A 70,520-nucleotide genomic window follows, 5' to 3' on the forward strand; every position below is an offset into this window, starting at 1 on the left:
TTAGGATGACCAAGGATTCATGGGGAGTGTGAGACTTTCACTGTCTTGGTTAATGGAGGGAGCCCCAGTCTTCAAGGGAGCAACTTCAAATTTGTGTCATTCCAAACTGTATCACCAACCACCCCCCCCCTTCATTAATCCACCCCCAGCATACAGTTTTCCATTGAAATGTTTGCATGACCGTCACAATAGTGGGAAGAATTATGTGTTGTGTACCTGTGTCCCCATACTTTTGCTTTGGCACCACCATCGAGGTCATCATACATGAGAGAACAACTCATGAAGATGCAATGGAGGATCAGGGTGCACCACACCACCACTCGGTCTCACCATCACCACCTCCTTTCCCTCACAGTAGCAGTGGCAACAGTATCTTTATTGGCGGTGGTAGTGTTTGCAAAGACTGTTAGAGCGAAGGATCCACTGCAACCGTAATTGAAGCCTATGGCAGCAAGTTGGGTTTCTCTCCCTCAGTCAGAAACAATGCTGCAAGTCACCAAGCCCTCGTCCAAATTCACTCAATAGGGGTGGGGCAGGAGCGGGAGAGAGCGAGAGGTTTGCAGGGAGGGAGCATTAATGGGGTGGGGTTGCAGGGAATAGGGTTGGGATCGAGTCACAGTTCTGTTGTCTCTAATTCTGCAAACTTCAATTCTCTTCTGGAGATGGCTTGAAAGACGAAGTGATCTCTTAAAAATCTAGTAAGTGCTTGTAGAGCTGTTCAGAGGCAGTGGTGAGAGTTGTGAGCCTGTTTTCGCCAAAAGTGGAGGGAGAGTAGTGCTGCCGCTGCACCCTCCACAGCAGTACAGGGTAGCGGAGATGTAAAAAGAACTCATCAGTGCTCTGTTCAAGAAAGGTCCGAGGTCCAATTCAGCAGCAACAAAACAAATAGAAAGAAAGAGATTGAAGATATATATAAACTAGCAGATGAGCTAAGAAGTTGTTACCTTACTTTTTTGACCCTTGTCTTATTCTCAAAAGTTATTTAATGCATGGGTAATTTTGTCATTTCAAATGGACAATAACAGCTTTTGAAAATGACTTAATGATAAGTCACTTTCAACTTTGAAAACCCTTTTTTACACATGACTAATGTAACAAAACCTTAACACCAGAGCCTGTGAAGAAGACGAAGAAGCAAACCAAGAGAAAAAGACAGACGATGGAGAAGGAGAAGTGTCTAAACCCAGCAATAGATTCAGAGTATGTTCTATCGCTGGTAGTGTCTGTTATTTATAATAAGCTATGCAATTACAATCAGACCTGCAACATAGAAAGTACTAGGACTCTCTTATGATAGGGACTAACTACCGTGAGTAATACAACCCAACTCCACGACTCCTATATAACTTAATACTCCCCCTCAAGCTAGAGTATACATATCAAAGTCTCCAGCTTGGAACAACAATAATAAAAATTAAAAGCAACACTAGTCTTGAATAGAAATTATAAACATCAATGAGAATGGAGAAAACTTCATCCATGTAGCAATATCAGCCAGGCCAGTTTGACCAGTTTTGTTTAGGTTTTGACACCCTTACTAACTAGTGACAACTAACAAGACTAACTAAGAATAGGACTCTCTTACGATACAGACTAACTACCGTGAGTAATACAACCCAACTCCACAACTCCTATGTAACTTAACAACTAAAATAAATTTTGAGAATAAGACAAGGGGCAAAAAAGGAAGTTTACAATCTTGTGAGATCTCCTTTTTCCTTAACAAATCACAATTGTAAAGCTTTGGTATATAATGAAGTATTAGCCATTAAAAGCAACTGCATAAGGCTTAATGAATTTTACTTTTAAACATGCTATGTAGGAACCATTATCCACCATACTGAGCGAAAAATGGAAAAGCAGTAACTCTGTCTTGAAGAAAATATCCATTTGCCTGTCTTGAAACTTGAAAGTGAAATGAACATCAAAAGGAAACTTGTGGCTTGTGCTGTTGAAGCTATATGGTTCAACACTATACTTATCAAAGGCAGGCATGATAGCACTCCCATTAAAATCTGATTAGTCAGAGGTAATGGACTTAAAAATGAATTAATGTTTTATGAAGCATTCCTTTAAATCGGATTTAAAGTTGAAGCTATATGTGCATTTCTACATCCCTTTAGTCTGGGCCGTTAGGCATTAAAAGCATAGGCACAAGTACAAATAGACTAAGGGGAGCAGCACTAACACTACCCTGACGATGGCATGGGAACGGCTCCTCTACAATGTGTGGTACTCTGGAGAGGGTCCAGTGACAAATAAGAGAGGAGTAGGAATCATCCAACAGATCCACACATAGTTTCAAGAATCGGGAATTGGATCGGTGAATCGGCCAATCCGGATCAGCATCGGAGATGACCAATCCCAATTCTGGCCACTTCAATATGGGGTATGCTGAATCTGCCGTTTCCAATTCAGTCATTTTCTTCATAAAAATGGTTGGATCAGACCGATTCCAAAGCTGATTCCCGATCCCATTTGCAGCACAGAATGACCTGGTATGGTTCGGTTGGATCGGACTGATTCCAATCCCCCCGATTCTGCCTTTTTAGAACCTTGATCCACACCCTCACACCCCCTCCTCTCAATTCTGAGGGGAGAGGACAATGGGAGCTATTTATTGCCCAACATGTTTTGCTCAAACAGCCTCTATTACAGCCCCATCTCTTAGTAGTTTGTGCCCATGAAACCGTTCAAGACTTCAGTCTTCAGGCAACGATTTAGAATCTACTCTTCTCTCCAATTAGATCTCAAAGTTTAGTTTGAGCGTGAAAATTTTCAAAACAAGTAGTGTACATTGGTAGCAGAATATAAGAAAAATAGTGCATTGATATTCTAAATGGGATCAGGCTCTATATTTCTGTTAGAAATAGATTTTCATTATACCATGAAAGTATCAAATAGAAAATAAAGCAAAATTACCCACTAGACCACCTATGGCTGTACTGCCATACTTGGAAAATCTTAACACAGTAACACCCAAACATTGTTTCCCGTTCATGTGTTAATGACCGATATACCGACAAACCACATAAGGGAGCTGCACATAAGCAACATATATAAGTGAACCTAAACCACCAGAACTTCTAAGTCATGAACCTTGATTGTTTAAAATTTTCAGGTAAATTTGGTCCAAGTAGTTTTTACCTTGAAACAGGCACCAAAGGATAAAAAGCGTCCACCATTGACAGAGTTTCCTTCACAGCAGCTACTTCTACCTCATCTAGGTCTGACTTAGGTTATTTGGCAGTTGGATGGACAGGTATCTTCTGGACTGTGGAAGGGCCTTTAGCCGAATTTGGCGGCCCATCTCACCCCATACACTAGTATGACACAGACTTCTCTTGCATTTTCAGTGGTCCAGGTCTTCATTCTATCCAAGAGGACCCTTTCAATTAAAGCACATGGCTTAATCTAATCAAGAAATTGACACTGGGAAGCATGGATATGTCCACAAAGTTCAAGTCAATGCCTGGATATTGCAAGCCATGTAGGAAACCCACCTGCTGTTTGCTCAAAATCTTGGATGGGAAAAGGATACAAGAGCAGCTATTGGGTGTGTCACACTCACAAATGTTCATATTCATAAAGGAGAACTTAACCCATTATACATCCAAAGTATTGGTTCAGTTAACAAACCATTAAGCTGAGAGCACATTAGAACATTCAACGTTAAGTCAAAACTAAACGAGACTTACCAATTATTAAAGGTCATATCCCGTACTTGCATACTAAGACCATAATTGATAAGTTACCTCATACTTGTGGGACTAATAACAATTTGTCAAGATTAGTTTCGGTCAAATAGTGGATACTTGCAAGGAATCTGCATAATGTAAGCATCCATGTGCAAAATACAAATGCATGAAGAAACTGAAACACACACATGTTAAACTTCAGTGGATCATTAAAAATTTATGCCACATATGCAAATTGAGCCTTAGTGCAAAGTTTTAATTAGTTTTGGGATAAAGATGAAATCCTAATGGATATATATACATACAACATTTTCTAATATATACAAATGAAACAACTCCCACTGTAGAGAAACTAGAGATACATACAAAGGATTGGAAAAAGGGTTGCTTAATTAGTTACCATAGGGAGATAGAGCCAACACCTATAACCGTCTCTGCCTCTTTATCCTCTCAAGCGCACCAAGTTTATCAGGCTCCTCCCTACTCGGCTCCTTATTCCACGCCAAATCTCCAAAAACCTCATCTGGAACATGCTTTTGGGCAATTTCAACTCCATCATCGTTCTCTGTGTCACTGTCCTCTGGCAATTCTATTTCCTCATTATTTGCCATTACCTTCCTCCCTCCACCTGGAGTTCGAATCACGCCAGGTTGCGACTCCACACCAGCACTGACAAAGCCCACTTTTCTGCCACTGTCCTTAGCAGGTGCATTAGTTGCTTCAGGGTCCAACTGCCTTTCTACTGCAGCTATTTCATCTTCAGGGACCCCAGCATACTTCAGTGTATCCACAGTTTCCTCAAGGTTTAACTTCTAACCTCTTTGCATTGAATATTCTGGGAGGATAAAGTGCATCTGCAAGTGGAAGAAAATTAGAAGAGAAATATTTATCAAAAAAGACTAGAAGGGAAATAAGGCAAATACAGAAACAGTTATCTACCATCAAAACACAATGGGCAAAAATCTCTCTAAACAATATAACATTAATCATGGCATGCAGTGATCAGAACAAACCCATTGTTCCAACCCACCTAGGAGATCTTTCATGTCAAAATCAACAAGATGGTATGACTTCAACTGACAGATCCATTTTTGGGCGGAGCAAGAAAAATATAGCACTATGGTACACAAAGCATCAATGCATAAAATGGTATTCAATTGTATTAATTATTGATAAAGGAGATTTTTATAATATAGCTAGGTGATGGGTGTCAACCGCATCATCACATTTCCTCAACTTAGCTTTGTTACGGGTTGGTCATTTCCTATCTAAAATACAGGGATCATCACTAAAAACCATATTCCTTTTAAAAGTGAAAGTGCAAAACTCACCTGGCTATAGCTGGCAGCAACACTGCGCTTGATGTGGAGCATTTCTCTGAAGGTGTCTTCATTTCCATGTTGAACCTCAAAGTCATGCCATCTTTTCCAGAAATCAGCATCAGATCGTGGATCTGCAAACTGGGACCAGAATTGGTATATTGCACGAGCACGATCAATTTCTCCCAGACTCTTCTCTAATTCAGCATACTTCATGCACATGGTCTTAATGTCTTTGTCTGGGAGACTAGATGCTATGGCTTGCTGCATCAACAGAAGATAAGTGGATGAAACTAAATATAAGCATGTACAAATACATGCATCATGCATCCAAACAACCCCCCCCCCACCCCCAATCCCCAAAGAAATATATAGCACGAATTAAAAGAGACAGAAACTGGAAATTGCTCCAACTACTCCAGGTGAGTTGTGAAGTAAAGGCTTCCAAAACAATAAAGGGCATACTGATCCAGATTTATCACCAAACTGGGCTTCTTTGCTTAGGAATAAGTCTAGGGTGGGGTTATATACATGTTGGGCATTGATCCCATGGGTTTTCTATGTAATAGGCCACTTTTATGGGCCGATAATATGGGTAATTAGGTTGCATACGGGATTAGTTGTTTATTTTCCATACTTAGTTTTATTTTGGTGTTTTTATTCATAAATTGAACCAGTTCAACCAATGGTCCAATTTAAGTGATTTTAGTAGTTTTCTCATAAGTGTTTAGTGGGGCTAGAATAGGATTCTGTTTGAGTCTATTTCAGTTTCCTAGTTAGTTTAAATTACCTAATAGGTTAAGGATTGGGTTAGGCCTTTCCTTTTTAGTGTAGGAGTCTATTTTTGAGTCTTTTATATAAAGTTGTAAGGGGGGCAAGTATTGAACACGAATTTTGATTAATGAAAAGCTTTTTGCTGCTCTTCTTCTCCATTGAAGATTCAAGGCAGGTGGGATTGGTGTTTGATCCAATCGACACCTTGCAGTGTGAAGCCCGGGTGGATCATTTGAAGGGATCGGTGTTTGATCCGATTGACACCTTGCGGTGTGAAGCCCGGGTGGTTCTATTGAAGCTCTTCTTTTAACTTCAAGTTCAAGATTCGATTTTTATTCAAGTTCTTCAACCAACAAGCTGCCGCCAAGGAAATTCTGCAACAACAGTGAGTTTGAATCATCCCCATCCCCAACAATTCCTGTTCTAATCCTCTCACAGCCCAAACCCTAAGATTCCCCCTTTTGTTTTCAATTTTCCCAATACCTAAATTCTGCCCAGACCAAACCAGCCAGCCAATTCATACCAAACTTTGACCGAATTCTCCTCTCATACTAAGGAAAACTCGATCCAAGTGGTCCCCTCATCTGACCATCATAAACCCTAAAAATCCTTTTTTTTTTCCTCTTTTCAAAAACCCGAAACCCTAACCCTAACCTTGCTGCCGATTACAATTAAAAGGCCTAGACTTGTTAAAACTAAACAAGACCTTCACAGGAAGACTCCCCTACATCAACTTGACCTAACCCTACCATCAAACCCTAGGTCCCATTAAACCCTAACCCTAATTTAACCAAAAACACCTATTTTGACCTATTCGAACTACCTTGTTCATGGAAGATCCTGGTTATTGGCTTCTAGTTGGACCCCTTCCAATCTAGGACTAAATTACACACCTAGTGCACGAGGTTCCAGCCACTGTGGGGTCTGAGGGTCTTAATGTACACAGACTTACCCGCTCTTGTTGGAGAGGCTGTTCCCGGCTCAAACCCATGACCGCTAAGTCTCAATGGTGCTACCTTGTTGTTGCGCCAAGGTCCGCCCTCTATAGGCTTCCAAAACAATCTTCTTTTTTCCCTTTGACTTGAATCTTAGACCTCTTAATAATGTAGACCTAGAATAGGAGACCATCCTACTACGAGCCAGGTAAAATCAGGCCCTTGCAACCTACTAGCCGATTGGCAATTTAAGGGCTGTTTACGGCAAAACTAGGGTTAATACTAGTGTAAAGGGTGAATGTGATATATGCTAATGATGGGCAGGTCTATGGGGTTATTATGATATAAAATATCAGGGTTCGAATGGGTTTGAAAATTCTGCAGAATTAGTGTTAGGGTTTCGGGTTTTAGAAATAGGAAAAATAGTCAAAACTAGGGTTTAGAGATGCGATTTGGGGCAGGGTTTTGAATCAAGTATAGGTGACAATGGGAGGGAGGTTCGACCAGAATTTGGGCTGATTCTGATGGTTAGTTAGGTCTGAACAGAAATCTAGGGTTTTTTGGGTTTTACAGAGACAATGTCAGATAGGGTTTAGGGTGCTAGGATGGGGCAGCAGGCTAGGTCGAGTGTAGGGGGGTAATGAGGAGGAGTTGTGGTTGGATTTTGATGATAATCTAATGAGGGAACAGGTCTGGACAGAATTAAGACTACTAGGGTTTATGGAAATCGATAGGATAATGGAGGTTAGGGCTGGAGGAAGAGAAGAAGGGAATTAATGAAATTAATTAACTAACTTACTTGTTGAAGGTGATCTTCAATGGAGGCAGCAGCTATGTGATAGGAGGATAAAACCACCTCCCAGCTGAAGAAGATCCTCCCAGCCGTCACGGTGTAAGGAGTCAACCGGATTCCACCAGTCCCTTTCCAACTTGATATCCACAAAGATGCACACACTCACAGGGGAGCAAGGAGCAGCAACAATGGCAGCCAACGAATTCTTTTTTGAAACTCAAACAATCTATGGGGGAGCCTCCCACAATTTGCTTTATTTATAATATAAGGTAACAACCAAATCCTATAACAATCTAACCTCTTCCATCATAAATCGTGGAAGGGAATGACAACTATCTAAAATTAATAACTTAAAATACTGAAAAGACCTAATTAACCCTACTAACTTAAGTTAAAAGACACTTAGCTAGATAACTTAAATTGACCCAACTGAACCAATTGGATGCAACCAATTTTGAACCAATTCAATTAAAAACATAAAAATAAGACTAAGTATTGAACTAATCCCGTATGCAACCTATATACCCTTGTTTTAGGCCCAGTAAAGTGGCCTATTACATAGAGAACCCATGGGATCAAAGGCCCATTACATATATATCCCCACTCTTAGCCCATTTCTAGGATGAATCTGCATCACTTAATCAATTAGTCTCAAGTAGTCTCAACCACTAAGCTAGAATCTCACTTCCAAAACAATCTTGTTTAATAATTAGTCATACCAATATCATCCAAAAATTTTTACAAGGTAATTTAAAGGTTAATTAGAAACTTCATCTGCTATTGGTCTTTATAAGAAAATTCTTGGGAAGGAGAAAAAAGAAAAAAAAACAAAGGTACTCAGAAAATATAAAAACCTAAAAGAGGGCACAGGGATCTGGCAACATGGCAGCCCAATCTAACTAATGTAGAAGTCAGTTCAACTAAGAACCAACACTATAGTAGGTTCGATATATTGATATTCTCAAGCCTTCATGTAACAATTGAACATCAATTCCAATGGCTGATTCAGCCTTTCGAATGGTCTTCAGCAGATCAGCAACTTTCAGGGCAGAAATCTCACTAAAATTGATTGAAATAAAAGATTAAAAAAACAATGGAAAATAGAAGAAGATAGAAGAAGGATAGGGTAGGCTATCTCAGCCTTGGGCCTCTCACACACAGCTATCTCAGCTGTTGAACGGCGGATTCTCTCACAAAGTCGATTGCAAGCATTGCTTGAAAATTCTATTCATCAAAGTTGTGATCCTTCCTTACAATGTGTGCCTATTTAATGGCTTAGGGAAGCTTACAAAAATAGAAGGTAGGAAAATAGGAACTAACTGAAAATAGAAAGTAGGAAAATAGGAACCAACTGAAAAATAGAAACTACTAAGGCTTTATAGAATCTAGCCTTCTAAAACAAACAAGGATACTAAAAAGGAAGGAAACACAAATTAGACACTAAGCAGCAACAAAATTTGCCTTGTCTTGCTATCTTCAGTGGGGCCCAGTGAATCTCAAATATTTTCATGGACTTCCTTCTCCATTCAAAGCTGATGGACCCACAACACTGTTCACGTGAATAGTATTGCGTGCACAGTAACTTTTTCCGGAATTTTATTTTGGTGCTCCTCTTTATGCTTTGTTCTACATCACTAACATAGCAAGGAATCATAATAAGGCTAGAAATTGGTTGAAACATTCTCTATTTGAAAAGCAGGGACCATTGAAAAACCAAGGGAAGAAGCGCATACATGGGAGGCCATAACATTTGAGATATGCCACCAATCATACATGTGACTTGTTAAGATTCCCCATCAATCCAATTGTCAACAAGACCAAATGAAGTTTGTTTCAATTTACTAGAGAAAATCTGAGCATATAAATTAGAAGCAAGACAATTGATAAAACAAATCTGGTAAGGTACAAGAGAATTGAACTAACCTCATATATCTCCCTTGTTTCCAGAACACCAAAAATCTCGGCTGCACGAGCAATGTAAATTTCATACATGCCCATTTTCTCATTATCTGGCACGGCCGTTGCAGCTTGACCATAAACCTCCACAGCACGCTCTAGACCATATTGCTCTTCCAATTTTGCATATTGTAGATACAGAGGCTTGACATATTCAGCAGGTGCCTGATGAGAGTTTAATTAGAATGCAGAACACGATATCATCTAAAAACCATTTCAAATGAAAAGAAGAGAAGTGGCGAATTGACAACTACTATGAAAAATGGAGAGCTTGCAAGAGAAATGCATCTTCACAAAAGAATCAAGTATAATTTTAGAAAGAAGAAAATTATAGTAATTAATGAAAACAGCATAAACTTTGACCCCTTCCAAAAAAAATGTTTTGCTTGCTGATCTTTAAATAAAAAAGATCATTATTTATGTATTATATCTGCATAGCCACACAGGAAATAATTCATCTCCCAAATCATCCAAGAATCTCTATGCAATGACATTGTTAAGCTCCCAGCAGAGGTAAGCAAACAGTAAAGGACAAGAAGTTTTTAACCTTGACTAGTAAACGACAAAGGTTTCACACTCTTTTTAGGCTTGAAAACAACATATGGCACACAAGAAATGGGGAACCAGGGTGTCTTAATACATATTTTGTAACACTCTCCCTGAACTCAGTTAAAAAGGAATGATGTACAAGCATACAAGAGAATGAAAGACAATTTGCCTTAACTTCTTGGCGAGTACCTAATGTAGAAAGGGTTCAACTAAGAACCATTCTACAGTAGGATCGATGATAGGTTGCAGCAGAACATCAAATTAGAAGCAAAATCAGATTAATAGCATAATAAATAAGAACCAAACCAGCCAGCAGAAGGTTAACAAACTTAGGTCGAGTGGAGGTGATGTTGAACAGGTTCAAATGCTCCAAAATTCAGCCAGTTCTGATGGCTGAAGGATGAGATATGAAGGGGATTCAAACATAGAAACTTAGCCCTCAAAATAGAAGGTTGTACAGTATCTCACAAACCAACGGCAATCTGGACTCCAAACAGGGACCGAGTATAGGCCCTGGCAGCAGTGACAAGCCCTCAAAATCTCAGTCAATTCAGATCGGGGGTTGCTGAGATATGTCCTTCACAAGTTCCAGCAGCAAAATCAGATCGCAGGGAGCAAGCAGCCTTTGGAGTTGATTGGGAATGGATTCTGATCTTCAGGGTGTGTTCTCACAGAGATTTGTTGCAGTCACAAGCAGCAGTAGGGGTGTCAATCAGTCTGTTCGGTCCAGGTTCGGTCCGGTTTTTTTGGATTTGGTGTGGCTTTTAGGGAAACCGAAACCGAACCAATAAGGACTTTTCAGTTTCGGTGCGGTTTGGTTTCGTGTCGGTTTCGGTTTAAGATAACGAGCGGTTTGGATTCGGTTCGGTACCGGGTTTTTTAAAACAGGTTGGGTTCGGTTTGTGCTTATTTTCTTCTCTTTCTCTTTTCAACTACATAAAATATTTCATTAGCCCCACACTTAAAAAGGAGATCAATGGAAGAAGCATTGTTACAAATCAATTTCCCTATTTTCATAACCTCATACTCATTGATTTGTAACAATTTCCCTTACAACCATAAATTTGCTCACTAATATTGAAATCAATTCAATTATTCATAACCTTATACTCATTATTTTTGTATCGGTTTCATTCGGTTTGGTTTTCGGTTTGCTATCAGTCGGTCCGGTGCAATCTAGTTTCAGCCGGTCCCATCATACCCCAGTTCAAAACCAATCCAAAAAGGATCGGTTCGGTTCGGTCTCAGGTTTTCCGGTCGGTCTTAACTGTTCGGGCTAGGTTTTGACACCCTTAAGCAGCAGCAACAATGGAGATCGAGTAGAGGTAGGAGAAGATAGAAGAGAAGGGGGTAGGGGAATGGCTATCTCAGCCTAGGTCTCTCACACACAGCTATCCCAGCTGTTGAAACATGGAATTTCTCCCATAACCGAGTGCAAGAATGCCCCAAGACTTCATTCATTAATTCTGTGCCAATCAATTACAATAGCTGCCTTTATATAGACTGAGGCTATGCTCCAAAAATAGAAAGTAAAACTTAGCAAATGTTTGGAAAATAGAAACTAATGAAAATAGTAACTATTGGAAATAGAAACTGAATGAAATTAGAAAGTACTAAAGGCTTTATAACTCAGCCTTCTAAACATGTAAAGATAATCAAATTAGAAACTAAAATAAATAAAAAACTACCTAATACAAATTGAAAATAGAAACTAAACTATGACAGCAATAGGATAGAATCTTCCTCCACTTGATGGGCCCACAAGATCTTCTAAAAAACATCCCCACACAAGGCAAATATGGGCTGTGACACTGTTCACGTGAACACTGTTTTGGTCTTTTAACTTCTTCATGCTTCACTCTGGGCTGAAGCTGCCTTAGGTGATGATCATGATAAACTAATAAACAGTTTTTGGAGAAGATGCAATTGCATCGGCTATATTGAATATATGCTGGTGGTTACATATATACAAACCTACAGGGAACCTACTAAAAGTGTTACAAACTAAACAATGTACAAGGCTGGAATAGAGGGGAGATATAGAATAATAGAAAAAAAGGAAGGTGTGGTCAATCTTTGTCAATCCCGCTAACTGAAAGCATGTCACACGCTAAGACTCCCCCTCAAGTTGGAGTGTGAAGGTTTCAAACGACCAACTTGGATGTGAGATGAAGATATTGTTCGCGGCCAAACGGATGCTCCATCAAACCAACAAAAACTTGCCACATCATCAGACCAGGCTGCCTCTCACAACAGTCGAATCCACAGCCCGGCTGGGCTGGTTTTGGGGCTTGGTCCTGAGGGTACATATGGACTTGTGATCTACATCAGTACCAAAAAAGAAGAAATCCCAACCCGTGTGATCATAGTAAAACGGAAAATAAAAAGTTACTTGATTTGGGCAGCACATGAAGGTACTGCATTGGCATTTAATAATATGAAGAAGATATCTCATACTTCCACGTTGCTAGGAAGGGAAGCAGCAAACTCCTTGGCAGTGCCCAAGCTCTGATGAAGGGCAATGTCAAGTTGATACCACGCATAAAATTTTTATCAAATCTTTCGACATAACTGAGTATTTAACTGTTTATAACCACTGGTTATCTGAGTGTTGCTGCAGGAAGTTAGTAAGCCAATTGGTGCCATAGCCATGCCTACTGAGAGGGGTGCGGCCACACTTGGCATGATGCTCAAGGGCTGACTTCAGAGGTGGTGTCTATCGGGTCCCTTGTTTACTTAGAGGCAAATGGCTATGCAAGATACTTCAAAACAACAAAGGGGAAATTAATTTTGGACTAGGAGTTCATGCTTAACTTAATAAAACATGGGATAACGGCAACCATGGGTTTACCAATTGTTCATAATAAAACAATTCCTCAATAAAAGAACAAACGCTATCTTAAAAAAGCTTTGAGCTGATGCTAAACTTTAACTAGCAACCATTAAAGTGAGTGGTTATAACACTCAACAAACAAAAACAACAAGACAATAAGGAATGTCAAATACCTTTCCAATAGCATGTTCAAACAACTCTCTTGCCCGTTCCAACTTCATATTTTTATACTGATTGACAAATTTGGTGAGATACGTGACCCAAATATCCTTGACATGCAGATACTTAAAGATCTGAATGCCTCTTTCATATACCTTGAATGCATCCTCAAAGTATTTATGCTCCTGCAGAAGTGAGAATGTATAATTATCTATCAGTAACCCATAGGGAAAAATGAAACAAAGAGGCACATACAACACCAGCCAAAAACAGTAAAAAGGACCAACCTCCAAGAGCAAAGCGTAATTTATTATAATTTGTGGAGTGGCTATCCTCAACTCAAGTATCTGCTCATATACAGGCATACAGCACGAGTGGACTCCAAAGTTCCAAGGCTCTCCTCCAAATCCACATAAAAGGCCCATAACCTCAAGGATCTGAAGCTTCATCTGCGCCAGTTCATTCCCTTCAGCAGCGACTACATGTAATTGAACATATAAAAAAAAATTATGACATTAGTAACAGCTCCAGTAAGATTCTATATGATTATGAGAGTAACCTATTGCACAGTGCCAATGTCTTATTGAGTACTCAGCACAATAAGAAGAGTTGTGCAGCCTTTCGAGAAACAACGCTTTGATATTTTGGGTAATGATGATACAGATAACCTCAATTTCATTAAGAAGCTGTAAAACTATTCTCTCTCTGAAAATGCAGTTTAGATGAAGATGGGGGCACATTGATATTTTGGGTAATGATGGTATGGATAACCTCAAGTTCATTAAGAGGCTGTAAAACTACTCTCATGGTGCTGTGATGATGAGCTTGACCTTTGAAGGTTATTCCTTGAAAAGATTGTAAACAATAAAGTTGTTATTGTCCCACAGAAATGAGCTACGCTTAGCTAAATGAGCATCAAGTTTGGAAACCAATGAATTTAACAAGATGTTCAGTGAGAAGTCTAGGGCCAATAGCATCAGTGAAAAAATACCTAGGGCCAACTGCATCGGTAAGTAAAAGTTTGAATCACAGTCAACCAAAGTACAGGATTCATGAAAGAGAAAAGTACAGTAGGCATTAAAAGTTACCTCTCCGCTTCACCTCAACTGACGGTTCTGCAGTGGCACGCTTCATTAGCTCCAGAATCCCTTTAAAATTCTTGTGTCTCAATGCCATCTCTGCCCATTCACACCAAACAATTGCAAGATTATCCACGGTTCTGTAGTTGACTTGGACCGCCTTATCAAAAATGACCCTTGCATTAGCAATGTCCTTGTGGTCCTCATACAGCTTTGCAAAAGCAACCCATAAGCCATGAGGCTTCCCAACAGCTTTCATGGGGTCTACAGTCCTCACAGCTTCAGTGTATGTCAGTATCTGTTTTGTCGGATTGCCCTCAAAAACTTGGCCCTCTAGTGCCATTGTTCAACACTATGCGGATTTTGCCTAAGGAGAACACCATTGGAAAGCTCAGGCCTTCTATCCATAAGATACTCCATTCGAGCCAATCTCAAATCCACGTCATACACGTCCTTCAACCAAAAACCACAGAAAATCTTCTCGTTAAATTTCAACTCTGAAAGCTTGACATCCAATCGTGGATCTCCCTCCACTTCAACTGCATTGCCCCCCTCTGTACCAGCATCCTCTGAATCAAATTGTCCCATTACGTAAGCAAGCGTACTCTCTTCGAATTGGGAGTAAGTGTCGAAAATAATGCTGAAATCCCTAACAGTGACCACAGTCATCATTCCCTCCTCATAAATGTCCCTTGCCTTCTCAGAGAGACCCCTTCGGATATAGTAGTCTGCCAGGGAAGTCCACAGCCGTCCAACTTCATCTGTAAATTTCCTAACACCACCCCGGATGATTGCATCCACATTCAAACCAGACACCTCAGTGGCATGATTAACGAGCAGATCACAGAGCTCGAGCCACAATTGGTACTTCGTCTTGCCCTTGATTGAATAGAACTGAGGATCATTCAATGCCCCAGCTAGCCGCTCTGCTGCCTCCTGCCAGAGACTCGAATTTAGAAGGAACTCAATAAAATCCTCAACGTGTGTTGGATCAAATTTCAAGTATCGGTGATAAACCCTAAGGGAAGTCTCCACAGGGAAGCCCTTTTGGCTAACAAAAACAAGGTAGCGTTCCCAAATCCGCTCGTGCTGGGTGACAGGGAGAGCACAAAGAGCTCGATCGAATGTCCGACGGGTACAAGTAAGCAGCTTCTGCTCCGTCAAACTCAGAATGTACATAACCCAGATCCGAGGCATCTTGTGCATAGTGACCAGTGCTCGTTCGAAGGTATTGTTGAGATTCTCGCACTGAGGGTGCGTGATGGGGAGATTTCGAACAATTTCACGGTGTTCCCGAAGGTAAGCGTTCCATATCTTGTAACTCCCAGGAAGAGCTTTGAGAGCTCTCTCGTAAATCACAGATCTTTTCTTGAGTGGCGCTTTGCTCCGAGCGATGAGATACCTCCACCATAGTTTCAAGCTGAATGGATTCCTTAGTATCTCTTCTTCGTAGAGCAGATCATCCTGACTAGGGTAGAGCTCCTTAGGAAGAATGGACATGGACGGTGAAGTTGCAGGTTTCAGACACTATGAAAAAACCTATCTGTGATTTGCTGAGATTCGCTGAGGATGAGGACGGTGTATAATGATAGTGGACGGTGAAGTTGCAGGTTTCAAACACTTATGAAAACCCTATTTGAGAACGAAGAGATGGATAACACTTTTAGAAAGAAAAAAAATATACCGTAATCCACCGTTGCTTCTAGATCGACACTTTAAACTTTAGGAATGGACATCGACGGTGAAGTTGCACGTTTGAAAAATCTATTTGTGTATTCTTAAAAACAAAAAACACTACTACTACTAGTTGCAGATTCCTCCGTTGATGCGACGATGAACGGAGCAGAAGAATTCCAAGACCGGATCATACAGGTTGAGAAAAGGAAAGGAAATCAGAAGCGGAAAGGGATTCGCGGAAACTAGTGCAATTTGGATCCTCATTGAGAGCATGAAAGGAAATCAGAGAGTAAAAAGAAAACAAAAATCGGAATTCGCGGGAACTAGCAATTTGGATCCTCTACGGCGGGGCAGATAGCTGTCATTGTGCGACCCATACACAAGCAGGGGCGTGGACCCCACCCGGGCAGTGGGTAGGGCGGTCATTTACCTGTGTGGGCTGCACAATTGCCGCTACCTGCCTGGTCCCTTAGTGGGTCCCTTTAGGATCCGAGGATACCCACGACAATGTATTGGAAATATCTTTTTTTTTTGTTAATACCGCTAAGAATTCAATTATGATTTCATACTAATGGGGTTAAATTGGACATTTCAACTTTAGGTGCTAGCTAGGAGTGCAAGTTTGGCCCTATCGACCTGAACCTGCCCTGAGCCCGAATAGGGATTAAGCTGAGATATTTGGCCATGAGGGAGTTAGGGTTGAGGCCTCAGGCTAAGCTTGGCCTAGCCTGGCCCGACCCTAATTTAAGTTATGCTATAAAATATAAGGATTGATATAATATATACATTATAAATTTTAAATGTGAGTTTAAATGTCGCTCACATTTTTTAATATAATATATTATATATGAAGACAATAACTCAATAAGTATATAATACTTTTTATTATAGTGTTATTTTATGTAAAAAATTGACTTAGGGTTGGGCTAGGGTTCTATAAAGTCCGATCCAATCACACCCTGTTGCAACCCTAATATTAACTATGCTTAACATCAGGGGGAAGGTTGATATTTTGATAGTTTTTGAGGTGTCTGTGATATACACGATAAATTTATAGAGGGTGTCCATGAAATTTTCCCTAAATTTTGATGTTCTTAAACCTGTGAACTTTATCTCTTCCCGCAATTTGGTTCCTTTCGATAGAACGCTTGAAGGTGGTGCAGAATCTTTCCCGCGACGATTCTGGCTCCGTAGGTCCCAGTACTTTTGCTCTTTCTTTTATGTATTTATTCGTGATTTGATCTCTCTTACATTGTTTTTTAGCAGTTCTTTAAACGTATTAAGATCCTTGCAGACTCGACCTTCATTCCTAGCCTAATTTCTGCACGAGTAGCAGATTTTACTTTGGCGTTGTTGCGTTTCCTTAAAGTTTCGTTATGTTCAGTAGAAGTTCATCTTTCATTTCAAATACTAAATCTGTTCCTCTTTTGGTTTTTGGTGGTAGTCTTTTTACTATTAGAATTTAGAAGTATAAACTGAATGGATAAAACTTGGATGAAGCTTTCCCGAATCAGAAAAAAAATTGGATGAATGTGTGTCTGTTATCATAGTTGTTCTATTTTATTTTTACGGGAGGGAATTGATTACGATACTTTTTTTTTGCAATTTCGACGTTGTTCGGGTGTTGCGGATATCGTATTATTAACAGTAGGTGAAATGCCTTGTCATGTAAGCACGGGAGGAGTGTTGTGCTTGTAAGTTCTCTGACGAAGATAAGTGTGCTGAATTGGCTATGACAGATTTGACTAGTTTTTGAATTTGAACTTAAAACTCTAACTGAGCATAACAACTGTTTGATTTTATCTCTAACAGAACTTATTAAGTAAATTGACTGAAGAATTATGCGGTAAGAAAGCTAATTCAAAGTCATGCCTGGGAAATTCTTTACTACAGTGCAACTAGTTGTCACTGTATTGTATTGCTACTGCTGATTGTTGGTAAAATTACCTTGTGTTGTGCTTATAAATTTAACTGTTGTAGCATAATCTGCTCAAATTCTTAACTATAGATTTTATGGTTAAATCCATTAAGACATAAGCAGTGGATTTTAATTACTAATACTTCATTATATATCAATGCTTTATAGTTGTGAATGCAAAAGCAGATCTTTTTTGAAAAAGAAAATTAAAGATATTTATAAGAGTGAGCCTTGGTTCTCCTACTTAATGCAGAGCTGATCATCCCCATATGTTTCCTTTCTGAGGTTTTATTTATAGCTGTCATGTTTCCCTTGTTTAAAATGAATTACTCTACAAATTTTGGGTTACCACCAATTGGAAGTTGTATTAAGAAATGGTTCCTCTTGATATACAGGTGCCTAATAGTAAATGCTCTGATTTACTCAGAGCTATGATGAAGTGTGCAGCATATGCCTTGTTTTCATCATTGTCTCCTGTCAATTTTAGTTCCTTAATATTCCATCATAGGCCCTCCAATAATATATTATATGGCTATTCCACTCAATCAAGAACACTTTGTTGTCAATCCTTGAAGCATCCAATACACGCAAATGATGTAATGGTTTCTGGACATTACCTTCCTCCTTGGTTCAGGTTGGTATATGGGATTTGAATTTGATTTCAATTTCATACTTCCCGTTTGTGGTTGCAATGAACTTCTGCTAATTACTGTCGCATACTCGCATTGTCCTGTAGTGTTGCTCCAATGATGGAATGGACAGATAATCATTACCGTACTCTTGCGAGGCTAATATCTAAGCATGCATGGCTTTACACAGAGATGGTTGTTGCGGAAACAATTGTTCATCAAAAAGATAATTTGGTAATACTTCTATCTAATAGGAAGTCAGCTTGGGATTTGGTTCAAGTTTCTGATCTCTTCTCATGCTGTTGTTGGGCATGGTACTTTTATGTGTTGAATCTTCTGGTTTATGCTTTGTTTGCCTTACTAATGTATTTAAACCATTCAGTGCCAATGAATGGAAATCTCTCTCCTTCCCTCACTTTTACGCACACCTCTTTGCTCTGATGTTTTTTTTTTCCTAAATTTTTTAAAATTAATTTTGCTTGTGAACGAACAATATAAAACACAAAAATTGAGAAGGCGGAAACACGTGAAATTGTGGAAGGAAAAAGGGAAAGATTACACCATCAACCACTGCATAAACTTTTTGCATGATGTGTCCTAGTTCATCATGGAATACTTGATATTTCTTTTTTTACTTGGTTGTAGACTTGCCTTCTAAATTTAGACTCTGGACCATTCATATAATGTAGTACTGGTTACAGATAATTTGCTGTACATTTAGCAGTAAAAAGATGTGACAGGGTCACAATAGAGTTGGAAACTAAAGGTTGCAAGAGAACAAGAGGAGAAGGAAGAAGATGAGAGAAGGAAGGAGATGAAGAGAAGAAGTTGAAGAGAAAGAGTTGGCAGTAAAAGTTGTGGGAGAGTATTTTCTTCTCTCACCTATATTGATTCACTTAACTACTAGGGGAATTACATCCTTACCCCCCATGCTAATATAAGACTGCTAAGGGAGGCAAAAGGTAAAAAACAAAAAACACATTACAACATAATAGCCTAATATCCAAAGTACCCTTATTACATGAAATTACATGAACTCTAACAAACAGTGTTCTTAATCTTATTGGATTGCAATGTATACTCATTGTTAGTGTTTTTTGGGCGGTGAGGAGGGGGGGTGGGGGAGAGTTTTGGGGGTCCCCCTTCTGCTACTTCAGTATGTTTTGTGGATCTATGTATAACTGTATTCGAATTTAAGGGACTGATAATCCTTCTCAATTTGGTGGGATTGTTCAGGACAGATTCTTGGCATTTCCTCCAGAACAACACCCTATTGTCCTTCAAATTGGCGGAAGTAATCTGGATAACCTGGCAAAAGCTGCTGAACTTGCAAATGCATACCACTATGATGAGATAAATCTCAAGTTTGTATCCGTCCCCTTCCACTTATTTGATATTTATTGTATTGCCTTTTTTCTTTCCCGTCCATGATTTGAGACATTTATAGTTGGTGAAACAGCTGTGGGTGCCCTAGTGGAAAAGTGGCCGGACATGGGTGCTTTGGTGTGCGTCTTATGCTTGATCCAAAGGTATAAATTATTTATATGACTAAACTGCTGTTGCAAACACTGCAGTTGTTACTTTACATGTTGTTTCAGGTGGTAAATTTTTCTTTGTTAATTAACCTTGATGTATTCTGGTGTTTGTAAGGGTAGTTTGTTGGGGAGGCTATGTCAGCCATTGCTGCCAATTCCGATGTCTCAGTCAGTGTTAAGTGCCGAATAGGTGTTGATGGTCATGACTCTTATGATCAACTCTGTAAGTTGCATTTTTTTTTTTGGGGTGCTTTTAGATAACATTCACAGATGACAGACGTGTCTACTTCATGAATCATTTTCCTTTTTAGGTTTTTTCATAGGTTGGTGATTTGCGGTTCCCAGGTTTGTGTTTCTTGCATGAGGTAGAGATTCACATATTTAGATTTTAATTGAATTACTACTTAGAGGCTTCTGATTGATAAGCTAAGTGTCTTGCATCAACTTCCAAAACAGAGCTATAAATTGATGAGTACTTCAAAACAAGAAAAGAAAGGAACATCTCACCTGCCATTTTTTATTGTCTGACTCTGTAATCCACTACACCACTGCTTGAAATAAGAGACCCCAAAATAATCACCATGAGACCTTAGTTTTTCTTTGAGGTAGTTTTGGTCAGCTGGTCAAGTAGTATACCAGTCTTCATCTCTCTCATAGCCTTGCAAGACTTTTTTAGGTTTCAGGTATAATGAAAACAGAAATGGATAACTAAAGTATCATGATAACTGAGGAAAGTTGACCTGGTGATTGTTTGAACTTCACTTTTAGTGGTTTCCATCTGGAAGCCGTATTCCCATCTTGGGGAGTTGGGGTAACTTGGCTTTTTCATAATAAAATTGGTTTTTATTCATTGAAGGGGGGAAAAAAATAGAAAACATGGCTTAATTTCCATCTCAGATTGTATGGCTTTCCTCTTATCAAATTGGTTGTTTTTCATTAAAAAAAATAATAATAAAATAATTGCTTAAGGTATCCATTCGTATTTACCAAAATTCACTTCACAGTGACCATACCTGAAACCTTTTAATATATCGCCTGCTCAGCTATGGCCTATGGGTAAGCAGAAAAATATGCCACTATAGTGAACATTAATTAGATGAACAGAACCTTCCGAGAGGAAAACTATGGTTTCATGGTGCTTATTGTATGATCCCTTATTATAAGTAGTGGATTCCTTATCAGACCATGAAAGCAACAGAAAATTTTCGGTTGTTTTCCTTTCTTATTCTAGAGCACTCATCTATTCCGGTTTGAAATCTAGCCCAATAAGCACTGTATGGCAGTGGATATGGTCCAAGTTACATGATTGTCTTGGTATCCCTTCTCTTGCTAACCCATCAACCAAGGTTTTGCAGAATCATTATCTCCATTGAATGAGATACTCATTGTGGCCACCAAGGACTTTGCTTGCTTGATTTGATGATCTAGTCTCTGTCAGTCTGTTTTCATTGAGGTTGTCCAATTAATCATAAATGCCAAATCTCCTAGTAAGAGTACATGTGTGGCAATGATGGTGCAACTTGAAGCCCAAATAGGAATTTTTGATCTGGTGGAATCTGCTTCCATCACTTTAAGCCATCTATATTTACTGAAACACCTTTGCCTTTTCAATGTATCATGTGCTGCACTATGGATGAGCAGCAAACAGTAGGTCAGTTGGACTAGCAATCTGAACTTCATTCTTGGGTATGGAAGAACTTAAATTTCACAGCCTTTCTTTTCCAGCCTGCAGAAGATGTCTAATGGGGTGATCAAGGTAGCGACTAACTTTGCTACAAGCATACTAAATGTTGAATTTGATATCATGGTGTATCTAATATTCCAATTACTCCTAAACAAAGAAGTCTGAAAAAATACATGCATGTCTCACATAATCCAACCATGCCCAAATCGAATGATCAAGATCTAAACTCAATAATATTCTTACAAACCAGTCAATCTACAGAAGTTGATTGATTATAAGATCAAGCATAAATTTAATTCTGTAAAACCCTCTTTGTTTTGTATGTATGGAGGGCATGCCTTTATTCATGTTCTGATTAAACAAATGCCCTTCATAGACCTGGTTTGAGCCCATTAGTTATTTCTGGTTCTGATCTGCCTTGACATACTTCAGGGTACCTGATTATGGAGGTTGGCTCCATAGCATTCTCGTTTCTTATCTAGCATCTCGTATGCAAGGGTCAGTGGAACTCATTCTGCTATTTTTTGACTTTCTTGCAGGTGATTTTATTTATACGGTTTCTTCTCAATCACCAACTAAGCATTTCATTATACATGCACGGAAGGCCCTTCTTAATGGCATAAGCCCTGCTGAAAATCGAAGAGTTCCTCCCCTTAAGTATGTACTTGGAAATTGTGCCTGGTGCAAAGAAGTAACTAGAATTAGAAGGAAGCTACCACTGTAAAACATGTGTATAAAAGAAGGGCCCAGTAAATGCCAAATTCGCATACTGTATTGGTATGGAAGAACCGCAGTTTAATTTCAATGACTTCTTCCAATACCGGTTCAAGGTCTCCTAATCTAGATGATTGGAATTCATTCTACTTTGTTCTCTTAGGTCTTTCAGCCTTTCCCCTCAAATTAATTCTCAGTTTTTCTGGATCACCAGATCTGGTAGTGGTATGTCTATCATCTCCCTTTATGTCTGCTTTCTCTGCTGGTGATAAGCCAGCCAGCTGTTGCTTCTTTTTACCTAGTTATCCTGAGTTGTCAGCCAATCAAAACTTTAATCAAACCTCACGATCAAGTTTAGGTTTGTTTTGGATGTTTGATCTCATGCATACATCATAATGATACTGATGAGGAGTGCTTCTTTCCTCCATAGTCATGTCCCTCGTGTCTCAGGTTCTGTGCATCTTTTTGTCCTTTATTTTTAGACCTAGATTGTCAAAACCCATCTTGTATGCATGACATATATCCAACTCTCTCCATCTCATCTCTTCTTCTGAGAGGGCATTGACTAATTTAATTTAGGCAGTGAAGTCACTGCCTCCATTTCACATAAAAAGGGACCGAGGAGTTAGGAATGTGTGCCATCATCCTTTGGCACTTTTCAATGGCAAATAGAGGTCAACAAGAATCTTTATGGCTGGGGCCAGTTCTTTGAGCCCAGATGTGGTTTTGACTTTTTGTTTATGCAATGTGTATGCTTGAAAGTCTTAAATTCCATATTATGTAGCTATGATTTCTTCTCTTTGTTTTTTTTTTTTTTTTTTTTTCATAATTAGATCCAATTCCTCTTTTTCTTTCCTCTAAATTACGTGATCATGGTTCTGGCGCATTGACAATATTTTATTTGGTGATGCAGATATGAATACGTATTTGGCCTTTTACGTGACTTCCCAGAGTTACAATTTACAATAAATGGAGGGATAACTAACATTGATGAGGTAAACCATTTAATCTAGCATGCAATATGCATAGAGTTGGAAAAGAAGATATCTTATCTATGTTGCCCCTAAATATCTCCTCAAATTGCAGCTAGAAGCCTGAAATTTGTGAAAATTACCAACACACAGTCTAGTCATCTGGTAGTTCCAGCCCAAAAGAATTCCAGATTGAGTTATCAAGCTTAATTGAAAAGTCAATTTTTGACTGTTTGGTTTTTTTAAAATACGGGGGGAATAGTTCAATACAAGGTGGGCCATACGATTGACGTGTAGGCCAACTCAAGTGCCATTATTCCATCAAACATATCCTATTCTAATTTAAGAAAACCTTTGGCGTTTTATGTTTTTAAGCTCCTCTGAGGTTGACAGAAACATACTGATGCACTTGCATTAGACATAATCCCATATGGAAGCCTATGCACAAGCTTGGGAGGCCCACAAGGTGCTTGCAGCAGTCCAATGGGCTGAAATTGACCTTTAGGTAGTTATATTATAGGTTGGGCTCTTTATTTTCTTGGGTTTCATTGTCTAGGTTATAAGCCCATAAAGTGGGGATAAAGTTAGAACACGGGATTAGTAGTTAAGAATTTAAGTTAGATTAGAATACTTAATAGCTAGATAGAATTCTTCCTTGGGCTTGTTTACTCTATTGAGTGTGTGAGTGTGATTAGGAGTCTTTTTATGAGTCAATTTAGGAAGTTTTTGGTCTTTATTTATGTAATACATCCCCTATCAATTAAGGATGATTTGAGTAAAGAATATGATTTTTTTGAAAAGTTTTGGTTCTGTTTAGTAGTGCATATGAGATTGGTATCCCATACCCAATTTCTTCTCTTCTTCCATACATTTTCTCCCTTCTTCCTCCCAAGAAGATCGATCTTTTCTCCTTTCCCTCCCCTCTCATTGATCTGATTTCTTCACTTAGCAACACAGTTGCTTCCTTTGTCTCAGATCTGATCACAGATTTGATCATTAGGCTTGCTTGCATCTAAGATCCATAATTTGGATTTTCAGATTGCATTACATACTGGACTATTGTTCCTTTGATTCCCTATTGAAAGACCAGAGTGATCTTGGTTCTAAGTTCCAACAAGATGGTGAACTGATGTTGATGATTTGTAGTGTTCTATTAATGCATTGGTAGCATACAAAGGCATGTCAAATCCTGTGTTGATAACCTACTCCTCCTTTACTCCCTAGTGCTGTTGTCCTTTTTCTAGTTCTTTTGTTGACCCTACTTTATCATCTGATTTTAGGGGCTATGTCATCTTTTTCCATGATTAGCTATATATGGCTTTCTGGCTAAAAATCAAAAGATTTCTTCAATAATTATCTGAAATGTTGAGGTTAATTATGGAATACATAATACAACAAAAGCAATGCTGCTATGTTGGTCAATATGAGGCCAATGATCCAGTATGAACTTTAAGCACAAACCAATTTCTTTAACCATTTATTTCCAACTTCAAATGCTTCATCAGGAAGAGAAGAAAGGACTTATTAAAGTTTCATTTTCTTGTTTCCATGCGGTTAAATATGGAGCTAGTTGTAAGTAACTTTGATGTCAGATTCCTAATGTTCAAATCCGTTGGGGTACAATTCATAAATTTAAAGATATTTGTTTTAATGTTTTTTATTAGCTTTTTGCCTTCTCATGAAGTTGAGCTTGAAATGCCTTATTTACATTTATGACTGACATGATTTTCTGGACGTCTTTAATAAGGTTTTTGGATACCTCTGTTGCACGGATTTCCTCTGTTGATGCTTTATGACATGAAACTGCTCATATTTTATTTTCATTACTTCACAATTTCATTTAATAGGTCAGTGCAGCACGAAAAGGAGGAGCTCATGGGGTGATGGTTGGACGTGCTGCTTACAACAAGTATGAACCATGTGTTATTACTAAATAAAGTTATTTTATATTTTTGTTGGGTGAATAAATAATTCATGAACCAGGTTTTATATTTTGCTCTTTAGTCTAGATATTATTGTTCTGTTGCTTATTCTTCATGGTGCTTTTTATCTCACTTTTGTCGTTTTTATATTTAACTGTTGCCTGTTGGTTCATATCTGATGATCTTCACTATTTGCCTTTTTTTTTATTATTGTTTTTTGCAGCCCATGGGCTACTTTGGGACATGTTGATAGTGCTGTTTATGGGTTACCTAGTTCTGGTATTTCACGTCGTCAGGTTGTCTGAAAGATCAAGTTATCAAATAGATCTACTTAAGTTGTTCACATTGAATCCATCTCATGGTTTGCAAATTGCAATTTTGGCTCAGGTTCTTGAAAAATTTCAGGCATATGGTGATTCCATTCTCGGTAAATATGGACCTAATAAACCAAATGTCCGGCAAGTGGTTAAGGTCAGTAAGGATGTCAAGAAGTTTCTTGTCATCTCTTTTCTTTTTTTGTTGTATATGTTCCTCTTAGATAGTTCTCCATTTCTGTTCTTTTAGTGAGCCTTTTCTTCATTTGGAATGTTTAAAATTGAACAAGCTAGCGAACTTTTAACAAACAGAACTTACCTTTATGGACCTTATGGTACACTAACTGATGTTGTTCTCTCATCAGTGTGAAAGAATTGTAATACTCTCATATGATTCCTCTCCACCCCACTTCAACTCCCCCCACCCTCAGCCAAATATAGAGTTTGGTGCTTTTAGTGCTTTGGGAGTATATCCCTTTGGATAACAATCTTCATTCCCTAGGCCTTCACAATCCTTTCTAAGCTGTGAAGTATGTCGTGATGGTCATTTTGTTTTGATATCTTGTCTTCAAAGGTGTAAACCACATATTCGTACTAAATACACTGATTTATCAACTAATTTCATCCCTTTCCTGACATGTGTGGATGATTTCAATACATCCCTGTCACATTGCAGCCATTACTTAACCTTTTCCATTCGGAGCCTGGGAATGGACTGTGGAAGCGCAAAGCAGATGCTGCATTACACCATTGCACGGTATGTCCTTGTAGTTGAAAACCTAAGAATTTTGTTCTATAGAAGAAATGTTCTCTTGTCTTTTTTTTACTGTCTCATGTTTAGATTTGGTATAGACACAGCTTAGACCTGATCTTGTTGCTTTTTAATACTGTAGAGCATCCAGTCGTTTCTCGAGGAAACCCTGGAAGCCTTTCCAGACTCTGTATTGGATTCAACACCTGAGAGGAGTCCATCTGCTTCTGAAGATACATTCATTGATATACATAGGTTGCTTCCTCCTTCATATAAATTAAAAGAACAAGAGCTGTTGTACGCTTAGTCTGAGTATGTATACATTAACTGTATATTAATATAACTGTTAAAGCTTCAGTGTAGCTATTCCTATCAAGGCCAAGATTTTGTATCTTCACTAGTTAGTTTCGTTGTTTCGAGTCCTTCCCCTGCTGATGGCAATGCCGAAGGTGGGGGTTTGGTCTTTGCATTTTCTGTTTTGAGTATTTTCTCTGGTTTTCTTTTTATATTTCCTTTTTTTATTCTTTTAATACATATGATCTTTTAGTGAAAAAAAAAAGTGTAGGTATTCCTATTCCTTCCTCAAAAGTATAAAGGCTATTGGGGGGGGGGAATTTACAATATAGCTTGCCAATCACTGATCCACACTGCCTTAGTGAACATAAATTGTTGCATGATGGAAATAATTCCCTTACTTGATTCAATAATCTGTATGGTTTCAAGTATAATCAACCTCAAAACACATTATAAGGAGATTGAAGCCTGTGTATATGCTAAACCAAGAGTGATTGATGGGGTTGCAGGTGATGGGATTAGAATTGAAAACAATCATTTCATCGTCAAGAGTACTTGAACTGTTTTGGTTGGATATCTGCCCCTCATTAGCATCGACGCTTCGATCCATTTCAGTTCTCAGAGTCTAAAACTATCAGCAACGAAGAGCCAGGCTGGGTTCGTGGCAGTACATTATCATCGGATCTGCTGAATGTTTTTCTTCGCCAATTCTCTGGTGATTCTTAAGCAATGTGGCTATGAGTGGCAGCTTACCCAAAATCAGACTATGAACTTCATGGTCTGAAACTAAATCAAACAAATAAGTAAAGAAGAACAGGAGGGGTCATTTTAACCCTTCCATGATTCTTTATTGTTTTCTTTTTCCCTCAAAACAATGCTAAGACCGGCCCTTGACCACCCTGCAATTAGGTTCACCTCAGTGGTACAGTTGTCGTACCTTAGCCATGATCCTATGCATAGGCAGGTCAAGGGATGGTATCGGGGCCGATTCTAAGCTATGTTTGGAAGGCAAGAAAAGAAAAGAAAAGGAAAAATTTAGAGAAAAAACATAAACTCATCGTTAATGTCATCATTATGTGTCTTTTGTCTTTTTAATTTATATCCATTTCATGCCAACCAAACATACCCTTAAGAGAGATTCCTCTACGAAAGAAGAGCTAATGTTTCAGCCTCACACGAAGGGCTTGAATATCTGTTGGCAGCTTAGCTTGGACCACCCAATTAAGTGCAGAAAGGTGGTTGCTACAAATTATTTTGTTTAGAATCTTGAATGATTCTTGCACCTCAGGCAATAAAGGTTTCAAATAAAACGATTATGGAAAAGTTTTTCTTCACAAGTAGAGTGGGAAGAATCCCCACTCCACTGGTAATATGACCATGCGATGGGACTAGAGGGATCTTTATATGCTCCATTTCTGTCTATTTGCCCCTTAGATTGTTGACACATGGTATGCTTAAATCCTACGGTCAGGATTTGAGATGGTATTCACCCACCCAGCCTTAACCTAAACCAAGTTGCTCATTCTCTCTCCTTTTTCACTCTTCCTCCCTATCTCTCTCTCCTGCAGCTCTCGGAGACACAATGGCAAATTGCCATACTCCGTTCCTTTCATGACTGCGGAGCAACGAGTAGTTTAATTTTTTGTAGTTTCTGTGGGATAAATTGAAGCTGCATTTGGAACCCAGAATACTGCAATTGACCAAATGAAACAAAAATAAGAACTAGGAAGAGGGGATAAAGCTTCCATTAGAAGGGACATGGCCTTATATAGAGATGCCGATTGCAAGTTCATCTGCAATTGAGTAGGTTGGTCTCACGATCCAAAAGAATGAATTGTTCATTGAAGACAACCAAAAAATCATGTTTTGTTGATAAGATGCTAAAACCTTCAATGACATCAAGCCTTTGATCTCATCCAACTAATAACCAAATTTGAGTTCCCTTCCACAATCAATTTATTGTCTACTCTGTAAACAACCAACCATCTCTAATTCATGAATCTACATTCTTTTCTCCATATGGCAGAAAAAATTCAATGGAAGTGAAGTTTTTTCTAAAAAGAAATGTATTTGCCCACCCTTCCTTCTAAAAACTCTCTCTCTCGGACATATAGGGCAAGGATAACATGGTAACCCAATTGAAGCATCTGTCCTATCACATTATCCCCTTGGAATGTCAAGACTAGCTAAGACTCTGCCTATTAATTGGTCCTCTGGATTTAGAATAGTTAGAACACAGTCCTACAGCAGAACTGTAAGTGAGATTTCAATTCAGAGCTAACAAGTCACGCCAGTAAAACCTGTTTGAAGACAGATTCATTATCAAAAGCTCTAACATAACCCACCTTGATCTTGTTCATGTTGTGATCTCCATATCATCTTTCTCATTCTCTCTCAACCGGGTCTATCTCAGAAATCATTGGTTTTGGCTTTAACAATGTAACTCACTACCTGTAACAGCTCTCCTAAATCTGTTTATGTTAGGAAGTAATTTTACCATATTGTTAAGAAATCTTCACTGAAGAACTCAACTCAACTCAACTAAGTCTTTCCCCGACTAAATGGGTTCGGCTATGCAGATTCTGTTTCACAATTCAACTCTGTTTAAGATCATGTTAGTGTCAACCCAAAGCCATTCAAGTCTGTAATTAATCAGCTAATCTAAATTATCATATTTAGTGAGTTGGGGACTTTGAGGGACTGATGTGTCCTCTTGACAACACCAAAATAAGCTGAAATTCAAAAGGAGAAAGGTTTTGTACAAGGTCGTGTAAATCATGTGCAGGAGAGATTCTCTCACATACACGGTCTCTCACAAAAAGTTGGAAAAGGCATAAATACTCACCCATTAATTACTGCCTTGAAACTCCCACCCTCTCACATACACGGTTTACACGACCGTGTACGAAAACTTTCTCCGATTCACAAAGAGAATAAAGAGAAGACATTTAATTTAACAAAGTTCTCCAAATACCAATTACACAATTAAATACAAGCAACTCAGATGACCATTAAAATTTAAAATGTTCCATCATTTGTGACAGATACGAGCTGTTGGCATGGTAACACAGATGGGAGCATAGATCTTCCTAGCTTCTGCGGATCCACGTGTTGGCCCCTCACCGGCGACCGCAACACCTGCAACCGAGCAGACAGCAGCTGCTGCTGCTGCTGCTGCGAACATCAAGTCCCTCCTTCCACTGCTACTCTCATTCTTCCCATCATTGTTGTTTCTCAATGTGACTTGTTTAGCTTCAACAGCCTTAGCAACAACTAGTCTGCTATGGGTAGCTGTGGATTTCCGTTGGCAGGCGTTTATGCCTCCAAGGAGTGAGGCTGACATGGTCATTGAAGCCATCTCTGCAATCTGATTGTGTTGAGAGGTCACTGTGATTCACTCTCTCACGAACAGTGGCTTTGGGTGTTCGTGGATGAGGTTTAAATTTGTTTTTTTAAGTAGAAAGGAGTCGAAATAACAGAAAGGAATTGGGGTTGTTAAAGTGCCACTCATTTCGTTATCCCAATGTATGTTCTGGCCAATGGATGGTGTCCACGTGTTGGGCTATCTTGGAGATCTAGTGGTTTGAAATGTTTTTCTTTGTCTTCCATCAGGTGTAGAGATGTGGGCCCCGGTGATATTTCTATCTTGGTAGGAACGAGTGGATGAGCTTCAATTCTCACTGTTCATGAATTAGGGCAAGATTTAGCATTAATTGGGAGTAGGGTCTCTTAACTCTCAACTCTCTACTCTCTCACTAGTCACTCACTCACTCCCCAGGTTATAGGTATAGGAATTGTGGTTCAGTGTCCATAGCGGTCTCGGCTGATATTAATACGGATACGGATAAGCTGTAATCGGATATAATCTCAAAACTGATCCATCTCCGGCAACACCGATACTTTTTTTGGGGGGGGGGGGGGTGGGTTTGAGAGAGAGAGAGAGAGAGAGTAGAAGACAATGTTCCATTGATAAGAAGTCTGAAGAAAAGATAACAAGATTCTGGGCAGAAAGGGTATACAAGTTCTGGAACTAAATTCTTATTTTCTGCATTAAACCCAATAGGGAAAGAAGGAAGCTCCAGTCAAAGTCGTTTCTGACCCAAAACAGAGCTCAAAAAATTCAATCGGTTCAACAAATAAATAATCATTAACTTACAGAACAACAAAATGGATCAAACTGTCCTATCTACATGTGTATACTTCACAATATCATTAAAACCCCAACTTCAACAGGTACAGCCCAAGCACTGCCTCAAACCCAAAAAAAAAACCCAAATCACAGGCCTTGGCTGATGATGGCACCTGAATATTAACTCCAAATTGTCTGTGACGTGTCTCTTCGTTGTTCACTGGTCTTCCCTCTAGCAGTTGATTCCACACTGTTGAATAGTAGGGCCATTCACCTGGATGATGAAGGGATCAATGCGAACCCATAATAAGGAGAATATGGATGCAAGGAGAATTGACCATACAACCACAATGGTAGGTGTTCGGTTCTGGCGTCCCATTAAACCCTTGAGGAAAGGATAGAGATGAACAATCACCCAGAAGGCGAAGAACAGTTTCCCAAAGAGTGGACCCCATGACTGGTACCCACTGTTGATGGCATAGGAGATGCCGGCTACCACGCCAACCAGGTTGATAATGAGGAGAGTCGTCGGTGGAATGAGAAGAGTCGTCCATTTGAACATGTAGAGCTCAGCGAAATCCCCATCCTCGTCAGATGCCTTGGAAGTTACAGTGAAATTAGTGTCAATGCCAGCAAGAACTTTGAGCAAACCTTGGAAGACTGCAAAAAGATGGGCTGAAACACCTCCAATAACCCAGAACTGTTCATTTCTCCACCATTCGTCAATCCCAACACCGCTCCACCTCATCTCCAAAATACCAGTGGCAAAGATGGAAAGAAAAAGTGATATAAACCAGATACTGGCAATATTACTAATCTGCAATCAAAAGTAACGAAGCCACAATATCATGAGATTACTTGGTACTAAAATCACCAAAGAGGCCAATTGGTTTCAAATGGGTAAAAGGCAAGTTGTAGCTACCTGTGGAATAATGAACTTTCCAGTAAGTAAACAGACTGCTGGCAATGTACAATATGCAAGAAGAGGAATGGAAGTGATTGGGTAAATGGTGGTGTTGATGTATGCAAATCTCTCGAGCCATTTTAGCCTTCCACTATAACCATACCATATGGGGCAGTGCCGACTGAGAAGAATTTCAACAGAACCTAAAGCCCATCGAAGCACTTGGTTCAGACGATCTGACAGGTTAATAGGAGCAGATCCTTTGAAGGCCGGTCGATTGGGAATGCAGTAGATTGATCGCCAACCACGGGCATGCATCTTGAATCCTGTAAGGATATCTTCCGTAACAGAACCGTAAATCCATCCAATCTGCAGAAGAAAAATGACAGTGCATGTGTCAAGATCTCAAGAAAGAATTAGTAAGATGAGCAGTAGATGTTTCGAAGGAAGCAAAAAATGCAGTGCAGCACTCCTATTAATTACTGGCAAATATAAATAAACAGAAGAAACTATATGTACATTTCAAATGAAGCTTGACAAACCAAACCAACACACCCCCCCCCCCCCCCAAAAAAAAAAAATAAAAAATAAAAAAATGGAGGAAATTAAAGCTTCCCTGCAGCAATAAAATAACATACTTCCATAGCCCTTTTCATGAAACAGTTGAGTCAACTAGTTCTAGAAACACCCATTATAGTAGGTGAGTGCCAATAATATCAGCTTTGGTCTACAAAGTTCATAAATCCAAGCTGGGTTCTTGTTACAGGATATTAATGCAAATCCTAAATGAGAACCATTAAGAAGAACAAAGTGGAACAACAGATACCAACGTACCTCATTTCCCCAGTCTGTCTTGTCCTCATATCCACAACTAATAACATGGATAGCTTCTTTAAGGAGAGTATCAGGAGTAGCAGACTGAGGAACACCACCATTTTCCATAAGTGTAGAGGCAACAAACACAGCTGATTGACCAAATCTTTTCTCAAGGCTCATCTGTGACATCAGCAGGGACTTCTCATCATCAAATCCAGCACCTAGATGGGGAAATACATCACAAATGTCAGTGTAACATCTAACATGGCTGTATCTATTCGCTGTTGAGCAGCCCCAGAAGGGTGCTTGACAATTGAGGACCCAGTAACTTCATCTATACATGGGAAAATATAAAGGTAAGGTACAGTAAAGTTAAAGAATGATTCACACTTTATAGGTGTATGAACAGTCAATCTGTCGCTGTTCCATACAGGATAAAATGGTGAAGCAAGGCTTAGTCAAAAAGAGGGATGAAGAAATACACAGTCAAGAATACATTAGAGGTAACACGTTTACAGAGGACTAACAAGTTTAGTTTTCCTAAAACCTCTTCCAGCCATGAGAATCCTATTTCTTTTTAGTATTCATGTTGTTTTCCTCTAAATTGGAAACAATATTAGAAAAAAATTAAAGAAATTCCTTGCTGTAACAACTATTTAAGAAAATGAAATATCTGAGACCATTTTGACACCATTTATCACATTGTTGAACTGGCAGATCGAGTAGGCAAAAGATAAGCAAACACTAATCATCCCAGCAAGTCCATTCATTTAAAAATAATAGAGAGAGAACTATACCTTCTACTCCCTCTTCTATATCTTCTAGATTGAATATTGGCACAGTAGGGTCAACATGCTTGCTAGATCTCTTCTTGTCGGAGCCCTTTTTACTTGATTTTGAGCCCTTCTTTTGTGATCCACCACAGCACAGAGATAAGAAACCTACTTTTCTATTCTTGGGCTTCAGTGGAGGTTCATAACCATATAAAGCAGTTCTGTTGAAGACACATCCAGTACCCACATAAACAGGTCCTTGGATGCCATCTAAGCCTCTTAAGTTTATCTAAAATTCATGAGAAAAGAAGAAAATTAGAAATCCTGGCCAAAAGAAAACAGTTAGTTGCATTAAATGCACAAATATTCCCACAAGATTAAGAAAATACATCTCAGTATAGTGAGGGGAAAAGTAAGAGAGTGCCACAATGAATTCTCAAAGGGTATCCGAACTTACATCAAAGAAGACAGTATTGCGGTTGGCATATCGATCATTCTTATCAATACCATCAAATCTCTGGGGAAACTGAACATAACAGACTTGTTTTCCTAGATTTGGATCCATCAAAAAGCACATAGATTCCCTCAAAGCCTTACTGTTGTTTATGTAGTGGTCACAATCCAGATTCAACATGAAGGGACCATTGGTAAGGACTGCTGATACACGAACCTGTCAGAAAGTTATATCAACCATTAGCGCTGAGACATGCATAGCATAGTTGCACGACGTCTAGGCGATCTAGGCATTGGAGGAGGGAAAAATCAAGGAAACATCAACAAGGCACCTAGGCACCGCTTAGGAGACGAAGGAGCCCTTCTAGCAAACGGCACCTAAGCGACACCTTGACAACTATGATGTCTAGCATGGATAAGCATTGATTTTATTCATTAAAGACTTACAAGGGCATTCATTGCACCAGCCTTCTTGTGATGTTGGAAACCTGGACGCTTCTCACGAGACACATAGACCAACCGCGGCAATTCATTACCCTCACTGTCAAGTCCTCCACTATGGCCTAAGAAAACCTGTGATAATGAGACACAATTCGTCTAAGTATAAAACTATAAAAGAGCACTGATGGAAGGAAGCATAGATATAAACATTTTCTATCCAAACTTCTGAAGTTACAAAAGTCAAAAACCCAAGGACCATTAAGGATACATATATTACAAGAATAACAGGTCAATATTAAAATGGAATCCATATAATAGATAAAAATAACATTGTCAATATGATCCAAATATGGAGATGTTCAGTGGGGTTGGCCAAGTAACTCTTTCTGTGTTTTTTGAAACACAAAAATACAAGGAACAAATGATCAATCGTGAGCAACTCTGTATCAGGACCTTGCACATTCAAAGAATACCAACCTGTATCATTCCTGGATGATCTCTAGTGTTATTTCCCGGCCATGGAGTGCCATCTTGCATCACCCATCCTTCCTCAGGAACTTTTGTTGCCTTTGCAACAAGCCCATTGACACGAACTTTGAATTCTTCATATTCTCGCTGCAACATCACCATAAAGTATTCAGAGGGGGGAGATCAAGGAACAGAGAAAATTTATTAGATGAAAATACAAACTAGTCTACCTTCATGGCTCTACGATCCTTGACAAATGAAGGCTGAACTTTATCTTTCAGGTAGTCAATCTTTTGTGCAAAATACCATTCTGGTGCCCTGGGCTCAATGTTGTACTTCTTGCAGAAAGGGACCCATTTCCTTGCAAATTCAGAAGTCTCAGACAGAGCTTCAAATGTCAACATGGCAGCTCCATCATCAGATACGTAGCAAGAAACCTTGTCGACTGGGTAGTCAACTGCAAGAATAGACAGGACAGTATTTGCTGTAACAAGAGGAGGCTCCTTTAAAGGGTCAACGGTACTGACAAAAATATCAACAGCAGCCAATTGGGATGGCTCTCCTTCTCGATCATATCTGTCATCCACAATTGAATTAGAACTCTACAAATAAAACTAGATTAAAGGCATATCACAGGGGAACTATAGGAAATCTAGAATTATAAAATTATGACAACTTAATCATTTAATGTCAAATATGAGGAAAAATGAAAGTGTCATTTACCTCAGAGAAAGCCTGTCAAGATATGTCTCACGGTTCACTGGAAACCATTTAGGGAACTGATCCAATATCCATGAGAAAGCAAACCAAATCTCACAAATTACAGATATGAGCCACAAAGCATAAGCATTGGTCACCGGATTTGTTATACGGTAGTGTAAGAAAATGCAGAGGATAACAAGCCGTAGAACAATGACCATTCTATAAGGGTTTATCCTAGACGAAGGAATAGAAACTTTCCTTGACAGAGGCTGACGAGCTTCATCATTCCTGCATCAAAATGAGATAGACACTAATTAAAACACCCTTACGGTTCCAGCCCCATAATTAAAAGCAAGTGAAAAAATACAAGCTCAGAAGTTTGAGCAACCATATAGTGGGGCTAAGAATGACATATTAACTTTTCTAGTGACTAATAACCCCAAAACTGCCATACCCTTCTGAAAGAAGATAAATCATCTAAGAACAAACAGAAAGTGATTTATCATCCATCCAAGAGAATGATGGCTATTTAAGTCATGTTTGGCATCACTTGATTTCCAGAGTGATTCTTCTTCCAAGGACTTTTGACGTTCCCTAAAACCAATACTGCAAATCATACCCACAGAATGAGGAAGTGATTTGCATACAAGAAACCACCCCACAAGAGCAAAAAATAAAAGAATCAAACAAATTTCTGCCAAACACAATTCTGGTCGGAATTGGACCAAAGAATTGAAAAGAACTTTCTAAATCACTCCAAAGATGTGGGATTAAATGCACCCTACATTAGACACTCACAACAAACCATCAAAGAGAACCATATGGTCATGAAACATTGGGCTAGTATCAGTGATGCATAGACTCTTCAAACAGGATGAATTATCTATGCCACATCACTGACACTCCATGGGCTTTGGTAACCAATCTCCTTTTATTCTCTCACATCCCCACTTTCCTTCTAACTTGACATCTACGACAAATCATCATGACCACCACCTTTTTCTATTGTAAATTCTGATGGTGCAAAGATAACAATTTATGTTTCAACTTCCAACCCTAGCAAAGCAAACCAAAACTCAAAAAGGAATCAAGATAGCCAGAGTAATCAATGCTGAGGCAAAACTCACAGTAAAGCGTCATCCATAAACACATCAGTGCTGGCATCAATATCTCCGACTCCCCTGCGTTCAGAAGGGGCATGACCAGTGCTCATTGGAATTACATTCTTCTCTTGTTTCATCTTCCAGCCCTCAACTCTCTCTTTCCAAGCAACATTTCCAAATCCTTGTGCAAACTCCCTTGATGGATTAGCTGCAAAGAATAATATTCTCATGAGCCACAGACACCATTGGAGCATCACCAAAATAAAAAGAATGAATTTTAAACAAGAGATAGATTTAGTACGTGATTGATTGATGTCAACCGAATAAGGGAGAGGATGCACACGCTTTCCCCCACCAACACCACCAGGAGATGCCATTGACATATGCTCAGGAGATGCTGCAGAAAGCTCTCCTGAAACCTGAAAAGCACCGGAGGGGCAAAAGGTTAATTCTGGTGTGTTATTTTTTATCAAGGAGGGAGGGAAAAAATAGGGCATGCAATGCTTGACCTACCGCCTGGCCATTCATGAGCAGAGGGATATGGTTCAGAGGGACCTCTTTATCATAGTTTGCAGCACCAACATCCTCCCCTCGGCCATATGTCAGCTGCCAACTCAGCATGCGTTCGGCAATCTTCTGTTTCTGGTCTTGAGTCCCAGACGAATAATTGATATCACTGGCCACATCATCAACATCACAATCATCTGCTTCATCACCTAGAATAGGAGGGCTTCCTGCAAGTGAACAAAAGAAAGAAAAATAACAACCCCATATCAATTCAAGTCCATACTCCAGAGCTAGAAAGCATGTAGAGGTTCACACCCTACAAACCTTTATGTCTCTTGTATCTAGTCTTGCACTGGGGGCAAGACTTAGTTCCATCTTTCCTCTCATACTCATAGCAAGGCCTGCAAACAGGAAATGCACAAACATCGCAAGCGACAAAGAGATTGCCATCCACTGTCGTGCCCACTGTATCACCACAGATCTGGCAGACTTGATCGCCATGGTGCTTCGAAGGTTTTGGCTGATTTTTTTTAAAAAAAAAAAAATTTCAGAAACTTCAGGGAAATGAAGTATGCAATACCAAGAAACACATGCTAACATATCACTTACCACAGACTCTGGACAATATAATCCAAATACTCAGGGAGCATACAAATCAAAATGAAGAGGAGATTGGGTCGCAATTGATGTGCAATTTAGATGTACTCCATTAGCCAAAAAAAGAAAGTGATAGAATTCGTTTAAAAAAAAAATAAGGTGACGGATAAAGATCCACTAACAACAACTGCAAGATGACTTTGTTGGATTGCTCATCAAGAAAATAAGGATCAAGGTTATGTTTACATCAAGCATATAGAGTAATTCACATTAAATTTAAAGCTAGCCAGAGGAAATATATTGAATAGCAACTCTTACCTCTCCTTCTTCCATCGACATCTGCTTATCTTTACTAGGATAGTGAAAGATGGTCTGATATGATGCTTAAATCTCAGCTACATCTACGGCATTTGCCGCAAACAGACATGCCAAGAAAGCCCAATTACTCTTTCACCATATGCACCAAAAGCTCAGGATTCTGCTTTGCTTTTCCACTCTCACTTAGAAAACAGATCTTCAATAAATGCTTCAATTACAGTTCAGATCCACCTTGATCCACCTTGAACCACCTGAAAAAAAGATACTGAAAATTAATTCTTTTCCTTCAACAAACCTTCATTCACAGTCACTTTCAGATATTTTAGTTTACCAAAGTTCACTGAGGCCAACTATAACTAGATCCACCAATATCAGAGACGATTAGATTTTTAACACGAATTACAGCACAAAACAATATGATCTATACGAGATCTGCTCCAATTCCTTAAAAACACAACCTTTTCTTTCTTTTTAATCATAATTCACCAGAATAAGACCAAATACCAAACTTAAAAAAAAAAAAAAAAAACTCTAAAATATAAAAATCAACAAAAAGTGGATTAATGCAAATCCAAACCTTGAATTGACGAGTAATGGAGAAAATCCCAATCCCCAAAGACGAAGAACAGGCCGTAGTTGGCTCTAGAGCTCCCAGCCCTCTTTCTCTCTCGCTCTTCGTCTCTGTCGCTTCAAGAACAAGGAGCCCTCAAAAGGGGAAAAAAAGAAGAAGAAAATGGCAGGAAAGTGATGGAACAACGATCAACAGTAGCTGTAATTGATGTTTAAAAACCCCACCGACAGTGAGACGAAACAAACAAATTCACTCCAATCATTTCCCTAATTTTTTTCTCTACCGTCCGAATTAAAAAAAGAGAAAAGGCATGAAAAGTGATTGAGAGAGAGAGAGAGAGTATTAAACTTACTGTGACTGCCACTGTGTTGGACTGTGGAGTTCTAATGAAGATTTCGCCTTTTTTTCTTTCTAATTCTTCTTCTTTTAATGTATTTTTGGTTAATTTTACTGAAGACGAAAATGAGGAAGGTTGGAAGAAAAAAGGAGTAAAGAGGGAAGTGGTAAGGAAGTAACCCTAACTTTCCTCGCCAGTGTCAAGACGGAGGAGGATTTTCACAGCCGACAGCATAGCATTTAGCCAATAAATGCTGACCTGGCATCTGCAGTGATGGGAAATGCAGATTATAAGCTGGTGCACTTTTTGGGTAAATTTATGAAACCTAACCCCTACAAAATACTTTAATACCTGACCTTGCTGTCCCAACTATTTGGGGGAATGAGAACTGGCTGGCTTTAATTATATGGAATTGAAGAAAAGGCAAAGATTTTCTTAAATTTAATTTTTTTTGTGGGATTTTTTATTCAATAAATTGGGTTTTTGTTATAAGAAATAAGTTTTATTGATTTTCTATTATTTTTATTGATCAAAAAATAAGAAATAATAGCTAGAGTGAAAAAAAAAAAGGCTTATCCAGTGCATAAGACTCCCACCACTACGGGGTCTGGGGAGGATCATAACTCATAATGTACACATCTTTACCTTTGCTTTGCAGAGAGATTGTTTCTAGATACTCGAACTCTCAATTGATGGAATTGGAATCAGCTTATTCAATTCTGATTAGGAAAACCATGTCCTAGGTTTTGTTGCGAGAAAGAGCAAAGTCCAAGGTGCTATGCTCAATTACATTGTTGATCCTGTATAAGAATGAGAACCTGAACCATTCTCCTTATTCTCTAGTCTAATATAATGAAAAGATCAATACCATTAATTATAGATCTAGATTCAGTTTGTCTTTCCCTTCATAGTTGTTAAGATCCAATTATGAAAGGACACATGGTTAATTAACTATGAATTAGGAACTGATTATGATAGCAAGGGCTACAAATGGGATTGACATAGTACACAATTAGTTAAAGTTTCACTTTCATGCTATCTACTTATTATTGAAAATTGACTGATTAGGACTTCTCAACCCATTTACCTAAGTTTTATGCAAAACTTGTGTGATGGGGTTTGGGGTCTTTTTATAATATGTATGCATGGTCAAATTATTTGTTAACCTAATCTTTAAAAATAAATTAAAATAAGGAATCACCATATGATTCATATGCTCATTTTATTATGGGAAATAGGATCTATTGTCCCCACTTTCCATTTGCCTTTAGGTGTAACCTAACTAAATTATTTACCAAAAAAAAACCTAACTAAATTGAATAATAATATAGGTTATTTGGTAGAGAAATACAGGGTATTTGATAAATGAAGATATTTTTTTTCTTATAGAGGAGATGGTAAAAGTTTTTTAAAAATTTAAAAATAAAAAGGATTTCATTAAATAGAAGAAAAATCTACAATGCCTCCAATAACAAAGGAGGATAAATTCAGAGTACACAAACAGATGCTTGATGCTTCTACTTCAAGGGCTACAAAGTAATTTTTTAAGATAAGCAAACTTCCTTCAAGCCTAAAAAACGTGCTATGTTTTAGGTGAAAGTTTTTTTTACCCACCAATGGGTTTTGATACTTTGATGGGATTCCTGGAACAATAATCGATCATACGATTTCATTAGTATCTATTCCTTATTGTTGGAATGCTGAAATACTCTTTTTGAATCTCATCCAAGCACCTTAAGTGATTATCTCCAATGTGGACGAAAGAAGATCTCCACTCATTCATTCATTGTCCACATTGAGGAATGACCCACAACAAACGAAGGGTGAAAGCTTGTTTGCTATAATCCTATTTTAGTAGACTAGGCTTTGTAAGCATAAGCTATTCAAGTAGGTTCGTTTCTAATCTGAGTACACTCGTTGCTTCACTCAGCAGAAAAGTACGCATGCTAACTAGCTCAGTGTCAGTATGAGGAAAGAAAACAAACATGGTCACTCCTTGTACGAACATGGCTCATTCAATCACATCATTCGTTGCTCCCCACCTTACATCTTACCCCTCCCCTTAACCTAAGCTAGGGGGATGAGTGGATTCCATCTATGCGGCAGGATCCCGAACGAGAATGGTTCTTGTACGAGAACCTGATCTAGCCTCGAGAATAAGTAATGACTTTACGAGGTAGGATTGTGAACATGAACTCCGGTTCTCGTACACCCCAAAGACAATGCGTGGCAATGTAAAATCCACTTACCTCTTCCAATTCTCGCCCTTCGTCTTTCTGCAACCAACCTTGACCCTAGCCCTTGATGCTACAACCCCCCTTTCCCCATCATCCCTGTCCCTAGACCCCCTTGCAACCCCCATAGTTATTCCTCCCCAGCCCCCACTCCATCTCCACCCGTTCCAACCTCCTTCTGCTCCATCCCCGCCATTGCAACCCCCTTCCCCCCATGGGCTTGCTCATAGCTAGTGAAGATTTATAGTCAAATGAAGTGATTTGATTTTCCCTTGTCATTTTTGGTTAGGACTCTAGATTGAATTCGTACTGAGGTGTTTCTAGATTGAAACTTTGTTTATCATTACTAACAATAACTGTGATGCAAGCCCAGTCCACATCTTGAAGATCCTATCACAAAACTAGCCTAAACAAGGCCGACTCTTAGCTACGACTAACGTAACTTCGAAACAATCGGACCAAAAAAGAACCAGTCCTATATTAACAAGAGTTTTACTAGTGGAGAATCTCTACAATGCTTCTTGAATTACCCTAGCAGATTGATGATGTGACATCCACTTTAAAAATATATTTGACAAAGTTTTTCTCCTCATGAGTCTTCCCTTTTAAATATAACATCAAGACTAGGGGTGAAACAGGGCTAGGTTGGGTCAGGTTTTTTAAAATCCTAGCCCAGCCTTGAGTCCTCTTAGCTCAACCCAGCCTAGGTCGGGCTGAGATATCTTAGTCTAGGCCCAACCCTGTCGGGCTCAGCACAACTGGCTTGACCCTGATTTTTGCCAAGGATGGGTTGACCTTGATTTTTGCTAGGGCCTAGTTGGCCCTGACTTGCCCTGTTTTTTTATCATTTACATCGTCCTATGCATTAAAAGAATGAGACACATGTGATTGGGTATTGGTTTATTTAATATTCAATTGACTATTAGACTTCTCTTTGGTTTAAAAAACTTAGCCCACTCTTAAAATTGTAAATATATTCATTCAATAGATAATTAGTTTTTTTTGGTAAACCAATAGATAATTAGATACTAAACAAAAATTATAAAATGTAAATAATAAATTGTAAAGCATAACCTTATAGAGGACCGAGTCGGGCAGGGCTTAGCCTGAATCCTCAACGTTGACCCAGGGCCTGGAAATTTCAACCCTAACCCGCCGTTAAGGTTGAAAAATCTAGCCCAGGCCTTGTTCAGGCTCAGGGCAGGTCTGGGGGCTCGGGCCGATAGGGCCAAATTTACACCCCTAATCAAGATTCCTCAAAACAATAACCAATACACCTTAAAACAAGAATTAAGACATTGTACTTAAGTTATTTTGAAACAATAATCAAGAAATTATACTTTTTGCTTGGAGCAACCAATAAGAAAGTGGAGAAGAAACTCTAGAGTTTTTCTGAATCAATATATAATTTAAACTATTGGAACCTCATTTGAATCAAGGGCTGAGATGTTGTAGGAACTTTTATGGTTTCTTTTGATTTACCTATAAAAGGCTTATCTTTCTTGCTTAATAAATTGCAATTTTGTGAATGAAAATTTCTATAAGCACTCCCTTGAATCAAGATGTGTTCTTGAACTAAAAGAGTTCAACAATGATTGATTTATGTGTTTTTCTTTCTTTCTCATCAAATTCAAATTTTTTTTTTGGCTTCCAAACATAAGGCTTTGTTTGGTTGTCACGGCAATAAAAGAAAAGAAAAGATATTCGTACAAAAACTTACGATTTTCTCACATCTTTAAATCTTCTATGCGTTTGGAACTCAAGCAAATAGAGAAGATCCTGAACGGTTAAATTTCAAAATGACATTGGGAGTTGTGCAATTTTCTGTCCCAAGCATAAAAAAGTATAGCCAAAACCACGAGAAATTTAAGCAAAGACGAGAAACTTGGCATGTTTTACGAGGTGACATGACACATTCTTGATGGCTTTCACTCTACTCCCCAGCTCTAATACCAAATGCTAGGTACTTGACTGATACGCCAAAAGCTCCAGAGCTGATGGGACATGATAAATCAGGCCCTTTCGCCTATCCCATTCTAGGCTGGCACAATCTAGTGCTCATACACTAGATCGAGCCCCATTAGTAGGGATGTAAACCGATTAGATTCGGCTCGGATAATGCTATATCCGCATCTGCATCCGATTAGCTTTCAGACGGATTCGGATAGTGCTAAACGGATACGGACACGGATACGATTTTATCCTTTTACATGTAAATATAGCTTTTCGGATAGCTATAGCCTATCCGTATCCGCATCCGTTTAGCTTTCGGACGGATTCGGATAATGCTAAACAGACACGGACACAGATATGAAAACGGATTTCAGATATTCATTTACACCCCTACCCATTAGGCACATAACATCCAGATATAACCTTAAGAATTTTTTGCTATAGATGCTCGCCTTTCAATCATCTAAATCTTTAAGTTCCCTAAAATATTTTCCTTGAAGTTTGATAAGCAAACAAATATGCACAACACGCGGGCACCCCAATTTCTTCTCAATTCTTGTCGATCTCATCTGTGCACCAGCAGCAGCTTCACAGAGCCCGGGCACCCCAATTTCTTCTCAGTCCTTTTCTCACTTGTGCACCAGCAGCAGCTCCACAGCGCGCGGGTACCCCAATCTCGGCCGATGAATCATACCACACCAAGCTCCTACGAGCACCCACGACCTCGCCATCCAAGACGCTCGCCATTTCAGTCACATGCGTGTTGCAGATTGTGTAGGCCTTTCAATTCAATAATCAAGCTGAGCGTTTCTCTTCTATCCACGCTCATCTTGCGGGGGAGTATTAGAGATATATTAGAAATATATTAGTATTAGAATAAGAGAAGGATCTTCCATCCTTATCTCAACAACACTTTAGGTAAGTAGTTCAGTTATATTAGGAATTAGTATCATAATCTTATGCAATCTTCAATGTATCTCTCTCAATCTTCTATGAATAGTATAATATCATATTGTAATCCTTATAGGTGATTGAGTTTCGAACATGTGGATTCCTTCACCTATGTATACACATACTATTATAGGTAAGTAGTATCTCTTATATTAGGTAAATAGTTTCTCTTAGGCCTATATATATTAGGCCATTTCTTTGTAATCAACAAGGTATGCAATAATAATGAAGTTCTGTTTAATAATGTTCTCCTTCCATGTTCCATAATTTATCAGTTCTAATAATTTGGCACATTGATGGATTGGGAAGATAATCAATCCTGATAGTGATAGACCTGCAATGACTCCAAACTATTAAGAAATATAGGTTCTTTTAAAACATGGGAAGTCGAGGGTTTTAAGGTGGGATGTAGCTATTATTTTTTTGGTGCTTGGTATGGAGTAGAAATTGTAACAAGGATTTATAGTGCTTTAGAAATAATGGTATTAAGGTGGATCTAAGTGATAGGTATAAGGGTTTAGGGATTGGTGTTATAGAGTTTGTAATTAATTGTAAAGCAAGAAATGGAATAAGGTTGACAAATTCTGCAAAAATAATGCAAAAAGAAAAGTAAATGATTGCTAGATAGATAGAAAGAAGAAGGTATAGGGATCCGACTCCTCTAAGGAATGGATAGAAAACAAGGGAATGATCTTGATGGAGTTAAAAACAAGAAGGTAGAAGACAAAAGAATATGAAAACTTGATTAGCATCTGACCAAGCTATCTTGGCATACCACCAAGGGCTTCACTGCATCGCACAACAAAGGAGTTTTGACAGAAATAGGTAAGCATATAAGCTTAACAAAATTTTCAGATTGTTGGTAGTGGGTATGATCGCATTTTCTTTATTTATATGTATATTTTTTTGTAAAGATTTTCTTTATTTATAACTTCATAAGCAAAATAGAAAACCTCCCATCTGTGGAAGGAGGAATCTCTTACAACCTAAGTCTCTCTTCTAAACTGGAACCATTCTAGAATATTACAAAATAGAAATTAACTACATAATCCCTTATAAGAATTAAGCCCATGGACATGAGAATGGATAATCTGCACGTACCAACATGTGATCGTACATCTCAAAGTCAATCATATTTTAATTTTGTTTCCATGAAAAGCCCTTCTCCCCTTGTAAATGGCAAAAAGAGGACAAGTGACTGACTTTCACATGTACGTTCACCTGTTGGTACGTGTAGAGGAACTAAACTCCAAAGACATCACGTGGAGATCTATTATGTGGATTTAAGTGCCTTACAACCTAAGTCTCCTATATATTTTGAAACATCACGTGGAGATCTATTATGTGGATTAAGTGCCTTACAGTTTGTGACGAGACATAATGTCACGAGGCACTATATATGTTGCTACTATGTGATGCTTTAAGTGCCCATGACTATTCGAAATCTTATGAATTTTGCGCATACTGTTTATTTGGATGTATAAAACTATAATTTTGATTTTATGAAACACCTTGGTTTTGGTGCATTATATTTACAAAATAGCCATCAAGGGGTTACAAAAATAAAAACCCATAAAGTTAAATCAATCAAGGCCAACGTAAGTAAGAGCATCAGGGGATTGATACCAGAATGTACTAAAGTTAATTATTGCATAAATGCCATCGATGACTTCATTGTAATCTCTAGTAAGGCATTGGCCAGCACCCTCGTGGAAAAATTCTGCTCCCTAAAGCATAATGGTAGCAAAAGTGTGCATGGATACATCATGGAGGCAAGGGACAAAAACTGCTCAATTGAAGTTTTTGGACATAAAAATTTCTGAGTCGTTTCTGGTGCACTTTATCCTCAATACTCTGCCAAAGGAGTATGATCTTTTTAAGATGTTCTACAACATACAACAACAAAACTATTCAATACATGAGCTCTTGAGCATGTGTGTTCAAGAGGAGGAGATCATAGTTAGCAAAAACGGGAACGGCAAAAAACAGTTAAAAAAACAGAGAACAGTAAAAAACGAAAACGTTATGGGTTTTAAACATTTATATTTCAAAAAAAGGCACTATTCTCATATAAATTGAGGAATTTTTATTTGAAATATATGTTTTTATTTTCGGTATCCGTGCATTGACCTTGAGTTGAAGGTGATATCATGAAAAATGTAGCCCTTCGAGTCATCTTTATGTTGGTGAAAGAATCAGGCCGATCAGAGTTCGGGAGAGAAAGATATGGTCAATTAAATCCAAGGTCTTAAAAAACGCAAAAAAAAAGGAACGTGTTTTAAATGCGTTTAAAACGGGAATGCTTGCCGTTTGCCATTTTTTACCGTATGTCTAGGTAACATATGATAAAACGTGTTTAAAATGATAAAATACGAAAACGCGTTTAAAACAGAATTTTAACCGCATTTTTGCTAACAATAGGAGAGATTGAAAACTGAGAAAGTTGAAAGTGCACATATAACCACACGTGACAAAAGACAGTCCAACAAATTCTTCCATAAGAAGAAAGGGAAGGTGCCAGTAAAGAAAGCAGGCAATAAGGATACTCCCAAATGTTTCTTTTGCAAAGAGACACATCAAAAAGGATTGTGTAAAGTATAAAAGGTGGTCAAAAAAGAAAGGTATGTTACATTTACTTGTCTGTTTTGGATTCAATTTGATAAATTCTCATTACAGTTCTTGGTAGATTGATTTTGGTTCTACAATTAATGTTGCCAATACTATACAGGGGTTTTCTGTAGACAAGATTTCTAGAGGAACATGAGGGGAGCATCTATTCTGGAAACCGGTGATATCTCAGGTAGAGGGTGTTGGTGTATACAAATTCAATGCAAACAAGTTATGTCTTGGATCTAGAGTGGACATTTTATATTCCTTCTTTTTCTCAAAACCTGAGTTCGGTGTTGAGATTGGTACCATTTTGTTAGCTATGTATTTAACTTTGTTGGAACAAAGTTTAAATTATTTAAAACAATCTTTTAATTGGATTTGGTTATTTGGTAGATGGTTTATATTTATTGCATTTAGATTCAGCGTTTTAAAGTAATCTATTGTACGCTACTACTTATATTGGCATGAAAATGAATATTGTAAATGAGAAATCCTGTAAGTCATGGCATTAAAGAATAGGCTATATCTCAATTGGAAAAAATTAAAAGATTAGTAAAGGATGGAGTACTTGAGACTCTACTGTTTTGGTACTTATTTTGACTATATTAGGGGAAAACAGACCAACAAGACCGAAAGTGGTGCTAGGAGGAGCACTAAGAGGAATCATACATACAGATATTTGTTGACTATTTCCACACCTTATATGAATGGTTAGAGATATTTTATCTTGTTCATAGATGGCCATATGAGGTTTAAGTAATTATATCTTTTAATTCATAAAGATGAAGCATTAGATGCTTTCATGAACTATAAGGTAGAACTAGAGAAACAAATCAGTAAAGTTATAAAATAGTTAGATCAGATAGAGTTGGTGAGTATTACGGAATGTACCTAGCATCTTGATATAAACTTGGTTTGTTTGCTGTTTTTCTTACAGAGAAAGGTATTCGATGCAGATACATCACAACGGGCGGACTTATTTTAGGGGCAATAAACTTTGGGTTGGGTTATGTATTTGTTGGGCCTTTGATTAAATGAATATTCTTTGTAATGAGCCATCTTAATGGACCTATAATATGGGTAGACTGCAATTAGAACCGGTCCACCAACACAAGATCGAGCATTTATTCGTATTGAAATGGCCGATACCGATGCGGATCCTGCCACAGGACAACCCTGAGTCAATATGGAAATCTAGTCTGGATCAGAACCGGTTCACTCTACAGAATTGACTGAAGAGAAATCCCTACGGAAGCGTCGTGATCCCATCAGCCACGAGATCGCGAAGCCATTATAATATGTTTAATTACTAAATCACCCTATCAAGAAACGAAAAATTACTGCGTTACCCTCCAAGATCTCAATAGAAACGGGAGTACAATCTGTATAAGACTACTGAGGGAGCTTTCATAATCAAACTCGAACAAGGATGGAAACACGGAGCACCTCTCCGTGCTTTTCAACCAATTGGATCGTTGAGCATGGATCTCTTGAGAATAATCTCACTTTTGAGTCTTCCTCTTTTCCAATCGATGAAGCTACTGAAGCTAGTCCGAAAGATTATTTGCTATTGAAGCCTGCTTCACCGGATTCGGGACCTTGCGAAATCAAGAGTACTTTCAAAATCCTTACACAGTTCTTAGTCTTATAACTTAATTTTTCGAATTCAGTTAAGCGAAATTTCAGAATCAATCAATTCCTTCTTTTAGATATAGAATTTGTGTAAATTTACCGTCTATGATGCTATGGATTTCAACCAATTAGAGATTGAAATACTTATTACGAATCCGTGTGAATGGGAGGGGATTAAATCATTCATTCATCGCACTAATGCGTGTGCGTAAGAATTAGCCGGACGCCGATGGTGAGACTGAGTTGTTCATTTTTGTTGATTAGTAGTTGTTTGAGTTCTTATTTTGCTTTTACTAGTTGGATTGAGGGTTGATTGTTATCATCATCTAATCACTGTGGAGCTTTGTTTGACTAGGTTTCGATTGTCATCCTGGTCAAGTGTGCATGTTTATAGGGAACTAGGGATTAGAACCTTTTTTTTTTTGGGGTGTATAAAAATTCATTACCTAAAGGAGAGAGAACAGGGGACCCGAGAAATCGGGAAAGGAGAGAGAATATAAAAAATTACAGCAAACCAAACAAAACCGAATCCTCAAGAGGAGGGGGGATGCAAGAAGGGGGAGGAGAGGCCCCAAGGTGCAACAATATGCCTGTTCCTTGGGGTATCGGTACAAGAAGGAGAGATCAAAGCTAGCTTGTTTTTAATGTCAAAGGAAATGGAGTCCAAAATAAGCTGTGGGGGTCTAGAAGCAGTGGACCATTTCTTGATGTTCCGTTCCATCCAAATCTGGTTGATGGTGGCAGCAAAGGTGAGCTTTTCCATAATGTTGCAAATCGAAGAGCCGGCAAAAGTCATGTCTACCCAGATCCATTATCTTTGGAAAGGTAAGATTTGTCTAGACCGAGGCCAACACTTAGCTAACACCCCTTTCCAAATTGAAGAGGAGAGGGGGCAAGCAAAAAAGAGGTGGTCAGTGTTTTCCATGACATTTGGGCAGAGGCAGCATGAGGGAGAGAGCAATTTGGCGATGGATGAGAATGACTACGTTGGGAGGCAGTTGGCGAATGCATGCCAAACTGTGAAACTGTTGGCAACCTTGGTGATGCAGATCCAAGTTCACGCAGGAAGAAGAAGAGCAGCCTTTGATTTTCGTTGGAGCCTTATTTTATATATTTAGTTTTTATTAGGGTTAAAACAGTCTTTTATTCCCCTCCACGATTTTAGAGGGATGATGTTTTTGTTTATTTGTTTGTTACACTTGTACTCCTAGTTAGAGTATGAGTCTACTGTTTTTATATTGTTTTTATTAGGATTCAGGTTAAGGGAAGTCACTACTCCTAATCGATTAGGATTGGTTTTAGGATTTAGAACTAGGACTCCTAGTTCAAATCTACATATCTTTGTAAGGCCTTTTGGCCCCCCTTTTATTATAAATAGAAGAAATCGTGGCGAGCTCCCCACTCATCGATTAAAAAGAAAAACTTCGATTTCAGATCCGAGTTCGCCTGAGCTTGCTCCTGCTCCCCTCCTGCATCCTTGTGGACTCAAGGTGGTTAAAGGGTGGGTTCTCCTACGACTCCTTGACTTGTGAAGGTCGGAGGTCTTCTTCTATCTTCAAGCGTTGTCGCTCCGCACCTTAACCTGCAACTTATCCATTCCACCCTCAACCCCATTAAACCTGCAACTCCTACTTCAACTAGGATTCCATTATAATTCCAGATCTAGCCATCACCTTCAAACCCTATTCTCAGCCCACCTTCCCTACATCATTCCCCCCACTCGACCTCAGCCCTAGCCTATAATTTCCCCTCTAACCCCTTCATCTCTTCACTCCATTAAACCCTAAAGCACTGTGACCCGATTACGCCCAAAATTGCAGAAATTCAAAACATCTCCTAACCCTAATATCTTTATACCATTAAGACCTCGAAACCTGCCTTTTAAAACCCTATAAACCCCCTTGTCATTACTCAGCCCTAACCCTAAATTTTGCCCTAAAACCCTAGTCTGCCCATTCGGCCAACCCTTAGACAGAACTGGTCCTAAGTGGAAGTTATTTCACCTAGGCTACATCAAATTGGTATCAAAGCCATGGACAAACATGGCAACCCTATTGTTGATCCAACACTACCACCCCAACCTGATTCCCTTTTGCAATCATGGCTATGCTCGCGAGAAGATCTCATGCAGACCGCAAGTTCTTGGTGATCGAATGACAGCCATGGAACAAAAGCAAGCTGCGCCTACTATAAACAACCCTCTATACGTAGAGGAAGATCGGCTACAAGTCCATTCTGAAGTTCATGGCACTCTGGGAAGGAATGAGCACTACAGAGATCATTCCAGACGTGACAGGGACCACAGAGATCAGTCTAGACATGACCGAGGCTACAGGGATCGAAGAAGATGTGATAGGGATGACTACAGAGAAGATAGGGACAGAACTACTGAAGCACCTCGAAGACCTAATTTTGAGGAATATTTGAGATCCTACTTCACTGGAGATGAAGCCGAGCAAGAAGATTTGATACACAGAAGGTCAAGCTTGAAGCGAAAGAGTATGATGGGACTGGTGATCCACAGAAATTCTACGACTGGCTTGCTGCCCTAGATGACTACTTTGATTGGTATGATTTGCCTGAGGATCGAAAGATGAGACTGGCACGCACTAAATTAATTGGTGCTGCTCGAGACTGGTGGCGCAAGACAGAGAGAGATTTGACTCCATCATGGTGGTTGTTGACAGATTCACCAAGATGGCTCACTTCATTCCTTGTCGAAGAACATTTGATGCATCCCACATTGCCAAGCTATTCTTCAAGGAGATTGTTCGCATCCATGGGTTACTCAGTACCATTGTATCCGATCGTGATGTGAAGTTTATGAGTTATTTCTGGAAGACTCTATGGCTGAAGACAAACACCAAGCTCTTGTTCTCTACTGCATTCCACCCCCAGACTGACGGACAGACAGAGGTAGTCAACAGAAGCCTTGGTAATTTGCTGCGGTGTTTGGTCCGAGATTATGAGAAGACATGGCCCTCTATCCTTGACATTGCTGAGTTTGCATACAACAGCTCTGTGAACAGGACCACCGGTCGTACTCCCTTCGAGATTCTTCTTGGGATACAACCCCGCCGCCCGATTGATCTCATTCCCTTACCCCCTCAAGCTCGGGTAAGTGTTGAAGCCGATGAGTTTGTTCGTCATATCACCGAAGTGCATGCAGATGTTCGGCGCAAAATTGCACTCAGTTATGATCACTACAAGTCCACTGCCGACAAGCATCGCCGGTTCGTTGAGTTCAAGCCAGGCGACATGGTCATGGTACGGGTGAATCCAGAGAGACACCAACTGGGTGTCAACACTAAGCTCCATCCAAAGAAGATGGGTCCATACAAGGTGTTGAAACGTATTGGCCCTAATGCTTATGTTCTAGAGTTGCCTGATGATATGGGCATAAGCAATGTTTTCAATGTGGCTGATCTATATCTGTACACGGGGCATCATTCCGATGATGGCGACTCCGAGCACATGTTGCGGCTGCCCCAACTGAAGCCGCCTCCGGAAGATGTGATTGAGGAAGTTCTGGATGATATGCACAAGACGACTCGTCAAGGCGCCGGTTATCACTCTTTCCTTGTCAAGTGGAAAGGTCGCCCACGCCACGACAGCACGTGGATACATGCTGATGATTTCAAGAGGCTCGATCCGGAGTTGTATGATCGCTATATGACATTCACCCATTCATCGGAGATGAATGTTTCTAAGCCGGGGAGAGCTGATGCAGATCCAAGTTCACGCAGGAAGAAGAAGAGCAGCCTTTGATTTTCGTTGGAGCCTTATTTTATATATTTAGTTTTTATTAGGGTTAAAACAGTCTTTTATTCCCCTCCACGATTTTAGAGGGATGATGTTTTTGTTTATTTGTTTGTTACACTTGTACTCCTAGTTAGAGTATGAGTCTACTGTTTTTATATTGTTTTTATTAGGATTCAGGTTAAGGGAAGTCACTACTCCTAATCTGATTAGGATTGGTTTTAGGATTTAGAACTAGGACTCCTAGTTCAAATCTACATATCTTTGTAAGGCCTTTTGGCCCCCCCTTTTATTATAAATAGAAGAAATCGTGGGCAGGCTCCCCCACTACTGATTAAAAAGAAAAACTTCTGATTTCAGATCTGAGTTGCTGCCTTCGAGCTGCTGCTCCTGCTCCCCTGCGAGCTGCATCCTTGTGGACTCAAGGTGGTTAAAGGGTGGGTTCTCCTACGACTCCTTGCACTGTGAAGGTCAGGAGGTCTTCTTCTATCTTCAAGCTGTTGCTGCTCCTGCACCTTAACCCTGCAACTTATCCATTCCACCCTCAACCCCATTAAACCTGCAACTCCTACTTCAACTAGGATTCCATTATAATTCCAGATCTAGCCATCACCTTCAAACCCTATTCTCAGCCCACCTTCCCTACACCATTCCCCCCACTCGACCTCAGCCCTAGCCTATAATTTCCCCTCTAACCCCTTCATCTCTTCACTCCATTAAACCCTAAAGCCTGTGACCCGATTCTGCCCAAAATTGCAGAAATTCAAAACATCTCCTAACCCTAATATCTTTATACCATTAAGACCTCTGAAACCTGCCTTTTAAAACCCTATAAACCCCCTTGTCATTACTCAGCCCTAACCCTAAATTTTGCCCTAAAAACCCTAGTCTGCCCATTCGGCCAACCCTTAGACAGAACTGGTCCTAAGTAGAAGTTATTTCACCTAGGCTACATCACTTGGAGTGCATTGGAAGGCCAGAGCTAATGTATGACTCTGGGGGGATCAAGTGCAGAAGTATGGCCATAGGATGCCAGAGGTCAAGCCATTAGAGAGGTGGAAGAGCTTTCTACACTCTTGGTGGAGATGGCCTCTAGAGCAACAGAGTGAAGCTTCAGGATCTTGCACCAAGCCCAAGAAGCATCCAAGTAGGTTGGGGCTATCCAAATGGAGTTAGAGTGGAGGGGGTCGGAGTAGACCCAATCAACCCAAATACTATGGTGTTTGGAGACCAACTTCCATATCAACTTGATAATACCAGCTGTGTTTACATCTTTGATTCTTCTTAGGCCAAGGTCACCCTCTTTTAGAGAGAGACAAACTGCAGCTAGCTGATGGGGCGAAGAAATTTGGTAGCATCAGAGCCTTTCCATACGAAGGCAGACATGAGAGATTCTAGGTCCTAGATGGTAGATTGAGGGAGCACAAAGCAGCCGGACCAATAGATGTAGCAAGACTAAAGAACTGATTTGATGAGCACTAATTGGCCAACATAAGACAGGATTGGAGTATCTTATGAATGATATCGAGCATGGGGGTGCAGTGATGGGCATACAACCTAGTCGGAATCAGGGGGAGACCCAAGTATTTGACTGGAAGTTGCCCAATGGAGAAGCCAGTCACTTGAGAAAATAATGCTTTGTCAACCTCCAAAACGCCTTCCAAGAACAAAATAGATTTCCTCGGGTTGATGCGGAGCCCTGATAAATCCTCAAAAGCCTGGAGACAGGACATGATTGTCTCAAGGGAGACAAGGGAGGCTTTGGAGAAGATCATAAGGTCATCAACAAAAGCCAGGTGGGTAAGCTTGAGAGCCTTACACTTTGAGATTGGGGATTTGAGCTGCTGGTCCGTGCAAAGCTGGAGGCTAGGACTTCAAGGACTAGGGTAAATAGGTAAGGGGATAAAGGACAGCCCTGTCAAATTCCTACCAATGAGGGAAAGTAGCCTGCTGGACTGCCATTAACCAAAACTGAGAATTGGGGAGTGGAGATACATTGGTGGATCCAGTTGATGAAGGGGTGGGGAACCCCATCTTGGTCATGACCTTTGAGATGAGGTCCCAATGTCAGGAGTCAAAGGCTTTATGAATGTCAATCTTGATGATAGCTGAAGGGGAGTGAGCTTTTCTATCAAATCCTCTGACTATCTCATGACAAAGGAGAATGCTGTCAGCAATGTTTCTACCAGCAATGGAGGTGGACTGATTGTGACAAACAAGAGAGTCAATAATCAATTTCAACCTATTAGCAAGAATCTTGGCTATGAACTTGTACAGGAGATTGCAAAGAGATATAGACCTAAAGTCTGGCGTAGTGGAAGCGCCTTCTTTCTTTGTAATGAGACAAATGAAAGTATAATTTATACCCTTGATCTGGCTTGGATTGAAAAAGAAACTCTTTATAGCCTGGATAAAGGTCATTCTTGATGATATCCCAAGAGGTGAAGAAGAATCCCATACTAAAACTATTCGGACCGGGGGGCTTGTTGGCTTTGTGAGATCGGACCACAACAATGATTTCATATTCAGAGGGGATGGCCTGAAGGGAGCTGATCCAATGAGGAGAAACAAACTTGTTGAGCAGATTGTTCGGTATGGAGCCAGAAGTAGTCAAAGGAGGTTTGAACAGATCTTTATAGTAGTTCACAGCCTCCTTTTTAATGCCGTCTACCGTGTGAAAAGAAGTGTCATCTGAAGTCACCAACATGGGAATGGAGTTGGTGTTAATCCTGGACTTCAAGGACCTATGAAAGTAAGCTTAATTCGAGTCTCCAAGCTCTAACCACTTTATCCTAGCCTTCTGTCTCAGAAAACTTTCTTCTTGGGAGAGCAGAGAGGCAAGAACCAAACTAAGATCTTTTTCTTCATCCGCTAAAGAAGCATTGCGGATGTCCAACTGAAGTCTCGATTGAACGTCCGATAATTTGGCATTGCAATCAGAGACCTGCAAAGAAATATTTCCAAAGGTACTGGAGTTCCAAGCTTTAAGAGCACATTTCACATTCTTGAACCTTTTGGCAAAGACAATGAGAGGGGTAGGAAAAGGTTGGACAGGCTTGTCCCAAGCTTCTTTAACAATGGAGAGAAAGTCAGGGTGGGATGACCACATGTCAAAGAATTTAAATGGTTTTGGGACAAAGGAGGTATAAGGCTGAATGAGAAGAGATATGGGGCAGTGGTCAGAGATACCCAGGTTGTCAAAAGTTGCATGGGAGGAAGGGAAGGAGGACTGCCATGCTTCATTGACCTGTCATGTTTACAAGCTATCTGAGCATCACTGCTTTTTCTGTTGTGCCAAGTGAAGGGGGCAGCCAGACCATCTCAAATCATCAACTCCAATATCATCAATGCATTCATTGAAAGCTTCAATTAAAGCCAAGTCAATTCTATCACCTCCAGCTTTTTCGTGACTGTAGCGGATGACATTGAAATCGCCCCCTAAGCCCCATGGGAGAGAGCCTACTTGATTTGTGTAGAAAACCTAGGACCTGTAACCAGTAACTTTAGAGAGGAGAAAAGAGAGAAGAGAAGATGGAAGTTGTAATGCTTGAATGCTTGAGTGTCATAATCGATCACCCAACCCCTTTATTTATAGTAAACAGAATTACACCTTATTCCTAGTCTAATTAGGAATGAAACTTACTCCTAATCAAAGTAGGAATGACTCCTAATCAAAATAGGAATGACTCCCTTACCTATTCCTATTAGGAATTCCCATTATAACTAGGAATACCAAAATAATATAAGAAGAATAAAATTACCCCAAAAAAGACCAGAATACCCCCACGGTATTCCGGAGTACATATTCCAACACTCCCCCTCAAGCTGGATTATACAAATAAGTAAAGAAAGAAGATCCAGCTTGTACTAAAGAAAAAAAGAACTCCATAATAATGCTAACACTCCCCCTCAAGTTGGCGCATACAAGGTACTAATGCCCAACTTGAACAAAATAGGAAAATAATAAGGTGCAGCAGAATCCAGCTTGACATATGAATGCAGGTCCCAAATAAACCTTCAAGAACTTAAAAAAAAATAGATCTTCAAAACTTGGACAGATATGATCAGCAAATCGGGACTGGAATGTCTTCCAAAAAAGGCAGCTTTCAACGATCTTCAATAGCTATCCAGTGATGAATCTCAGATTGTCATAATGACATAAAATCTTGAAGTTAAATAAGGAGAGCAGCAAGCAGCGAAAACAAACTGAATCAGGCAGCGGAAAAAATATTGTATCAACCCAACTGAAAGTCCTCAAATAGGCAACAACCAAATAGCTTCAATACTCTTCAATACTTCAATCTCCCCCTTACGGCAAACTCAACCAAATAACAAAGGATACCCAATAGCAATGGTGGAAAACACTGATCTTCTATGTTTTGCACTAATGTTCCTGCAAGTTCTGCAATGTCTGCAGGTGTACTGTACATAATCCCCCCCTCACGTGTGGTACACGTGGACATAACAGAGATGATGTAAGGTGTAATGGCAAAAACATAACTTTCCAGAATTTTCCAAAGGTGCTATGGGTAAGTAAAAAGGAACGAATGGCAAAATTGTAATGTACCAAAAGTTTCCAAACGTGTTATGGGTAAATATCAAAGGTATGGGATATGAAGGGAATTAGATTTATTGAAAGGGAACGGTGTTGGAAAAAGAAAAAAGGATGGCATGGCTGTAATTTGGTGAAAATCCACTTTTAAATACAATCCAAGCCAAAGGGCAAACTGGTAATAAATCAGAATTTTCAAGGGTCAATTGAATAGTCAAATAGGGGAATGTATGAAAAAATAATGGCAGTTCCGTAAATAATCAGAATTTTGTGAGGACTTTTTGGTAAAAAAAAAGCAATGGGATGCAATGAGTAAAATAGATGGGCTAGAATCCAAATAAACACCCAACCAATATAAAAGCCCAACAAGAGCTTGAGTAAAGAGGATGAGCCCGAACAGATTTTAGAGAAAGAGATGCCCAAAATGGGCTGGTTTGAAATACAGGCCCAACCAAAAACAAGAAAAGACCCATTTGAAAAAGCCAATAAGAGGGTGGCCCGGCCCATTTTAAAAAGGAAATTAGAGGGTGTAATTTAGATGAAATCCAAGTAAAGCAAACGCAAGGCCAAGAGTAAACTTGTAATTAAATTGGGAAGATTGGGTAATAGTAAACTGTAGGGGCAAACCTGGGAAGTAGGATTTAAAAAAGGATAAAATTCTGTCACGCAACATTGGAATTCATGAGGATATTGATTGAATTAGACATAAAGGCAGGGGCATATTTGAAAACCAGGAAATAAAATAAAGCATAAAATCGTGGAAATACCGTCATCTTCAAGACTTCAACCATGATCCACGATTCTCAGCAGTAAGGAGTTGAGAGTGGACGAGGGTAACAAGATGATTCCATCAGCTCCTTCCTCGAGACGCAACCAAAGGTGCAAACAGTGGCAGTCGAGAAAGGAATTGTTGAGGCAGAAACCAGAGAAAAGACAGCGGCAAAGTGGAAGGACGAAGCAGAGAATACAGCAGTCGACACCATGAACCATGAAATTCCAGGGAAAAGCCATGAGGCGGTAACTAAAATAGCAGCCAAGACGGTTCCATGTACGAAAACAGCAATAAAATCATCAATATGGTAGAACTGCATATCTTCGTCTTCGATCAAATAGTTGCAGCAAAGATAAAATAAAACCAGCAGAGGAGTGAATCCCAGAAATCAAATAGTTGCAGCCGGGGTGTCTCAGCAGCAGAATAAGTCCAGAAATCGGTCAGCAGTAGGAGGTATGATATTCATACACAATCGTCATCGAAACAATACAAAACCCTAGTTCTTCTTCTTCTATGAACTAGGGTTTCTTCTTCAACTTAGAAATAAAAAACGACTCTCAAAACAGCAATTACAGAGAGAATCCGGTACTTAGTTACTGCTCTGATACCATGTAGAAAACCTAAGACCTGTAACCAGTAACTTTAGAGAGGAGAAAAGAGAGAAGAGAAGATGGAAGTTGTAATGCTTGAATGCTTAAGTGTCATAATCGATCACCCAGCCCCTTTATTTATAGTAAACAGAATTACACCTTATTCCTAGTCTAATTAGGAATGAAACTTACTCCTAATCAAAGTAGGAATGACTCCTAATCAAAATAGGAATGACTCCCTTACCTATTCCTATTAGGAATTCCCATTATAACTAGGAATACCAAAATAATATAAGAAGAATAAAATTACCCCAAAAAAGACCAGAATACCCCCACGGTATTCCGGAGTACATATTCCAACAATTTGCAACGGAGCGAAGATCAGACCAAAGACAATTGTGCTCGGAGGGGATGTTGGAAGCATAAGTGGCGGTAAAGAAGAAGGTGGAATTACCAAGGGTGGTTGCAATGCTGAAGTGGAGGAATTGGGAGGAGAAGAGGGTAGGTTGAATTTTTTAGGGGTCCAATTGAAACCAGATTCTGCCACCATGGTGATGAGAGTAGTTTGTAATTAGGGACCAGCTAGGAGCAATGCATGCAAGCAATATGGGCAGCATTTGATTCTTGAGCTCAGGTTTCAATGAGGCAGCAAAAACTAGAGTGAAAGAGTTTGATATGAGAGTGAATCTCAAAGTGCTTTGAGTGGGAGTTGAGACCCTTGGAGTTCCAAATGAGACCATGGTTCATTGAGGAAAGAGAGGAGTAGGCAGTGAACGTCTTGAGAGGACGGATTACATTTGCACGAAAGTGGGAGGCACTGTGATGTTGTCGCAGATAAGAACGAGGATGCATCTGGGGGGGGGGGGGGGAGGTGGGGGGCGGAGAAATGGTTGGGGAGCAGGGGTGGGTGGCAGGAGAACCAGGGGGGACGGGTGGAGAAGATGAAGAGAGAAGAGGGTTGTGGGTTGGGTCTTGGGTCAAGTCTGAGGTCAAGGCAGGGAATAGCGCGTGGGTGGGCTCAAAAGGGTTAGGTTCTAATTGGTTTTGGGGGTCAGGGTGAGCCCAGAACCAGAGGGAAGTGGAGTGCAATGTGGGTTAGGTGGGATTGAGGGAGTGGGCCCTATCGAGAGGGGAGGACATGTTGTAAGGTTCAACGAGGGAGTAATTAGGATTGAAGCTTCGATTGAAAGCTGAGTGGGCCCCAGTCAAAGACATGATGGCGGAAAGGGTAAAATGTAAGGAAGGGTTTGGTGAAGAGGGTTGACTTGATGAGAAAAGGAGGAGCTAGGGGTTCTTGAGGATTAGGGGTTAGAGGAAGATCTTCGCATGGCAGGAGCGGGAGATCTCGACGGAGGGCGACAGGTCGAGGTAGGGGGCTGCAAAGGGTTGGGATCAGAAGAAGCTGCTTCAGGAAGGGCGACAGGGCCAATTGCGTCGGTTTGTTGCAGGCCAATTGCGTTAGTCTATTGCAGGCAGTTGAAGGGGTTCATACTGATAGGTAACTCAGAGCCTTGGGCAACTGGAAGAGACCAGTGGATACTAGAGTACCCTCTCGGTGAACCTGAAGTAGGCTGCTCTTGGAGGCGTTGACGGTGACAGTGACGGTGGCAAGTCCTTGTTCGGCCACGACTGAATGGACTGAGAGGAGCTGGGGTGGTGGCGGCAAGTTGAGCGGGCGATGGGTTGTTGATGGAGAGGTGGGGTAGGGAATTAGTGGTGGTGGAAGAAGGGCTAGGGTAAAGAGAGTCGATTGGGCAAGCATCGACTTCTTCTCCGGTAGCAGTGGGGTTGGGCTGGCAAAGGGATGAGTCATGGCCAAAGGTTTTACAAACCAAACAATGGGGCAGAGACCATTCATAGGACACCGCTTGCAAAAATGAGTGATTGTCATCGTCAATCATTGTGATACCCGATGGAAGTGCTTCACTTGCAGGGACGTCGACACAAATGCGAGCATAGGCGAGTCTATCTTTTCTGCTGGTTCTGGCATTAGAGTGTAGGGGAGTACCAAGAATTGAGCTTACAAGACTAAGACCTTCAGTGCACCAGTAGTGGAGAGGGAGGCCAGGTAGAGAGATCTAGAGAGGGATGGAGGAGTGATTGACTCTTTGAAGTTGAAGATGATGAGTCCATTGCCCGCAAGAAGATCGACTTTCGTCCCACATGCCACATACCTCCTTCTAGTGCTCAGGTTTTGTCATGGGAGTCGGTGAACTTGAAGATGAAGAAGCCATTCCCCATCGGGTATGTCTCGAAAGACCTTAACTTCTCCATTGTTTGGATAGGGATAGCTTAACTAAGTGGAATGGGGGTGTCTACTTCCAATGAAGTGACCATCTACTTTCTCATCTAGCAGAAGAAGCAGCAGGGGCATGGTTGAAAAGGGAATTCCATACAATGCGAGGGGGAGGGGAGGAAGGGACAGAGGATGTAGAGGGAGGGTGGGAGGGGGAAGGTGTAGGTGAGTTGAGCGGAGAGACCTGGCCAGAGAATCTGGCCATGGGAGGCAGAGATGGTGGGACAGGAAAGGGTCAGGGGCCAACATAAGGATTAAAACATTATAGTGCCTCTAAAAAGGTGCAAGGTTCTCCATAAATAAGTGCAAGGCGCCTAGTCCCCTAGAGCCTGGACGCCTAGGTGATGCCTTGACAACTATGAACGGAAACAATTGACGCACAATGGCCATCGGAAGAAATGCCTGAAGTGGAAGGAGATGAGTCAAAGGACTGTGGCAAGGTAGTGGCAGAAGCAACACTGACAAATGACGTTGATGAAGATGAGGTCTTGAGCTGGGACCATAGTTGTCCAGGCGTCGCCTGGGCGCCTTGGTCGCTATATTGGTGTCGACTTGCTTTTGGATCCTCTCTAGCACCTTACGTCGCCTAGCCGTCGTGACAACTATGGCCGGAATATCAGACGACGCAGGGTGAGTAGCTCATCGAAGGAGAGAGAGGAATCTGTAGAAGCATCATTAGTGGTAGAGTGATGGGCAGCATCACCAGTGGAACGACCTTGCTCAAAACCGCGAGAAAGTGGAGGATGCCCATGTAACTTCCAACATTTGTCTTTGGTATGGCGTTCTTTCCCACAAAAATCTCACTTCACAGGAGCTTTCTCAGGGACAGAATTATCATTACCACAAATAACATTCCCATGGAAAGAGTTCCCATGAGATGGAGTGCTCAAGCCAGTGTAAAGAGCTGAACGTTCCATGGGCACAAGATGGACCATAGCAGTACTGCAGCTGTCCTCGGATTGTACCATAGCATAAGCCTGCGCAAGAGTGGTAAAATGATCCCGATTAAGGACATGAGCCCTAATCTGATCAAATTCCATATTCAGACCAGCAAGAAAGTTGTACACACGAAGCCTATCTTCCGACTTTCGAAACACAACAGTGTCTGTATCACAAGTAGCAGAAAAATTCCCATAAAAATTCAATGTCTGCCACAGACCTCGCATAGCAGAGTAATACTGGGACAGAGATAGGTCTTTTTGCTGCATGTTATGGATCTTCATCCAGAGTTCATAGCATTCGCATCATTACCAACCTGGAAATAGGTTTCCTTTGCAGCCTTCCAAATTTTTGGAGCAGTGTCAAGGAGAAGATACCCCTAGGCAATGGTAGGATCCATAGAGTTGAGGAGATACGACATAACAAGACTTCATTAATCTCCCATTGATTTGAGAAGGACCAGCAGCAGCAGGCTTCACAGAATCCCCTGTAAGGTGGCCAGCCAGACCATGGGAACCCTCAACAAGAGAACATGAGCGAGACCACATCAGATAGTTACTCCCATCGAGTTTGACGAAGCTCATAGGGAACAATGGAAAGTCGCGTTCATGCTGTAGGACTACTCCTTCCTGTCCAGTAGATGTAGTCGACATGTTTGACATAGCTGCTGATCACAGAGAGATGGGTAACAACGAAAGGACTTCTACCACATAAAAATCTCCAAAGAAAACAATGGGAGATTTAGATCATAAGAATGGAGAGATCCCTTGGTGGGAAAGAGATCACCACCAAGGGAAAAGAAGAAAGAAGGGCAAGGCAGAAGTGGTGGTTAGCGGCGGTGGTGGCCGAAGAAAGTAGTGGTGGTGGCTGGCGGTAAAACCGAGAGAGGCGGCAGTTGTGGTGACTGGCAGTGCCTGGCGGTGAAACCGAGAGAGAGCGAGAGAGAGAGAGAGAGAGAGGGTGGTGGCGGTGAAACTGAGAGACGCAAGAGAGAGAGAGGCGCAAGAGAGGGAGAGGTGGTGGCGGTGAGTTTAGGGTTTCATGGGTAAGCACATTAGGGTTTGAATCCCAATGTCGATTCTCACTCTGATACGGTGATACCACGATGGATTTGGGGAATGGAACTTATGTCAATGAGACACAAGCCCTCTTTATTTATAATAAATCTTATGAAGTTCAAGTTACAAATATACCCTTAGGGCAACACCAACTAAACCCTAATGGACAAATATACCCTTGTACCCATATTACACCAGTTTGATAGTCCAAAACTACTCAGAAAACAGGGTACTGCCCAGCTACTAAATGAACAGAAGACTGACCTGAAGATTCAAGAAATCTAGGAGATGATTAAGTAGAACAGAACTAGGAAATCAATATCTTGAATCACCAGCCTATCCTGGGAGGAATTGTCAGCATAACCATCATAGTTGTCACGGTGACAAGGCGATACACCCCCTAGGCAATGCTTGGGTGACAGTCAGCAGTTTCACCTCTTCAGTTCTTTTCTTCTCCCCTTCTTTTATTTTTTGATAAGTTAGTGTACCTAAACTATGTACATATACACCAATCAAAAATGCCTCGTCACCTAGGCGATGACTTAACAACTATGATAACCTTACACAACGATCAAGTCGATATGCCTTCAAACCATAACCATAAAATTAATTCCAATCAAAACATACTAAGGATGGGGGTATGTGCCTAACTCAACTCATAGAAAGACTCCTAATCACTCTCTCACATTGAACTGACTAAATAGACTCGAAAGAGAACATTTAAACAGCTATTAAGTATCATAATCTAACTCAAATGCTTATAGCTTAAAAGATAAAACATCTAACTACGAATCTCATGCTCAGACTTCTCCCCTACCACCTTGTGAGCTTATATTATAGGCCCAGTTCAATACAGCCCAAAGCCCACAACTGACAGAACCATCCAAGACCGAAAATAAGGTCCTCCTAGGCCCAGTCGGGCAGTCTGATCTGTATCACCATGACAAAATCAGAGGCCTTCCGAAAGACTAAAAAACTAGGGTTTTTTACAAATGCCCCCCCTGAAAATTCCTATTTGTCCAAATGCACCCCTACAACTTTTCAAATTGCAAACTCCCCCTACTTTCAAAATACTGTAACACTTTGGTCCAGTCAGTTAGTTGGGAGGGTAGACATTAGTTTCAGAGAATCTAATGACCAAAATGCCCTTGTGACAAAAACCCACCAAAATTAAAGAGTAAAGTGACCAAATTACCCTCATCTTCCCCAAATCGTTTAGGGTTGGAAACTGAAAATCAAACCCTAAATCTTACCCAAAAAAAAAGAAAGAAAATCAAACCCTAAACCATTTCTTCTTGTTCAGCTTCAAGTAACAGAAGAGAAGTTCTTCCATAAAATCCCAATCTACGGTTTCATATTGGCTCAATCGAGCTTCAACCATCTCCTCCATGGATTGTCTGAAATCCTCATAGGGATCTCTTGTGTACGTGAGCACTGCAATGCTGTCATCAGGGAGGTTCAGACTTCAGATCGATACTCTGTATCTTAGGAAAACCTACCATGGCCTAAACTTTTCTAAAAACACAAATGTTTGGTGTTTCTACTTACGAATCGCCGTGTGGTGGGTATCCCCACCACCCATTCCTTTCCTCTGCTGAAAAATAGGGAACAAATTAAGTGTACTTGAAATCCTTTCTTAGCGAAGACACAGACAGAGAGGGAAAGAGAGAGAGGAGTTCAAACCTGCCAAAAGATCGTACTCTTTCCCTGGTACTTTCTCTGTCTTTATCTGCGCCCAAATTGATTGAGTTTGAACTTTGAAGGATACATGCAAACTTTAGTTGACAGAAATAGATAGTTTCAGCAATATTGGAAAGAAGACCCACAAGGACACAAGCCCTTCTCAGCAAATGAAGAAGCAATAAGTCCTTTTTCCCTTTTTCCCCTGGATATGAGCTTCAATGAAGAAGAATACACCCAGGGAACAAAAAAATTTCGGTATTTTCTTAAAACAAAAGGAATTGTAGAGAGGAAAAGAGAGAGTAATCCATTGATTTTAGGATTCATCTTCCCCAAATGGTTTAGGGTTTGATTTTCAATTTCAAACCCTAAACGATTTGGGGAAGATGAGGGCAATTTGGTCACTTTACTCTTTAATTTTGGTGGGTTTTTGTCACAAGGGCATTTTGGTCATTAGATTCTGTGAAACTAACGTCTAACCTCCCAAACTAATGGACTGGACCAAAGTGTTACACTGTTTTGAAAGTAGGGGGGAGTTTGCAATTTGAAAAGTTGTAGGGGTGCATTTGGACAAAATGGGCATTTTCAGGGGGGAATTTGTAAAAACCCAAAAAACTATGGACAGCACTATCCAATGGTTGGATTGTTTGAAGAATCTGGATCATGTCTTATGGACAGGTGCACTATAATTTGATTTTCAGTTCAAAAGTGCTTGCCATGTGTCGCATCTGGACTGTTTGAACTGTGGACCAGTTTGTCCAACTGTTAGTGCCAACCACTGGTCCTGATTGATTTAGGCCCCAGTCTGCTTTTAATAACATTGATTTGTCTTTTCTCCGTATATGCTTGTGGTATAAATTGAATGGACTGGCGAGGTATCCCAGACAGCTTTGGTTGTATAGTACTATTCCAAACACTGTATTTTACAACGAAAAAACTGGGTACATTTTTCATCTTCAAGTGGAATTGTCATTTTTTTTTGGGTAATGCAGCCTTTGAGCTCTCTCTCTCTCTCCCACTCTGCATCTCGCTGTCCTTTTTTCAAAGAGAGGGAAAAAAAGAAAAAAGAAAAAGAAAAAACGACAGGCTTGAGGGAGGGGATTCAGCAAACGTTATTAAAATGGATGATAGAATTGAGGGACGAAACTTGGTATTATGCTCATATAACAAAGCTATTCAACACCTAGCATCTCACTTGCACGTAGAGTTTCATTGTCAACCAAGAAATGCAAATTAGAGTGGCAGACAAATTGGCCAGAAAAGGGGTGGTTGGGCTCCGAATTTATTTCGAGGATTCCTGTTGTGCTATGCATTCCTATTGATGTGTCACTAACCTATGTGCTTCGATAGGAAAGATGAATCTTTGATGCATTTTGATCTTTAATTGTTCTTTTTATATGGTTCAAAGAGGAGATGAATCTTTAACGCATTTTGATTTTTAGTTGATCTTTTGTAATTCAAAGCGGAAGCTGAATCTTGCTCAGTAAACTTGTAACTGATCAAAAATCTTTTGGACTGTAGTTAGTTTCGGCCAAAAACATGAAATCCGGCAGGTCTATGTGAGGAGTACTGCTCGAGTATATGAGATATACTATGCGCCCTACCTGCAGAGTGGTGATGAATATCTCTGCACTGTACGTTGTGGCATTGTCACTAAGGAGGATGAAAGTTGCCATGCCAGTGAAAATGGGGAAGCTATAATCGCAAAGCCAATGGGTTCTACTGAAAAGCTTATTGAAGAGAAGGCTAAGAGTGAAGTTACTAATAGCTCCAATGAAGATGATTGGGTAGACGTGAAGGTACCGGATTGTCCCTCACTTGATGGCAAAACCAATTTTCAGTCAAAAGGAACAGGACACTTGGGAAGAACCATTCAGGTATTAATTCTTTAACAAAATCTGATTTTTCTCAGATAAATTTATTTCCTGTTACTCTTTTTGAATATTGTACCCTGTTCTGTTTCTGATTGATGAAATATTGCAGGATATGTATGAGGCTACAGCAGAGATTAGTGATGGAAGCCCTTGCATATCCATTACACTGCGCTTGCTCTCACTTCAGACCAAGGGATCTGTCCATGTGGAGGAGATCTATGTATTTGCTGATCCTGTTGAATCCACTGATTCAGACCAAGCGGTGGGGCCAGTGGACGATTCGACCAGAAGTTCTTTAGTGGCTATGCTTGTTCCTACTCTTCTGCAACTGTCTAAAAGTGGGAGTGGCAAAATGCAGGATAGGCGTGTCTCTGATATCAGGGATGGTGTGCTGAAGACAACGGAGTTAAGCAGTGGTTCAATAGGGAATACAGTACAACAGGGAGAGAAGTCCAGCAGTGCTGCTCAATTAGAAATGAAGATTCAAGAAGTGACCCAGGCCAATGCAGAATCCATGAAGTCAAATTCCAGCATGGGTGGTCAGCAGGAGGTGAAAATACAGGAAGATATCCATTTCACACAGTTAGAGTCTGGGACTCAGGTGCTGGGTACGGGGCAGAAATATGATTCTGTCACTGTAGAAAATGGTTCAACTTGCAGCCGTCTCGATAGAGTCTTGGATCAGCTGGTTTGCCGAATCGAGAGATTAGAAATGGTGTGTTCAAGATTCGAAGAAAACATGCTGAAGCCCCTTGCTGGAATTGAAACGAGACTTGGGCGACTGGAGCAGCAACTGGAGGTATTTACAATGAGATCCCAGCCGTCTAGATTATACTCATGCACAAGGATTGCCGCTCCTGAATTTTCATGCACTGAATCCGAGTCCAACTCCTTTTATAATGATGGACATGAAAACCGAGGTAGTGAGGGACTGGAAATAGCTAAGGACGATAGTCATTTTGATAAACCATCGTCTGCCACAGATGTTGCACCTGTTTCAGTGGATGTATCTCAGTTCCCAGGTCTGGTAATTACTGCACCGGAATTTTCAAATGCTGATGATGAAGAGGATGATGGTGATAATCTCTGTGATGGTAAGAACAGTAATGAGGATTTTGAGTCTGCAAGGAAGGATCTCCCCATAAATAAACGGGTTATTTCCATTGATGATGCTTTAGCTTCAGCACTTTCGGGGTTCTTATCTTCAGCCGCAGTTCAACCTCCACAATATACCCAGACTTTGGTCATCAAGGCTCCTGATTTTACTAATGAAGAGGATGGGAATGATGAAAAATTGGAGTCCCCGGTCATTTCATGTGAAAGAGGTGCAGATCCTGCTTTCTTTGTTGGCGAAGAAATTGGAATAGAGGATGTGAAAGATTCAGCTTCTCCCTGCATCACCACCTCTTTAGTGCAAGCTATGGAGTTCCCCAATCATGATGTGACCAAGACAACAGCCGAAGGACCTCTCGGACAAGATGAGCCATATGAAGATGGGACAGAAAGTAACATTACTATTGTTGGAAATGGGCTTGACACACAAACAAAAAGTGGAGATGAAAGCAGAAGAGGGAAGTCTGGAGAAGGTTGTCCAACAGACCAGCTTCACAAGCAAGGGTATGAAGACCATGACCCCTTACTTAATTTTACTTTCCTTGGTGACCAGTCTCCCACAAATCAGACTGATGATGGCTCAATACATATTGTGGAAGGGGCCGATGCTAAGAACAACCTTTTCATAGAACACAATGATGATCAAAGTCTTGATTCTACTACTGAAGGAGCCATTCCGTGCATGGATTCAATCACTGTTAGAGAGGTCCAAGGTGCAGAATTAAGCAATAGTGTGTTGCAGAACATTCTTGATCATACATATATTCCAGTAGATTTCAACCTTCCACTCTTGGAAGTAGAATTTATTCCACTAGTAAACTGGAATGCTAGGTCCCCTCTTGAAGCCCTTCTAAATGACACACCAGCAACCGAAGCAGAAGTTTCTTGTGTCAGAGATGAAGATATTGAAGTGACAGAACTTCCTCCTGACATTCCAGATGATTTTATAGTGAAAGATGTTCCTTCAAACACGGAAGATGAAGTACCACTAACATGCAGCGATAAGGAGCTGCCATTCACAAGCCTCATATAAGGATGGAAATTGGTTTCCAGTAGTGTTTTGTAATTAAGGATAGAAGATACCAATGACCATTTTAATTATGGGTTCTAATTTTCTGTTAACGTAACTGAAAAACCTTACAGATGTGTATATAAATGTTCAAGGCTGTTTCTTGATCTGTTACATTCTTTTCTTTTCTTTCTTTCTTTATTTCTTTATTAAAAATCAAAATTTCATTGATAGAAAGAATGGCTTCTCATGCAAAACAAGGTTGGCAAGTCTATGTCCTATTTGTACCAAAACCTGAGATCTCCTTTACTTGCGTTTTTTCATGTACTGCGTTAAACTCACAATGTAGCACCTATATTATATTTTGGGCGCACATTCTCCGTACGGGAGCAAACGCATCTGAGTGCAGGCTGTGCCCAGACACATACACAGGGTGGGGGATAGGCCGGGTTTGGGTCATCTAAGGGGGGCGGGTCAGTCATTTTGCCCACAACCCCATGAGTGCAGAGAACTTTAACCCTTGCCTTTTATAGCGTGTACCTACTTCATGAGAACTAAAACCCCTTCACAGAGTATACTCTTGGGTTGTACATTCCACAGTGGTATAATATCAGTGGCACTTGGCAATTCAGAAACAAAAAAAGCTTCGTAGATAGATAGATAGATAGAGAGAGAGAGAGAGAGAGAGAGAGATTTAATGATGGATATATAGTAGCTTCACATTTGAGATGGGAAAAAGAAATTTTGTTGTTAAAAGAGCGAAGTACAATGGCTCAAATCAAAGGGAGTGAAACGAAGAAACAAGAGGCTACAATGCAGGCTACACATAAAAGAGAAAAATAAATGGAAATATCATCCCTTTTTTAAAGTCTTCTGCTGGACATGGCTTCCTTGCATCCTCTGTTGAACGAATTGTTCACTCTGGATACACTGATATAGAGCTGATTCGAGCTCTGGATCGAAATTACCACTGGAGAAGGGACTTCCAAAACAACCAACCGTCAAGGTTGGGAATTATGTACCACTGTAGACTTGTTATCTTCCATAAATCATACAAAGCTTGAATGCAAATGGATCCACCAATGTAAGCTTCCATTTGTTTAACTAGGGGTGGGGGAAGTTATTAATCTTTCCCACTTTGCTGAGAGGCAACAGAACCTTGAATAACTTCCATGGCCAACTAGCAAGAATGCATTTAAATTAGCAGTTTAGCCACTTGGACCATCGCCTCATGTGTCTCCTTATACAGCTACTGGACCTTCCCACTTATCAACTCTCTCCTTGAGTTTTTCAAAACCCTGAACAGAAGAATGCAGTCCATGTCAATATGTGTAGTAAAATAAACCAATTAAAGAGTATCAACAACTGGGGGAAAAAGAGTTTTTAACTCACCATACGAGTAGTGAATTCACCAAATGATTCTTTTGGTTGCCGTTCACATTTCCAACTGTGGAACAATGGTACCAAAATCTTCTCTAGGTTTTGAACTTTCACCTTATTCATGAAGGTCTGTGCCAGAGATGTTTGGTTTGGTTTCCCCCCAAGCCAAATCTGGTCAACAAAGAAGCAATTAGCTCAATTTAGATTTCAATATTTGCTTTAGGATGGAAAGTGGTTTTGAAAATTGGTCCCAGTCAGTCTCTTACATAATCTGTTTTTCCAATATTTTAGTCATAATAGTTCTTGAAATACCTGGTAACTGTTTGGTCCATCACCAACAAATCCAAGCTCAGCCATGTATGGGCGGGCACATCCATTGGGGCATCCGGTTACCCTTATCACCACTGATTCATCGTATTCGAGACCGACCTGTTATACCAAAAGCTATGTGATGTTGAGTATCCAGAGAACATATTTGTGCCCAACTAGACAGGTTACTACAGCTTTCAAGAGTTGAATGACATATAATAACCATTCTGAACCATTACAAGCCACCTGCAGAAAGCAAAGGATTCATTATTTACTTACCCCATCAAATACAGCCCGAACCCGCTTAAGGATGTCAGGTATTCCCCGCTCAGCTTCAGTTATTGCCAGTGAGCAAAGTGGAAATGCTGGGCATGCCATTGCAGTCAGGTTGAGGGGATCTACATAGTTAGGATCCTGTTCATGTTCAAAATCTAGTCAATGTCTTCTTTCTTCCCATAAAAGGGAAACAGAAAAGAGAAATGAAACTACTTGGTCAATGTTATGTTTCAAGTTTGAATACTACAGTCTGATATTGCAAACTAACATAGAGATGTACAAGAAAATCGATGAACAGAGCCAGATTAAGGGAAACTTTCTAGAGAACTACAACAAAGTTTCCATACTGAAATCTATGGGAGCTCTCCAAATAATCTAATTCCATTCATCAATCTCCATTTAGTTACATATCTAACTGCTATCTCATTGTTTTTAATTAAGAAAGCACAACAAACACACTTATTAAGTTATTAGTGCACATGGTGGGCCAGACATGTTTGTGATCCCACCAATACAATGGGTCCCGCTCCAATACAGGGGTGGGTCAAATGCCACATGCTAGCATTACTTTTCAGTTATTTCCAAATTTTTCATTTACTAAAAAATAGCTATATGCCATGTTAAAGTTAGTTTTTTAAATGACCAAACCAGGAACCAGCCCCCTTGGCAGTTTCTATTAATGACTAATAAATCACGCTGAAAACAATATGGTCTGGAAGATGTTTACCCTAACCAGGACAATCTGGTATCAATTGTTTAAATTCAGTCCCTTGCAATAGGTTAATCAGATGTCAGCCTAGATAACTTAGAGGGAAAATTACATGATTAGCTACTTTTGGGTTTTCATTTACAAAATTGTCCACCCTATGTTTGAGTTAACAAAAATAGACAAAAACAAGTTTAGTTTTAC

The 70,520-nt window shown here is 40.0% G+C and overlaps 5 protein-coding genes and 1 pseudogene across 9 annotated transcripts in view; 2 read left to right on the plus strand and 4 right to left on the minus strand.

The window, feature by feature from the left end:
- Positions 1-3,899: 3,899 nt before the first annotated feature.
- On the minus strand, positions 3,900-15,627 carry LOC122642448 (annotated as a pseudogene).
- A 1,258-nt stretch (positions 15,628-16,885) lies between these two features.
- Positions 16,886-26,572, plus strand: LOC122642447 (tRNA-dihydrouridine(20/20a) synthase-like). 2 transcript variants are annotated; one of them, XM_043835922.1, is made up of 13 exons: positions 16,886-16,962; positions 18,086-18,324; positions 18,427-18,553; positions 19,556-19,683; positions 19,779-19,848; positions 19,975-20,077; positions 22,078-22,195; positions 23,166-23,247; positions 25,071-25,132; positions 25,369-25,441; positions 25,533-25,616; positions 26,136-26,216; positions 26,353-26,572. In XM_043835922.1, the coding sequence occupies exons 2-13, from the start codon at positions 18,122-18,124 to the stop codon at positions 26,515-26,517; spliced, it is 1,296 nt and encodes a 431-aa protein (XP_043691857.1). In that variant the 5' UTR covers positions 16,886-16,962; positions 18,086-18,121; the 3' UTR covers positions 26,518-26,572. The 2 variants fall into 2 exon arrangements, with proteins under 2 accessions (XP_043691857.1, XP_043691858.1); XM_043835923.1 differs by lacking the exon at positions 16,886-16,962 and adding an exon at positions 17,122-17,140.
- A 2,868-nt stretch (positions 26,573-29,440) lies between these two features.
- Positions 29,441-38,391, minus strand: LOC122643009 (photosystem II 5 kDa protein, chloroplastic-like). The gene is made up of 2 exons (XM_043836638.1): positions 38,373-38,391; positions 29,441-29,907 (listed from the first exon to the last, which is right to left on the minus strand). The coding sequence occupies exon 2, from the start codon at positions 29,860-29,862 to the stop codon at positions 29,536-29,538; it is 327 nt and encodes a 108-aa protein (XP_043692573.1). The 5' UTR covers positions 29,863-29,907; positions 38,373-38,391; the 3' UTR covers positions 29,441-29,535.
- Positions 30,521-38,344, minus strand: LOC122643008 (cellulose synthase A catalytic subunit 3 [UDP-forming]-like). 3 transcript variants are annotated; one of them, XM_043836635.1, is made up of 14 exons: positions 38,293-38,344; positions 37,716-37,956; positions 37,125-37,320; positions 36,807-37,027; positions 36,318-36,712; positions 35,212-35,478; positions 34,719-35,064; positions 34,498-34,635; positions 34,027-34,152; positions 33,584-33,796; positions 33,151-33,415; positions 32,372-32,574; positions 31,556-31,906; positions 30,521-31,450 (listed from the first exon to the last, which is right to left on the minus strand). In XM_043836635.1, exons 2-14 carry the CDS (start codon positions 37,734-37,736, stop codon positions 30,866-30,868), a joined length of 3,327 nt encoding a protein of 1,108 aa, XP_043692570.1. In that variant the 5' UTR covers positions 37,737-37,956; positions 38,293-38,344; the 3' UTR covers positions 30,521-30,865. The 3 variants fall into 3 exon arrangements, with proteins under 3 accessions (XP_043692570.1, XP_043692572.1, XP_043692571.1); XM_043836637.1 differs by lacking the exon at positions 38,293-38,344 and having other exon boundaries at positions 36,318-36,501; positions 36,595-36,712; positions 37,716-37,966; XM_043836636.1 differs by lacking the exon at positions 38,293-38,344 and having other exon boundaries at positions 37,716-37,970.
- A 9,377-nt stretch (positions 38,392-47,768) lies between the features above and the next one.
- LOC122641895 lies at positions 47,769-67,810 on the plus strand. Of its 2 annotated transcripts, none has more exons than XM_043835213.1 (4): positions 47,769-47,984; positions 65,171-65,526; positions 65,633-66,924; positions 66,970-67,810. In XM_043835213.1, the coding sequence occupies exons 1-4, from the start codon at positions 47,801-47,803 to the stop codon at positions 67,667-67,669; spliced, it is 2,532 nt and encodes an 843-aa protein (XP_043691148.1). In that variant the 5' UTR covers positions 47,769-47,800; the 3' UTR covers positions 67,670-67,810. The 2 variants fall into 2 exon arrangements, with proteins under 2 accessions (XP_043691148.1, XP_043691150.1); XM_043835215.1 differs by having other exon boundaries at positions 65,633-66,890; positions 66,960-67,810.
- Positions 67,811-68,848: 1,038 nt separating this feature from the next.
- LOC122641896 (sulfite reductase [ferredoxin], chloroplastic-like) overlaps positions 68,849-70,520 on the minus strand; it is a 5,316-nt gene continuing 3,644 nt past the window's right edge. Inside the window, exons 5-8 of the mRNA XM_043835216.1 lie at positions 69,614-69,748; positions 69,338-69,454; positions 69,038-69,196; positions 68,849-68,943 (exon numbers count right to left, since the gene is read on the minus strand). Of these exons, the coding sequence (XP_043691151.1) occupies positions 68,887-68,943; positions 69,038-69,196; positions 69,338-69,454; positions 69,614-69,748 (468 nt within the window). The 3' untranslated portion in view covers positions 68,849-68,886. The remainder of the gene's footprint in view (positions 68,944-69,037; positions 69,197-69,337; positions 69,455-69,613; positions 69,749-70,520) is intronic.

This window comes from Telopea speciosissima, chromosome 10, assembly GCF_018873765.1.
Source record: "Telopea speciosissima isolate NSW1024214 ecotype Mountain lineage chromosome 10, Tspe_v1, whole genome shotgun sequence".
In the NCBI taxonomy this organism is placed as follows: Eukaryota; Viridiplantae; Streptophyta; class Magnoliopsida; order Proteales; family Proteaceae; genus Telopea; species Telopea speciosissima.

What these genes read in the sequence shown, in the direction of transcription:
- LOC122642447 (XM_043835922.1), top strand. Translation starts at nt 18,122, where the DNA reads ATGATGAAGTGTGCAGCATATGCCTTGTTTTCATCATTGTCTCCTGTC. An exon ending in TTCATCAAAAAGATAATTTG is followed by an intron (nt 18,554 to 19,555) that starts GTAATACTTCTA and finishes GGGATTGTTCAG; the next exon opens with GACAGATTCTTGGCATTTCC. An exon ending in GTCTTATGCTTGATCCAAAG is followed by an intron (nt 19,849 to 19,974) that starts GTATAAATTATT and finishes TTGTAAGGGTAG; the next exon opens with TTTGTTGGGGAGGCTATGTC.
- LOC122643009 (XM_043836638.1), bottom strand. Translation starts at nt 29,862, where the DNA reads ATGGCTTCAATGACCATGTCAGCCTCACTCCTTGGAGGCATAAACGCC.
- LOC122643008 (XM_043836635.1), bottom strand. Translation starts at nt 37,736, where the DNA reads ATGTCGATGGAAGAAGGAGAG. An exon ending in CTTGACAGGCTTTCTCTGAG is followed by an intron (nt 35,065 to 35,211) that starts GTAAATGACACT and finishes TGTGGATGACAG; the next exon opens with ATATGATCGAGAAGGAGAGC. An exon ending in AGGATCGTAGAGCCATGAAG is followed by an intron (nt 34,636 to 34,718) that starts GTAGACTAGTTT and finishes GTGATGTTGCAG; the next exon opens with CGAGAATATGAAGAATTCAA.
- LOC122641895 (XM_043835213.1), top strand. Translation starts at nt 47,801, where the DNA reads ATGGAAACACGGAGCACCTCTCCGTGCTTTTCAACCAATTGGATCGTT. An exon ending in ACTTGGGAAGAACCATTCAG is followed by an intron (nt 65,527 to 65,632) that starts GTATTAATTCTT and finishes GAAATATTGCAG; the next exon opens with GATATGTATGAGGCTACAGC. An exon ending in TCAGCTTCTCCCTGCATCAC is followed by an intron (nt 66,925 to 66,969) that starts CACCTCTTTAGT and finishes TCATGATGTGAC; the next exon opens with CAAGACAACAGCCGAAGGAC.